The 70,915-nt window shown below is 44.2% G+C and overlaps 3 protein-coding genes and 1 long non-coding RNA gene across 8 annotated transcripts; 1 reads left to right on the top strand and 3 right to left on the bottom strand.

Moving 5' to 3' along the window:
* Window positions 1-17,392: 17,392 nt before the first annotated feature.
* Window positions 17,393-28,109, bottom strand: TRMT10A (tRNA methyltransferase 10A). Of its 5 annotated transcripts, none has more exons than XM_082760390.1 (8): window positions 28,093-28,109; window positions 26,903-27,204; window positions 25,774-25,936; window positions 24,540-24,611; window positions 24,015-24,089; window positions 22,850-22,999; window positions 21,618-21,723; window positions 17,393-18,859 (listed from the first exon to the last, which is right to left on the bottom strand). In XM_082760390.1, the coding sequence occupies exons 2-8, from the start codon at window positions 27,121-27,123 to the stop codon at window positions 18,693-18,695; spliced, it is 954 nt and encodes a 317-aa protein (XP_082616516.1). In that variant the 5' UTR covers window positions 27,124-27,204; window positions 28,093-28,109; the 3' UTR covers window positions 17,393-18,692. The 5 variants fall into 5 exon arrangements, with proteins under 5 accessions (XP_082616516.1, XP_082616514.1, XP_082616512.1 ...); XM_082760388.1 differs by lacking the exon at window positions 28,093-28,109 and adding an exon at window positions 28,059-28,078; XM_082760386.1 differs by lacking the exon at window positions 28,093-28,109 and adding an exon at window positions 27,841-27,879.
* Window positions 28,110-30,928: 2,819 nt separating this feature from the next.
* MTTP (microsomal triglyceride transfer protein) lies at window positions 30,929-58,817 on the top strand. The gene is made up of 18 exons (XM_082760308.1): window positions 30,929-31,085; window positions 35,900-36,087; window positions 36,624-36,767; window positions 38,836-38,943; window positions 39,734-39,850; window positions 40,929-41,068; window positions 41,783-41,933; window positions 45,756-45,913; window positions 46,809-46,977; window positions 48,001-48,108; window positions 48,547-48,759; window positions 49,808-50,019; window positions 50,661-50,758; window positions 50,860-50,981; window positions 51,697-51,924; window positions 55,842-55,966; window positions 56,296-56,466; window positions 57,387-58,817. Exons 1-18 carry the CDS (start codon window positions 31,025-31,027, stop codon window positions 57,553-57,555), a joined length of 2,682 nt encoding a protein of 893 aa, XP_082616434.1. The 5' UTR covers window positions 30,929-31,024; the 3' UTR covers window positions 57,556-58,817.
* LOC309878126 lies at window positions 38,416-41,661 on the bottom strand. The gene is made up of 3 exons (XR_014317488.1): window positions 41,601-41,661; window positions 38,623-38,737; window positions 38,416-38,477 (listed from the first exon to the last, which is right to left on the bottom strand). It is a non-coding gene; the product is annotated as an uncharacterized lncRNA (long non-coding RNA).
* Window positions 58,818-66,054: 7,237 nt separating the features above from the next.
* On the bottom strand, window positions 66,055-69,887 carry LOC309877344 (uncharacterized protein C4orf54). The gene has a single exon (XM_082758615.1). It carries the CDS (start codon window positions 69,870-69,872, stop codon window positions 66,066-66,068), a length of 3,807 nt encoding a protein of 1,268 aa, XP_082614741.1. The 5' UTR covers window positions 69,873-69,887; the 3' UTR covers window positions 66,055-66,065.
* Between the last annotated feature and the right edge of the window lie 1,028 nt (window positions 69,888-70,915).

Raw genomic sequence — 70,915 nt, 5'->3', positions numbered from 1 at the left:
ACAGCGGTGTTGCAAATTGCCCTGGAGAGAGAGTGTTTTGGGCACCTACATATCCAGAGCCTAAATGGAGTATGTTGGCTGGGGCTGTATTTCCTCCACAAAATGGGTAAAAGGACTTTCAGTGAGAGTTTAGTGTAATTCTCCAAGTTTACCTTGCAATACAACGATGTTACTGCCACAGTGTTCATAAATGCCATACATTTATGTTTGATGATCCCTGTTCTGTGGGCTGTGTTAAATTATTTTGATCAAAATCCTCACAATTAGGACAGCTTGCGAAACAGCTAGCAATCACATTCATGAGTTATTAATTAGACTTAGCAGCAAGTCAAATGATGTGAATTGGTTTGGAGACCAAGCCTTCTTCTAACTCCAAAAGATTGTTGCTTCAAAACACAGATGAAGAAAGCAATGATTTGTCAGTTAATTCCTTCATGATAAGTATGTTCGGTTCTTAGACTTTCAGATCAACATTGTTCAGTTATCTAAGTCTCCTCATAGAAATGCAGCAGCAAAATTACAGAGATAAAGGCATTGGTTAATCTCTTGTCCACATTTATCTCACGTGAACATGAAAGGCTGCCAATAACACTGCTTTCAATTCATTTCTGGGAATTTCATAACAATACGCTTCTCTGAATAACCCAATCAAAGAAGCGTGAATGAGAGAGAACCTTACCTAGCAAATTTGCTCTTTCTTTAGAAATGCTTTTCACTGTCAAGAATGCACTGTCAATACAACTCCAAAAAATTTGTTGCCTTCATATAATTCAAAACCCAACTACTCCTTGAAAACGAGCAGCTACATACTTCAAGCGTGAAATCAAGTGAAAGGTGTTGAGGAAGGCATCACCTGAACTGCTGCAATGAGCCCTGGCCAGTTCAAACAAGAGATATACAATCTCTGCCTTTCTTAAAATGCAATTATTGTTATCTGATACCAGTAAGATAAATATGCGGAAAGAAAAAGCTCAGAGAATCAAAGATATTTACTGCCTGATTTTAGCCAGAAATTAGAACCAAGAGAGGCAATTAATTACTAAATAAATATTCCTACTTGTTGAGTAATCATATCTGGTGTTACGGAACATATTAAACTCAGCCCTGGAAGGAGTGATAAAAACATGGAATTCAGCCAGAAGGGAGCAGGTTCCCTGCCCATAGTAAGAACTGATAAGATCTGCCTTGCAACATCTTCAACTGGCAGTTCATGAAAGGATCCAGACCTCAAAATTTTATGGCAGCCCTTCCCCTCACATGCTGAAGATACTTGAACATAGAAAGATCACAGACTTTTCTCCACTTGGCTTTATCCAGCATTTCTGTTGGTTTTCTCATTGCTTACTCTCAGTTGCTATTTATTGACCGAGTCTGTTCTGCCTGTAAACTTGTTTTAGCAACTACCATGAACGTGATCTAAAACAGAGATGGTATTTCCTTTGCCTGAAGAACATCTGGCATTGAGAAAGTTATCTTAATTAATTAATATTTGGAAAATTGGACTTGGGTTTTTCATAGCACAACAGAATACAGACCCATAAGAGCTATTCCCTTAAAAATGAAAAAATATCTCAGCATTTTTCTAGCACTGTAATGGCTGAAATATAGATCAACTCTGGGGAAAGGAAAGTGTGAAAAAGCAAAATGCCAGAATTACTGGCAGATTCTGATACCTTAATAATGCCTCATCCTTTAACTTTCCACTGTAGCCAACAGGCTAAGCTGAACAAAGGAACTGTAGAATATCCATCTCTCCCAAGACACATAACTTTGGAAACTAACATTACTGGCCTTTACCCGACTCTTTCTTCTTTTAGATATGTCATTGCCTCTTTAACATTTAACATATTATGCATTGTTATTTGGCCGTAGTAGCTCTTGATATGCAACCCAGTCACAGAATTACACTGAATTTCAGTCTATGAATTTACTCTTTGCTTTGTAAAAAGAAAAGAAGATTTCCCAAATGATCCTTTTCATCAATTTACCAGATAGGGTTAAGCTCCTTGTACTGCATCTCACTAAAATGCTGTTCCAGAACCTCACTTTTGTTTGCTATGTTTAGATAAAGGCAATACTGCATTATTTGAGATCTTAACAGCAAATACCTTTTAACGAATTCAACTGGCTATTTGCTTAATTGGCTTTTATAGCAACTACGTGTAAACCCCAAGCAACTGTAAAAAGCTGCAGTGCACTGGAAAAACAAGGTTTGCAGCTTGAACTCTGCTCTGTAGGCAGACAGCCATGGTCCCTGGGAAGCCATTCTGTTGACATAGTTTACTTGACTATCATATAGGACATTGATGGAAAATTAACTGAAGAGCAGCATGAAAGACTCCTATTTTGCAGTGCCTTCCACATCCTTTGGATTTCTTGAATTTCTCCCTACAACAATGCCTGTTACATGTAGCAAAGGTGCAGGTGTCTTCTGTTAACTCTGGTTCTCTTGTGCTCTCCCCCATCCCACAGACACAGAGCTCCTGAGGAAGTAGATCCACAATTTCATGCCATTCTCCTTGGCTTGATTTAAAGAGAATCTGTACGAGTGCTTTCAGGAACAGGACACACATTTTAGCACATGTGCTGGGGTTCTGGCAGTTTGCCTCCCCACACGTGACATCTCAAAATCAGCCTACGCTTCATGCTACCTCTGTGCTTCCACAACAGCCTCTTTTCTACATGGGCCTTACAATAAAACAAACGATAACAGGCCATTTTGGGCAGCAGGATCAAAAGCTAGGAGCTGCATGGACCCTTTCTCAGATCACTTCTGCTATCAGCCGCCTTCCTTCTTGAAGAGATTCAATTGCATCTTAGCTTGATAGCCTGTAAGTTACCCAAACATTTGTCAAAGTGATTAATACAAGAGTCACACCAGGAACTCTCCTTTTTCCCTTCCAAATGTAAACAAAAAAGCAAACATATATATATGTATATATATATTTAATTCTCACATTTATTGTGCACAATACCACATATTCCCACTCCTGGAGTCACAAAAAGGGAGAGGGGGTATGCCGCCTTTTTCTGCTGAAGAATTTAAAGCCACAATAAGAAACCACAACCTAATTTATTGCTGACCTCTCAGCCAGAGCTTTTATCCTCCTCTCTGTTTCCAAAATGGCTTGCAAACCAACAAAGCCAAAAATTAAATGAGTAGAAATCACTCGCAGGTACAATGCCCTGAAACTGAGATCACAGGATAACAGATCACTAAGGCACCCCAGTGGGACCAAAATTGTGGTCTACCTTTAAAAGGGAGGGAAAAGCCCTTTCTGATAGCTGTGCCTTCTGGAATATAAGCAGTGACGTAAGAGCCTAAAAGCTGAGACACACTGACAAAGACATCTCGGGTAAGAAACAGTGGCCACTTCGTAATGCATCAATCCCCTTCTTAGATTTACTTTCCAATTTCCAGTGCTGAAAATGAACAGGTAGACTATTTAACACTGTACTTTTGTACTCCAGAAAAATTCATCCCTGAAATCTTCTCCAAAAGTGTGAATTTTCATGAACACACAAAACCAAGGCCAGGTGATTTTACAGTCCTGTGTGCATCTATTTTTTTCAGCATCCACATGCAGACATTACTTCTCTCCATAAACTAGTTCTTCCTGGTCATTAATATTCCTCTCACATTGAAGAGGAAGAGTGATAAAAACGTGATGGGTGAACTGGTGGTAAAGGAGCATTTCTCTCAGCTGATGAGAGGCAGGAGCTGTGGTGGCGTTGCTGCCGCGGTGTCACAAAGCACCGAGGGGATTCTAGAGCCTCCATCCATCCATCCCCAGCCCCCTGCCCTCTGCAGGCTGCTCAGCACAGCAAATCTGGGCTTCCACTTGCTCAGCTGAAAACCCCTGCCCAAGGGAACACACGACTGCCTGCTACGGAGGGATGTTTACCTGCTGTAGCTAAAAAAGAAGGCACACCGGCCTGGCACCCTACTGAGAAGGAAGCCCTCTGCAGCACTGCTTCTCAGGGAGCTCGGCCTTTCCCTCCATTATACCACCAGGACTTCTGACACGCTTTCCAGGTAAAAGTTGAGAGCTGGCAAATAAAGCAATAAACAGTATAAATTACATTGTCCCTCGAGAGCACATTATCAGAGCCAGATAACAGACGGCTCTAAGCAACTACTGTATGCATCCTCCATAAGGAAATGGGAAGCCTTTGAAGTATTTTTGAATGCTGCAGTGATAATCAACATTTGGGGTGTGATTTTATCTACAGTGTGAAAACAATCGTGCTGGCTGGTAGCATAGTTCTGTCAAACATCCAACTGTCCGTGAAGTTACTGCATTTAATTTCACTAATTTAAATATTAACACAGCGTTGTGACAAAGTAACGCACCTAAAATCCCCCAAACACACTCTGCCAACAGTAATTTTATACTTTCTATACATACTTTGAGGCAATACTTTGAATTTGGGATGTAATGCTCTGAGGTTTCTAAATAACTAGTGGGATTTTATATGCATGTTTCACAAGATGGTTTAGATTACCCAAGAAAATCTACTAAACAATTCAGTAAAGAAGAAAACCCTCCCACGCGAATTTCAAAAAACTTGAGTTAGGCATAGTTAGTCCTTTATAAGTAATCAACATAAAAGCCTAAGTAGAATTATGTAGATAATCAGAAGCCACAGAAAAAGAAAGTATATTCTGCTCCTACAAATTACCATATACACTCTTTTTCAGTGAGCATTTCATCTTAAACATAGAGACAGAATATGTTAAAGGACTACACATTTTAGAAAAATTCTAGGGCTTTGGAAAAGCTAATCTCCAATTATTATTATTATTTTTTTTTTTAATCAAAGTTATACAAGTTATCAGATATTATACAAATTGGCCATTTCCATTATTTTAGTTATTCCATCAATCCACTACAGCCAATACCAGGAGAAAAGTGTTTTTTTGTTTTTTTGTTTTTTTTTTTTTAAACAGATACAGATATTTTTAACTTTGAGTATATCTTATACATCCCATTGTTATAAAGAATTACTTTTTACAATGTCTATTTTTATATTTATCTGGAAAAAAAAGTCTATTTCAATATTGTTATGATATCTTCCTTCCTCCCTCCCTCCTTCCCCTCCCTCCCTCCTTCCCTCTTTCTGTTAAAGTCTCCTATCAACTTTTGGTATTTTGGTATTTGATTGAGTTTAGAGCAGATGAAAGCTAGGCTGGACTTCTGTGACAGCATAGACGTCAGAGCTTAATGGCACAGAGGCATTGTTTTTGCAGCATTAAAAGCAGACATTGGATAGGCAGATGTCCGGTGGTCAACAATCCCAACAAAATGTTTTGATCAAAACTCATTCCATGTAGTCTTACTAGATGTGGTTAAAAACAAGACAAACAAACAAAAAGCAACACAACAACACAAAGTTCAGTGAGCTATACAATTCAGAGTCAAATTCTTCTTGAAAATACACAAATCATGGCATCTCTTTGCAACCTTGAATTCACTGTGGTGATTAATCCATCATTCCACAGCTTTGCTGCAACCTACCATTTCTATCCACTAAAACCAAAATATTTCCTCTGAGCATGCTTACAATAACACAGAATAACACAAACTCATCACACATCTTAATCATCACAACCAAAGATAACGTTAATTGGTAACTGCTTCAAACCTTGCTTCATGGTTCAAAACAGGGCTTTCCTTAGAGCTGCTATTTAAAATTAGCATTCAGGTTTATTTTTTTTCCTCCAAAACCAAAACTCTGACTTCAAATTTAATTTCATTTAAATCGGGAACAAGCTAGTAGAGTTCCATTAGTACAAAACTTGGTGGTGATGTGAAAATTGACTTTATCGTTCAATTTATGAAAAATTAAACGTCCAAAATATCAGAGAAAATTACTGAATGCACTCTAACAGTACTGAAGAGCACAGAGCATCTGGCAGGCTGCCCGGGCTTTTTAATCAAGAATAATTTCTGCAGGGCAGCAGTCTGCAGGAATAACACTAGGACACCTGCAATGTGCCAGTATTGCTGTATGGGACGAAAATGGCAACTAAAATGATTTGGTAGTTCAAATCATATGCAGTTGAGTATTGGCTTTAATCACCTGCCCTTCCCTGTATTTTGTTTAGTTATTTTCAGCTTTTGTTTATTAGTCATGTTATTTCCTAAGTTACTCTATATGCTTCCAGGCATTCCCGAATTTAAAAATAAATAAAAATAAAATAAAATAAAATAAAATAAAATAAAATAAAATAAAATAAAATAAAATAAAATAAAATAAAATAAAATAAAATAAAATAAAATAAAAAGAGCTTGCTGTTAGCTACAAAACATTTATATGTACAGTTGCTTCCATCCTAGCAGAGCTGCACTGAAATGGTATGATAACAGAGGGCAAACACTGACCTTTTTGGTTTGTCAGGGCATACAATGACCTTAATGCAGGACGTTCAACTCTAGAATTTGCACTTTTTGTTTTCAGATGGGCACCCATCGCATCCAGTGATCTTCTGCACATGTTGCAAAATCTGACAGTTCACTGGAGTTTTTTTCCTGAGTCATACACAGCCATGCAATAAAAATAACCTTGCAAAATGTTAAGAGTTGCTTTCCTTTTCCAAACCTCTTCTCTCCACATATTCCTTAAAACACTAACAGCAACCACACACTGCTTCCTGACCCTAACAGGTAGCTGATGAACACTTACTCCATTCTCAGCCTGTGCAGACTCTTACTACCAGGAGACCCACAGGTTAATTTATAGATTAACTTGATTCCAGACCATCACAAAAGAGATTAGACAAACCCGCTGTGTGAGATTTGCAAGATGCTTTAAATAAATCACCATTCTTGGAATGTCCCCAGTCTTCAAGGTTATGGTACTGAGTATCCTGACAAAGGTGTCAGAGGCAAAGAACAGTGTGAATATCTGTGATTTCTCCTGCACGGAAGGAATAAATAATCAAGGTAACAGTAATAATGGCCACAAGTCTATTATTCAACATCTAAGAATAAAATCTAGAACAGACACCAAGTATTAGGAGACGCGGGACCTCCTCTCTGGATGCACGACCTTTAGTAAAGATGGAAATCCAAAAGGCCCAGACGTTTCCTTTGCTGGCACTACCTGTCCCTGCACTTCTCTCCACAATCAGAAAGCAATCTTCTCCCTCCACTCCCATATATCTGTGTCTGCAAAAAAAAGAGGGTCTCAGCTGCCCAATACCATGTGTATTCTGAGATGTGAGCAGAGACAGCAAGGAAATGAAGGCAGCTCCAAAGGGACCACAAGCAGTGGTTGCGCTGATGTAACTTAGTTGGCTGAGGTAACTACCTAGGTATGGAGCAGTAGGCAGCCTGCTTTCACCACCCTGTGCTTACAGCTTCTCCAAAATGCTTATGGAAGAGGTAAAAATAAGAAACAAAGTGCTTTACAAAAAATAGAAATAGGCAGAAAATAGCGGAAAAGTCAATGTCAATTCCTGTTCTTCACCTCCAGCATTTGGCCTCGGCTGGAGAGCAGACGAGCCAGCCTGCCCTGCAGGAAGACACCCTGCAAGAGAACAGGGACGGTCACACGATGAACACCAGCCCCAGGCCGGGGTGTGAAGCCGAGGCCAGCCACGATGTGCCACGGAACCAGCGCCGTTACTCGCACTCCAGCTGCGCGGCGGGGAAGTACTACTTCTCCAGGAACATCCCCCACCCTCGGATGGTCTGCCACATCCCCGGTGAGAGCTGTTTGGGACCACGGGGATAGTCCACACGCCTGCCCTGGCAAGCACATAGGGTAATATGCTGGTGTAATGCAGCTTTATTCAAAAAACACCCTGGGCTCCCGCTTCCTGTGCACAACTCAGTAAGAGATCCCGCTTTCAGAACCGTGATCAGTCATGGCCAAAATACTGAGACCTCAAGGAGGCACTATGGACATGCAGTGATACGGTCCCTGCATGATAGCATTGCAGAGAGCAAAGCACTAAGCTTCGCACTGAGTGAAGCTTACGCAGAAGTAAACACTGAAAAATTCTCTTAAAGCCCTTTTCGGTATAAATTTGTTGCTGACAACCTACCCTAAACACTCTCCACTATGCAAATGCAGTCATTACCTTCATTTCATTCCACCAAGCATCTTTACCCATTTTTCAGCAGCGCACAATCTCAGGCTGACAATGTGAAGGTTAGCAATGCTAAAATCTTTACAATGTACCAGTAACTATTTCTCTAAGACAACTGTCTGAGATTTCACTTCAGCTAAAATAATTTATTTCTTTTTCCTTCTGTATCTAAGTGCATGCCAAGTGCCAGAGGGTCTGCTTACAGAGACATTTTCACTTTTTTTTTTTTTTTTTTTTTTTTTAAATCTATTTCACTCTCACCTAAATCATTGTGATACCTTTCCAGGGGCAACATATTATGCAATGTAGCATTTCATACTAACCTGGTGCTCTAAAAACCCCGTGCTGCTCTATTGCATGCTAACAATGATTACTACTCCTACACCTGAAGGGAATACAGTCAAAATCAGTGCACCGTTTGCATCAGCAGAAGAAATAACACTTCTAGGGATGAGCTTCTGTTTCTAAAGCTGCACCCGTAAGTTTGTACAAAGGCATCTTTCTGTCAGTGGCTGAAATAAAATTGCTGTTGCATGGCCAGGTTTACACTGCAGAAGGTAAATAAAGCTCATGATGGGGAAACAACCTCTACAGAGTTCCTCGAGAACTACTAGGATGAGCAGATATTACTACAGGATTTGCATTGCTAGTCAATGAGTCTGTGATATAACTTTTGTAATAAGGTATTAAGGGTGATGTAAACCAAACCAGCTCCGAAAAGGCTGAATTACTTTCAGCCTTCAATTCAGAACGGATACCTTTGAAGGAACAAAACAAGACTTCTTTCACATAGACCACCCAGCTTATGTCTAAAATTTTGCCTCTCTCTGTACACGTATATATTGAAATCTAGATAAATAAGAGTATAAAATATACAGAAATATAGAATGTATTTCTCTCTCTCTCTCTCTTCCTAGAACCTGGCAAAAAAGACAAGCTGACAACAGTCAGCAGAGACCAAAGTCTTATACTGCTTAGCCAAATGAACTTTAATTTGCTAGATAACTCTGTAGTCTCAGCAGAGTAATGTTTAGCTGTAATTATTTTCTGCTTCAGCTTAGTCTTATGTCAAATACTGAGTAGAACTGAGGTTCTGAAAATCCTTATCAGCTACTTAATAGAACTGCTTTTTCTCCATGCTAAATTCAGCTGGACCAATGATAAAACTAATGGTTGTTTTTAAAATTTGTTTTAAATGGGAAAAATAGAAGGGCAATCTCACTTGACATGTGAAACAGTACACAGCAAACTCGTCTGTGTCTGTCTCTGTAATGTTGGCTACAGGCTCATTCTCAGATGGCAGAATTTTTTATCCCATCCTGTTCCTATCATGCCTCCGGTCTAGCAGCAGATTGTGAGGGGTCAATCACGGACCTAACGCAGTGACAAAGTCATGTTGTATTTGCAAATTTTCTTGCAGCCGAGTAGCAATTTTTCCTGCCAGGCTTTCCAGTATTTTGAACCTCCCTTTGACTCATTCCACAAGCCCTATATTATTCTAATATATTTATTTTTATCATTGTTATTTTTTGGACAGGCTTAAATAACACTCCAGTCTGTATTGTAAGAAACAGCTTTTTACAAGAACAAGCACGTGCTGAAGGAACAGCCATCCCCGAGCAAGAAGCCAGTCAAGAGCATGTGCGAAGTGGGAACGCCGCGGGGAGCTCGCTTGCCTGCAGCTACTTTCCAAGGCTCGAGGCTCTCATGCAAAGGGCTCCAGGTTTTTTGCCATTCGTGGCACGTGAGTAGGGGCACCACGCTGCTACATTACACGGCAGCAGAAAGGGAACCTGAGCTGCTGAAGGTGGAACCAGGTCTCAGCCAGGGCACTGTGTCATAACAGCTCAGGTCCAGGTGAAGGGAACATAGGGCAATTAGTCCAGTAGTCTAAAAAATGTCAATTAAAAAGGCAAGTATTTCTTCCCTTCTCTCTGTTAACCGCCACATCTTAAAACATTTCTCCTTGCTGACTCTGCTTGTCTCTTTATAAGTTTTAAAGATCCCATGCTCATGAGGCATCTAACAATTTCACAACTACCAGCAATTATTAATTACATCTGTGAGCAACATTCTGCAGAGGTTGTTAACACAGCACCATAAACATGCACCTGCGACATACAGTTTCCAGGATTTTCTTCAGCTTTGTTAGGCTAATAATTGCATTAATAAACTGTGTGGGGTAGTAAAAGCAAACGAAAAAAAAAAATAATAAAAAAAAAAATACAGGCTTCTAAAACATGGCTAGCACATTTTTGTAATTAAAAATGCCCCCCCAGATACAACATAAGATGTACCTTATGCCTGCTATTTTTCAACTTGGTAAAACACTCTGCCCGTTGGTTTCCAGAAAACAGGGAAGGACTTGCGGATTTTCCTAAAACAACTCAAAGCAACCCTACTTCACCTGAAAAGGTAAGGGAAAAAAAACACCCTAGTTTGTCATTTAAGTGCTCTCCTGCTCACTTCTGACCACTGTAACCCAAACAGACTGTCTCAGAGCACTAAGGAAGACAACACAGATCCAGAAAAGGGATACAAGGAGAGCTTGGAAGGGATATGGTATTGATCTGGTATTAAGTAGGGTGATGACTACACTATACCTTCATCACTTTCTGCCCTGTAACTGTACCTTGCTACTAAGAAAAGCGGTCAAATGCAATGAAGACAGCAATAAAACTCACTTTGTCTCAGACTGCTGGGGAAAAAATGGTCACGCTATACAACAAGCAAGTACAGGAAAAAGCCTGCCCTCTCAACACAAAGGATCTTTAGATTATTTACTGCCAACAGCTTTACTTTTGCTGACGCTGTGTTGCAGAAGCAGCATGCTGGGGTTTAGATCCTGCTTTGCAGCTGTGTTCATAAATTCCAGTAAAAGATTCTCCTTGCAGTGCTCTTTAGTCTCAAGTTGCAGGCACCTTCTCATCTCCTGTGTAGTGACTGTACAATAACTGAGTGCTAAGTTACTATTCTGTTACAAACAACGCATTGCCAGGAGGATTGCTTAAAAATGAAATGCAAATGGTGCTGTATTGGTACTGAACACGAGAGGGCACTACGGAGATGTTTTGCAGTAAAGGTGCTAAAAACAAGGAATATTTTTTCTTCCTTTAAAAAAAAAAATATTTTCTATTTTATGCATTTTTTTTTGTCTTAATATTGCTCTTTTGTCCCCAGTCTGAAGATAGTAAAAAACGTGTATTCCTTTTACTGTTCACCTATACATTTAGATCACAGTTCTTCAAACTATTTACCATGTTTTGGCTGCAAAATAACTATACAATGGCCAGATACTGCCATACAGCACCACACAGTAAACAACTGTTGTTAAAAACACTGCTGGGTGCATTTTTCTTTGCCTCTGCATTTCCCCTCTGAGCTTACAAACAAAACCTTCTGTCAAACATATTGATCCCCAGGCCTTTAATAGGCTGCTTAAGCTTGCACACATAGAAATGAAGAGTTGCTCAGGAGCACACTACAAATTCATGATAGAAAAGCAAACAGAACACAGAAGTCTGGATTTAATTCCTTACCGATCTAATTTCCATTAACTCTTAACCAGCATCACTTTCATTCTTATACCAAAATCCAGATCTTTCCAAAACAAAACAAAACAAACAAACAAAAAATAGCTATTCCAGAAGACGTTTCAAAGCAAAGCATGATGTACAGTTCTACACATTTTCTTCAGCAATAAAGGGAAAAATCCGATGTTGCATATTATGCTGTGCACATCTGTTATTATTCCTGGTGATTGTGTTAGAAGCTGTAAACATCAACCTATGCATTTCCTATTTCTGGCCATATTCAGTCAAATAACAGCTTTACATGTGTTTAATGTATGCCCTTGCTGGGGACCAGTGTTAGATATATTTCAGATTGCCTTTAATTCCTGCTTAAATGGAGTCAAGCCACGTCTTTACGTGTTGTTTTCTATTTTGGAAAAGCTTTTGAAAAAGCGATCCCAAACCTCTGCACAACCTGCAGCTGCGCAGGGAGCCCACAAGCCTCCCACCCAGCCTTCCTCTCTGTTTGCCAACTTGACTCACAGCCCTTACATTCAGGAGAACGTGAATTTCATCCCAAGCTACCTGGATTGGGAAATAAAGGTAAGACATGAGAGCTGCGGTACGTGGTCCCCCGTGATGTTGTACATTTTTATTTCTCTTGAGGACGGTGTGAGATGTTATTTGATGAACTTATTTTCTCAAAGTGTGGATTTTGTTCGCTTAATTTTGTCTTTAGCAATTACTCTGCTAGGCAGCTGTAAAACTCTGCACACTCACACAGATAAACTAAAATACATAAAAACTATGTTGTCATTCAGCTTCTTCCTCTCATGGTAGCTTTCCCACACATCTTCCAGGTGCTGGACAGACTGGGCAAAGTTTTACAGACAGATTCACTTACGGAGATCCAGAAATGGCTCTTGAAGGCAAGCCTGAAAGGTAACGAACTTATGCACCTTCATCCGTGTTTGCAAGGAAAGATCTCGTATATCTGTGTAAACCCCTGGCATCCTCAGAGCTGAACTGAGTGCAACTGCTGAGCTGGAGGGACTAGGTCCCAGTGAGGTGTGCTCAGCCCAGGTGGGGCTGTTCTGAACAGAAATCAGTCAGTGAGACCTCAGCACGCTCAGGTTTAGTGCAGGGTGGGAAAATGTTCTCCCGGTGGCTGCTGTGGGCTGGGGGAAGGCAGAAAGCAAACAAAACATCACCTTTAAACATCCAAACCGGCAGGTGGAAACGTAAATTAAATTTCTGCTACCTTCAAATTTCAGAGAAAGACTTAATGTCCAACCTGATTTACTCGGAACTGGCTGACAAAGACATGCTGAATAATCAGCCCCACGCCATGAAGGAAGGCGCAGCAGAGAACACGAATATCCCCTGTCTGCTGAAGCCTCCCCCCACTCCTTGGAGAGGTCCAGAAAGGGAAATGAATAACAGGTAAAATCTGCAGTGATGCTGCCAGGATTAGAGAAGGGCTAAGCCTCATAAACAGCAAGTTTTTGTTTCTTCACCTGGGCATCTTGTAAAGAAAGCTACTTCGTGACTGAAGTTTTATCAGGCAGAACTTGAATCAAAGACATTCCTAACTACAATCAACCCCACGCGCTTTGGTACAGATTTAGTTACTACAGGAGCAGCACAAAGCTTTAGGAGCACCTGAAACCCCTTTTTTAAAAAGGAAAGCCTCCTGTACATTGCAGTTCTCAGTTCATGCTATTCATGAAGAGTGACTTTCTTCCTCTTTCATTCAGGCCTTCAACTAAAGAATCAGAAGCAAGTCAAAACATGAAGATTGGTAAGTAATGGAATTGTAAATGTTAAGACACCGCGTGTTTAGGACGCTACTGAGCAGCACGGGGACTGTGAATGCTCAGCAGCTCTGACTTTTGTCTTTGCAGTGAGACCAAACTTCAGTGACAATACGAGAAATTAAATTTAAAATCAGAATTCAAGTTCTCTAAGTGCTAGATATTCAAAGACCATCTATTCTTGCAGCCACTCAATTGGTTTCTCTTGACACAACGTTCACGTAAATCTTAGAACCCGCTTCTGCATCCTCTAGCCAGCCAGGGCAAACAAACAGTATTGGCACTCCAAACAGAGACTACCATCACATCTTTGTGTCCCCTCCAAAACACAAAGAGACAGCAAAAGTCAGCCAAGGAGTATGTTATTGCTTTACCAAAGCCACTCAGGGCAGCTCTAATGCTACCAGCATTTATTCCTGTTTGTAACCCCACTGAAGGAGTGTGGCCTTATGTAAGTACAAGAAGGACAAAGGAAAAATCCCCAAAGCAATGATTTCTTCTTTTCAAAACGGTGTCTGAGGTGGGGGCGGCTTCCTTGCTCAAGAGCGAATGGGCTTCTACACTCTTAGCTGTGTACATAAAACCAAATCAGTACACCAAAACCCTAGTCTGGGAATTCACAGCTTTCTTTCTCACATTTTTTTCCAGAAAAGGATGCAGAACGTATTTTATTCTCAAGGCTGAGAAACAAATGTCCAGCACGCGCAGACACATTGTCCCCAGGGAAGAACCACGGCCAACAGAGAGCTGGAAGTGGAAACAAGAGCGAGTCCTGCTTCCCCCCAGCCCTCAAACAACAGATGCCTCCCTTCCAGGGGAGACCCACCTCCTCATAGCCACTGAAGCAGCTGCTAGTCACCTTCACATACAAAAAAAGTGTACTTACAGATATAAAGATTATAAGAGGTGCAAAGATAGCTGTTCAGACTCTCTTTTAAAATAATTTTCTGCTCATTAAATTTGATCTTCATATGATTCAACCAAACCATTCTGCATAGATATGTGTGAAGTGGGCTAAGTGGAAAAAAAAAAAAAAAAAAAAAAGACAGAGACAACACTTTTGGCACCAGATCCATTCTTTTTGAATGTCTCAGCCAGGCTTGCACAAAGAGTTCTCGTGGGCAGATTTGACTGTACAGCTGCAGACATACTGGGGTAAGGAGAGGGGCACACTTAAAATCTGGAGAGATGCATGTCAAGCCCCAGGCACTGGGAAAAAAAATAAAAAAAATAAAAAAAATAAAGGAAGAAAAAAAGACCCTGGATTTTCAAAATCTGGCCTGCAGAGTGACTGCAGATGTCTGCCTCACTGCAAACAGTGATTTGCTTCCATATCTCCATTATTAGTATAAAAGCATCACAAACTTTATCATCCATTGTGTGGGGTTGGAAACAAGCATTAAAACCACCATGTAAACAATTAAAATTCAGACCAATAATGGCATAAAAGTATCTCAGATCTTGTGAGTGAACTGCGAAAGCAGAAGAATTGGATTTTATCTGCTTTAAACACGCCTCTGTTCGTTCTCACAAAAGCAAAGCAAGTTGGTAAATCAAGCACACTTCCATTAATTTTCCAGAGAAAGATTATTCGGTGAAGCCAGGCTCACTCAAAAGATCTCAAAAGTTTCTGAGTGGCCAGTGGAAAGCCACGCACTTACAGTGGTCCTTTACTCTGTCAGGTACACGTGCCGACTCATAGCACGGATGCAGAAACTCATTTTACAAAACGATCAAAGTGGGCATCGGTTTCTGGGATATGTAATTTCTCCAGAGCTCTGCAAGAGCATTAGCCCGTAGGGCACAGTAAATGGAGGCAAAGCTTCGAATGGGAGGAGCTGGCAAACATGATATTGCTACAAGACACACGCCCTCCACTTTGGCAGAGCTTTGAAACTTCCCTTGTGTCTTCGGTATAAGCACTACAACGTGAGATGGAAAGCAAACAGCAGGGCTGAGTGACCGTGCATTGAGCTGCGGTAAATAACTGTGTGTGTGCTTCTGGCCACAGCCATTCTGCCTTAATTCTGTACAAATCTCTGTCCTGAGCGTTTCTTATCAGTTGTCTCTTAGCATCACGCTGCGTTAGCTGAGCCTGAAGACTGTAATTACATCTCGGAGGCCTTGGAGACTCGTCGGTGAGCAGAACCAGAATGAAAGAGGCCGTGTTAACACAGCCTTTCAACAGCATGGTTACATTTCCTCCGTGAAGCTGACAGGCTACTGAGCAAACACGTTAGGGCCAGAAGCAGGATAGCTTGCGAGGTCAGTTGAGGTCATTGCATCTTCCCAGCGCTTTATTTCCCAAAGCATCTGTTAACGCTTTTGCTAGATGTCTGGAAATGAATCTCATTCAAAGGCGCTTCACCCATCCTAGTGAAGGGAGAACAAGGTTATATTCAATGTGTGAACCTCGAGACCAGATTCAAAGCCATTTATGTTGGGAGGACAGGGGATGGCAAAAAAGGTAGTGACTGACTTCTCTAACAGGAGAAGCCGGAGCAGATTCCTACCATCACACCGGGGTGCAGCGAGGAGGGAGATCCTCGTATGACCGTTCTGGTGAGGCAGCTGCATTTCTTTATTCTGCAGTATAATTAGGTGCCCCATCTTCTGAACTATCACTCGTCCCCGCCACGAACAGCTGGCGGTCTGCAGTCTTTTGGAAGTGCCTGCTGTTACTGAGAAGGATCGGGTAGTACGCTAATTTCACTGTCCAGTATTTCTGAATGCTTTGTGAAGCGCTCGGGTGGCAGACCGATCTTCCTCTGCAAGTATTTAATTTCTGCCCCTTTTCAGAGAGGTGACCCTGTCACTGCAGACCTGGCCCGTACAACATGTAAAATCTCCGCAACATGCAGTAAAGCCAGAACTGAGTTATACACCAGTTATATGTTAAACTACAGGAAAATAATGGGTATTCTCTTCATCAGGATAAAAATAGACTAAATATACTGAGAAGTGGAGTATGAGACACATTGCAAGACAGCCAAATACATATAGCTCATGGCTCCCCATTCACTCTGTTCGGCTCAGACCTCATACCTGTCCCTTACTGGGGACTTCCTTCCCTCTCACCTGGGAACCAGGACACGGCACTAATAGAAATCACTGGGGAAGGCACCAGAGAGGACATGAAGACCTAGTGATTTAGACAGCAGTGGTATGAACAGGCAATGACTGGTCCCTTAGGTGCTGTGGGGTTGTGGAGTAATACTAGGAGCCTCCCAAAGGCAGCACCCCAGGCTATCTTTTCCTTAATTTGAATTTCAATGTGCAAGATAGAAAAGCAGGAGCCAAGAGACATTCCCAGTCAGTGCTACCTTGTCTTGTAACAATGTACAAATCCTCCTGATTCTGCAGATTAAAGCAAATACAGGGCTACATTCCCAATTTGTCCAGATCTGTAAACTTCATCTATGAAGTTTGATTTAAAAATATATGCACGTGCATGCATGTACTTTTATCTAACTTCACTGCTGCATATGCAAGACAGGCTGTATCTTAAGCTGCAACACAATTCTTTCACAGAACAAAAATGCATTGTCAGCAGAACAAGTCCCTAAAATGCCTCTGGAGTCTTTCGGAACGCCTCCAAAGTCCCCTTTTTGTCTACTAAAATGAGGCACTCACATTAAATAGTCTTAAGAAAACCTTGGAAACTGAAGAGTCTTAGATCAGGTTTAATAGGTGCTGTGTACATTAACATGCAGTACCTTAGCTGTAAAGATGTACCTCCCTGTAACTCACCACTTCACACATTTGTGTGACATTTATGTGTAACAATACGTGGTAGGTCTATTTGCACTGTGCTTCTTGTTACAGACATAAAACCAGAAGCGCTTGCATGAAAAAGCTGGTCTAGTTTCTGGAACAAAAGAAATCACATTTTTGTGTAGCCTAACAAAACAAAACAATAAAAAACTATTTGAGGGAAAAACTACAATCGATGCTTTTAACAGAAAAGACCTTTATTTGGTCATTTGAGAAGTATAGGGAGAAGTACACCATGTATAGAAATTCAAGACCAGTTTAATGCCAACCCTTTACAGACCATAGGGACACTGTAGGGACCCCACTTTTACTCTTGATTTGAAAGTAGTAACAGAGGAAGGAATAAAAATGGACACAAACTGAGCCATATTTGTATCACCCCCCTGATTCCAGCTCAGCCAGCAGAGTTATGACATTTTTAAGCTCTTCAGCCAAGCTACATGAGGCTGCACTCATTGAAGACCCAACACGCCCCCTGCTAGCCCTACGGAAGGGCTCACAGGTGAGAAGTGAAGCCACAGCTCCAAGACATCCATTTCAGCACTTGGCCAAAGCTCTTAAATCAGATAAAAATAAATTGGATTACAGTTAAGACAACCTATGACTTTTTATTTTTTAAAGAAAAAGTATTTGACAGACACTCCGGTTAATACACAATCGTGGGACAGATCAGGTAACACTGAAACTGAAGAGCAAGGACTTGTAACTAGGAGTTCCTGACCCCTGGTATATTCTGACACTGCAGGTTAAATTTTGCTAAGATCATCAATAAATCACTAAAAGCAATCATGTCACCTCAACTCACCATGCACTGAGTGCCAACCAAGGTACACGATCAGCACTAGTGCAGACATCCATCCCACTCAAACTGAAGCATTAACCACTGGCTTAATCCCCAACTCGTGTTTCGTCTTCTGACCCCAACTAACTAGATGCAGAGGTATAAATGAGAGCAGCCCAGCAGACAAAGGCAGCTCCATTGCTTGTGATCACCTGTTGAGATGCTCAGGAAAATTAAAACTTGATTTTTTCTTAACGTTCATGCACACTTCGCAACAGGCACTAGTGGTACAGGTTTTGAGGTCACAGGAATGCTTGTCATGCACTGCATTTAGGAAACCTTAGAATTGATATGGAGAAGAGTGCAGACATTAAAATTGTAATTACTTGTTCTTTTGGGTAATACACCCAACTTCGTAAGTATAAAAACAAACAAACCGTAACATGAAAATAAATAAAATAGCTTCCTTGGGAAACAAAATAAATTCTGCATTTGCCATTCATTTATTTTTTTTAAAAAGCTCTTAAGATGGAAGTTTCAGGGTAAGAACCGCACGTGTCTCTACCCTTTCTGTCCAGGAACAGCTCTAAGCCAACTACTGAGCACTGAGACAATTCAGTACCACAGGGGCAGCAGGAGATCTTCAGAGTTTAACTACTCCACGTCCCACCATCATCCCATGAACTGCACGTCTCATCTTCTCACTCTGAAGGCTAGTTGCTGTCAGAGTCGTTGTCTTCACCTTCTTTTTCAGACAGAGCACGTGTGGATGAGTCGTTGGCTTCTCCCAGAGGAACAGCCCCTTTCCGCTGTGGCAGGACGCTGAAAAAGGCCTCCTTCCAGTCTCTCTTCTCCAGGTACGCAAGGATGATTTCAAACACTGCAATGTCAAGAAAAACCATCAGCTCTTTTACACGTAGCTAACTGAACTGCTGATAGGAACACACCCCCACATTCATTTCTACAGAGGTTTACGTGCATTTGGTTATTTAGAAAAATCCCAGGCTACCCAAAAAAACATAGGCTGGGGCTCTGCAGTAGCACAGAAGGCAGGAGGAGGCTCTATGGTGATAAGTAAACCAGACATGGATGACAAATCTGGGGCATAAGGGTCGTTCCTCGGGCTCAAGGCTACAGGAATAGCATTAACACCACTGGGGAATGCTGACTTCAGAGAATGCACCCAGTTCAAGTGTTCTCAATGCCAAGTGACTGAATACTAGAAAGGATCAAAGGAATTAAAGAGGGGAGAAAAAAACCTACAGAGTTAGGCAAGCATTCAGAAAGGGAGGAGCTGCACAGCTCTCATACTCACTGAGAGTCAAGTTACAAGAAAGTGTCACATTTACAAGAGGTTTCCTGGATCCAGCCTTACTGGACAGCCAGCCAGGATCCACAGTTTACAAGACTGTGTGACACTGATATCAAAGAGTTGGCCATTTTATTAAGCAGGTTATTCCCCTCAGAACTACTGTGAAGATATGATCTCTCCAAAGACTGTAGCAGAAACAGTTGCTTAAGAAACAAGAAGAGTACAAGGAGCAAGTTATCTGCTTTGTGTAGGAACTCCCTTTACCTGCATAGCAAAAACAGGACTGATGGAAAGAGAGTGGCTTCAACAGCACAACAGGGGCTTTGACATGGGGCTGCAACAGCAACAAAAATACGAAGCAAGGACAGGAAGAGGCAGTGCAAACAGTTAACAGACATCACTGCAGACTGGGGTGGAACAATAATGGTCCGGTAACAGACACTGCAAAGTATTAGCCTTGGGACAGAAAGCTGAAGATTAAAACAGTTGCTCTCAGCTACACTGGCAGTTGTGTTTTGCACTGATTTCACATCTTCCAAGTTTTAACATTCCAGATCAAGGTGGAAAAAGTTTAATCTCACAAGTTTGTCAGTTTTCTAGCACATTTCACACATGTATGCATTCCTCGTGCCATTATAACATGGCAAGGCAGGCACTGAACTGCCTGTGGAGGTATATGGGGCCGTGATCCCAAGAAAGGTTAAAAAAAATCAAAAAATAAGAAGCAAGAAGTGGATTCCACTGCTAACGATGCTGTCAGTCTCCCACCACAAGAGGGCCCCATTTAATTACAGCGCTTCAAAGACTATCAAGGCAGTTAACAACTAATTTATTCTGCAGGATTTTCCAAATTCACACCTATTAGAGGTATTTCCACAGTGAGCAGGCAGGTCCCAAAGTCTCATCTGGCAAGCCCCATACTGTGCTCTGCCAGCTTCCATTTCTGCACCAAGAGCATGCATCCAGAAGTCAAAATAAATAAACCAGAAACCACGTGCAATTACACGTTACACAAAGCAATGAGGTAGTCAAGTTCGCAGGAAAATACAAAAATCTCAGTGCAAATAACTGAGAGAAAAAAAACACAAAACAAAACAAAAAGAAACACACTGATTTGAACGCTTTAGAAGGGCAGGGGCTTTAGAAGGGCTCTTACCTAATATGAAATCTCAGCAACTAAACTGCAGTGAAATCAGGTGCCTACAAATCTGGCACAGGAAACACGTGCAAGACCGTAAAGCATATAAACGAAAGCCTCAGTGTAAGCAATCTGATCTATACCCAGTGCTCAAACCTGTAGGAGACAACCTCCAAAAACACTGACACTAGAGGTCAGCATAAGATTATTGCAGAAAAACTCTAGTACTCCAGTAAAACTCTACAGCTATCATAGCTTCTGATGAGTAACACATAAAGCCTTGCTGTCTATGTAAAGAACACTGAAATATCATGTTTTAGAAACATATACATTATCCAATCCATTGTACGTGTAATATCTTTTAATTCTGGGGACATCCAATTAAAAGGAAGCTATAAGGTGTATTTTCCTCTATGTTTAAATCTGTAGTTTTATGTATCATGCCAACGCACATCTAATCAATCAGTGGCCTTTCCAGAAATTGAAGTTATCATCAAGCAACTTGTTAAATAATAAAAGAATCTTGAAACAAAGAGAGGCAAAAAAATGACTTTCACAAGTAGTTCCCATGAAGGTCTGAGATGACCCCATTTTCCCCGTACAATTCCCTGTTTAATGACAAAAAGATAATTTAATAATAGACAGAAGAACTAAAGGGGGTGCATGTGTCAAGGCTTGATTAAACATCATTGCATGCTTCAATCTGAACCAGGAAACCTGCTAAAAATGCAGTTGCGAAAGCTCAGCAGATGGAGCACTGCTTATACCATGGATCAGTCCACACCTACCTAAACAGCTACTGCTGAGCAAAGCTGTCACAAGAGGGGAAAGAAAACCATCACATACACTTAAACCCCGAGGGGATACAATGCATGGGATGGTTTCCAACATTGTACTCACCCATGAGGTCTAGAAACAAGGCTGGGATGATAAGAATGCCAGAACTAATTATGGGACAAGTTAACAGAATAGAAGGTGCACTTCTAAGCGGATAGGGAACTTCCTTAGCTACATTTATATTTAACAGTACCTAAAATATTTAGCGGCTAGGGAAATAACTGATTCCCAAAGGCAATTAGATTAAAAAAAAAAAAATCAGCACAATAAGTGCACATTTTGAGGGTTTAAATTCTTAACATGGCAGGTATATTTTATAGTAATATAATTATCCTGTGATTTAAAACTTACCATGATTGACTGCTAACACTTTCCGACTGTTCATCTTCACAAAGTTTCCAAGGGGGAGCTGTGCATGACCAATTCCCTGCTCTACAGCTTTTTTGTAAGTAATTCCCTGCAGGAAAGACACCAAAGCAACTGGACTGAGAATCACAATTTTGAATCAGTGCATACAGATTACTACAATCATCACTTGCTTGCAAGAGTCACTGCCATGCTATTACTTTACAAGATACTTAGAAACACATCCAGGTAAGATTGTACCTGCTTCAAGGGCTACCTTTGAAAACCTTCCTACCCTGAATACCTGACACTGTGATGTATGGTCAGAAGGACTGTAAATAAAATCTGGTCACACAGCTCTAGGACATGTCAGCCACAACCTGTTTTAAAGGCAAGTCTGAGCTTAAATAAACAATTACTCAGGTTACACTAACTGGGTATTTTTTTGAGAGGAAGAATAAAAGGAAAAAGAATTTTCTTTTTTAAAACCAGCATATTCTGTACCCAATATAGGGAAAAAAAATACTCTGAAAAGTGAGTAAACCATATTTATTATACCATAATAAATGTATAAAGGACATGCTTTAGCTCCCTCCTAGCCTTTCACTGTGGACTAACTGCTGAAGTATCATTTGGTAAGGCTTAAGATTCACCCTTTTTTAGCATTACATCAAAGTATCAAACGTCACCAGAAATTACACAGGAGTGTCCCTGAAGAAAAGCAGTAGCAGTGCTTTAATTTCCCAGCTGCATTCTCCATGACATTCCCGGTCCACACAGCACGATCCCACGTGCAGGTATGGAACCAGATCCCTGAGGCATGTGCATTACATAGCCAAACTCTCCTGACAGGCAAACTCATTAAAAAAGGACATACAAGATTCAAGCGCTGTTCTTCATCTATTTTTGGGCATCTGCACATACAAGCACACACACAAGTGCATGAACAGAAACCAAACCCTTCTGTCTGAAAATATGGCCCTCAGTAAGCTGAGCGGTGTTATTAATTCCATTCCTATATTTAAAACGAAAAGATAAAATCCCAAAAAGTCTCAGCATGTCTGTACTCTGGAACACAAGCCACTGCTACCACTGCAAGCTTTTTTTCCTGTTTTCCTTAAACATTTTTTTGAATTAAATCTTTTCGAAGAAGTTGTCTTATTTTTTTTTTGTTAGTTTATACATGTGCTGCATTTATGCCAATAAAAGAGCTCTAAAGAACCATACCCACAGTTTACCTTGTGGTGATTGTGATCCACCAGGCCTCCAATCACATAGGCTTTCTTCTCATCAAGGTCGCTGAGAACATCTGGGGAATCTGAGGTAAGATATACTAGGTCTTCCTTCTTTATTAGCTCACTGTAATGCTCTGTTCTAATTTGGATATCCTAAAAAAAATAGTTAAAAGAAGGTACATTCAACTGATGAATGGCTGGACAAGATTACGGACCCAAGACAGAAGAAGGAAAAATAAGAGTATGCAGTTGCTCTATGCCTCTCATTCATGTATAAGTACATCACACAGCACAGACTGAGCTCTACATAAATAATCCACAGCCTCAACTATCGCTCCCTAATGTACCAGCTTGTAAAAATCATCAAGAACCTTTCTGAAATCCCAAAAGAACTTTGTAAAACCTTAAGATCCTGTGATTCCCTTCAGATCTTACAGTATGTCCCCTAAGGGATCCCAATCATTTTCAAGTCTACCTTTCTGAAAGGCAAGGCCAGAAGTAAATGCTAAATTAACATTACTTGCTTGGTAGGAGAGGCATATGTTAGGCTTTTGCACAGCAGTTCTCACAGAAAACATGCTGGAAGTAGAACTATTTTTCACTTATGCAAAGCATTCTTATTTAGGCTTGTTGGAGCACTTATTTAACAGGGAGTCACAAGGAAAACCAGTGTGAGCTTGACACTGAGTCAAACTACTTCTCTAAAGAGCGCTTCAATGTTGAAAGGCAATATAATATAGCAAGGTGCCAGCAGGAGAGTCACATCATGATTTAAAGTGGTATTTTCCCAATAAAAACACCGAGCACTGTCAAGATAGATGACTGTCTAAAATGCATAAATAAGGTAGGCTTGCCTATTCCATCAGAGAACGGTATCTGTTCAGTAAAAACACGCGAAGACTGTATATGTAGGGTTTTTTAAGCAAAAAACAAATCTAGATTCAAGATTCACTAAATCTAGAATCTAGATTCACTAGCACTGCTTGGTTTATTTCATTATTTTAGAGCACAAAGAGCCACACTAGATTTTTTTTAGTATTGCTCTGATGCCACAGGAAAAAAAAAGAAGAAAAAACAACCACACAGATCCTTCACAGCAAACAACCTAGCTAACAATCACAATGAAGATTTCTTTTCCCCTTCTTAACAGAAACAGTCAATTATTCACCTTCCAGTTCACCCATCCTTTGTCGTTTTCATTCATGTTGCTCTTCAGCTGTCCGCCATGGCTGGTCAAGTAAAACTTAGAAAAGAACAACAAAAAGGTACATAGAACTGAAATGTTAACATGCCAATGTTTTTCCACTCCGCACAAAACTTTTTTTTCTACCCTTAAGTATGAGCTAGAACTCTTACTATTTAGCTAAAAGTGGTCCTAAGACCACGTTCAGACAGGTAGAGGCAATTTTAAAGACAAATACATGCAGTCACTTTTTTCCCCCCCTCTGTATCTGTCAGACAAAATTGACTATCAGCTGTGTTTTTGTAGCATGAAAACATCACTGACATGCACACACTTTTACAAATGTGAATTTTTGTAACAGGCTGAAAATTAGTCAGGTACAACAGAAATAATTTTCTTACTAGATAAAGGCTGCTGCTTTTTTTTTTTTTCCATCCCCCTTGTGGCACAGCTGCCCTCTTAAACTTTGTACATGGCAATACTGTCAGTTCCCAGCTTGTTTAGACATACCTGCACAGGATGGAATGCTTTGCGGTTTTCTGCGTAACATCTCTGAATTTGCTTGTGAAGCTTCTTAACATCCTGTACACAACACAATTTGTTTTTACATAGTCCTTCAGACAGACCACCACAAAATGCTTTACCATGAGCCAGTCAGAAGCTAAAGAGAGAAAAAGGAGGCTTTTAACTGGCAAAAGTGACTATGGAAAGAGAGTGGACATCAGACCCTATGAGACAAAAGAGCTGTTGTCAAAGGGATTATGCTGACATGGAAACGTGCAACTTGTACAAAAGTGTGTTTAGACACCTCCATGCATGTGCTTGATTTGCGTAGTTCAATGAAGTGAACAAAACAAAACATAAAAATCACTGAGGTTTAATTATATATTGAAACACAACTCAGAATTCATCCGAGGAATCTAGTAGATTTACCACTCTGCAACAACTCTCAGTGGGTGCTGGACATGCTCCACCTTACAGTCAACAAGAGGTGAGACAGGCTTTGCAAAACCCTGAATTCAAGTATTCTTGCAGGGTGGTGAAGTCCCTGGCAGGAGCAGTATGGGAGGAGAGAGGTCTGCCTCCAACACTGCACTCTTACAGGAGGCTGCAGTTTAACATGTGTTCCTTGTAAAGGTGTTTGATGACAAAACGGCAGACCAAGCATCCTGACCAGCACCTGCATATCACGCTGATCTCTCTCATTTTCACCTATCCTGCAAACATCTCACATACACTTTTATCCACTCTAAAATTTCAGACATGGACCGAATCGTATTGCCCTGTCCCAACTGCCTAGGGTGTAATTGAGAGAAAAAGCTCAGCAGACTCACGCTAAAAATTCTGATTTCAGTGGATCCTTGCTAACACTGCTGGCAGCCTCAGGTCCCTTTCAAAACAGCGTTTGTGGCATCTGCAGCCCCTCTAGCAAAACCATTTTGAGGTAGAACTGCATGTATCATCAGGCTGAAGGCATTGCACAAATTGTTCCTGTACTCCTGTTTTCGGAACCAAGCTAACGGACCACATCACCATGAAGGTGAACAAAACCTTTAGCCACCTTACAAAAAGGTGTATTTAAAACCCTGAAAAATTCACCTACTGATGTGAGCAACTCTAGGAGTCATCACAATCTGAAATATTTGAAATATAATATGAAATATTAACTATCCTCTGCTACTGCATCAACACTGCCACGGGAGCACCCGTCAACATTTGCGTTTGGTAGGTATATTTCTTTTACCTTTAGCACCATTAAGTCATCGAAGCTGCAGTCCACAACGAGGCGAAGAGTACTGGGAACAACTTCCCTTCGCATACGCTTTCTGCCACTCCCTTCACTATTGGAGTCCAGTTTTGACTGACGTTCTAATTTTCTCTTCTGACGTTTTTCTTTTCGTTTCTGTCTAAACAAACAAACAAATTAATCTTTAAAAAGTGCAGCCAAATCTCCTGAGGTACACGTTATGCACACAAACACATAGTTCTGTGATTAAGGTGGATGGCCCATAACTGTGGTCATTTAAACTTCTCTGGTGTTTGCATTTGCGTTTTGCTAACAGTGTTTTGCTTCTGATGTTCTGGATATACCTACAGAGATAAACATCTGTGACAAATGCAAGTGAAATCAACAGTCTCATGGATTTAATGGTGCTCCGAACCAGGTCTCCTAATGGAAACAACCAAAAATATTCACAAAATTCACAAAATAAAAACATGAAGAACAATTTACCTCCTGTTTCACTAAGCAGAATTTGTCAGAGGACTTTCAAAGCAATTGTTTCTTCCTAGCCTATTCTCCCAGTGTAGCAGGCAGTTGGTAGATTTCAGACAACTTTAAGGTCTCTCTTAACAGCTGCTACTTCAGCGAGGAACACTTTTGTTTTCAGCAGGACAAGGATACACCGTGATCAGCCCACTTGCAGGTATGTTTTATCTCAACACCAAAGCAACACCAAAGCCACCATCTTCCAAAAACTTTTTAACAGATTGTTCATCAACATAACTTATGGGAAAAACATATTCAGTGTTTTTCAAGATTCTCTGGGTCTGACAGCAACAAGGAATGGGGGACGGCCCACATATAACTTCTCCCTTCCTACAAGTCAATAATAAGCAAGTTTGAATCCCTTCTGGTATCTTCTTCAAGCTGAGGAACACTTCTAGTATGAAGGGAAGATGCTTACCTTTAAAGCTTCTTCATACTCAGATGGAGCAGCCTGTGACTACTGCTTTAAACCTAGTGTGGGAGAAAACTGGTTCAACTGCCTTGATTTGCTCAAGCAATCTACATACAGATTCTGCTGATGCATTGTTACTGTTAGATCTCACTACTACACACAATCCTAGCAACGACACTTTGTGAACCATACCTACGTAGATCCTTCTGTTCTTCCCACTGTTTCTGCTTCAGTAGTTTCTTCCTTTGCCTCTTGGACAGGGACTCAAGGCATTCTACCTCATCTGAGCCTTCCACCTGTCTGTCTACTTGACTGTCGCTAGACTTCACCTTTCCTTCCACATCAGGAACGTTGGGGGGCATGGTGTTTTCTGTTGGCACCTCTGGACTTTCTGTTGGCGTTTCTGATGACATTAGTTATTGGCTGGGTTTACTGACTTGTATCTTAAAACGTGATGGGTATTTCATACAAAGCAAGCTTTTCTTTCGCCAATTCTGTAAGAAATAGAGAAGTAGATATTAGATTTATTAGCAAGAAGTTCAATCAGGACAAATATCACTCTACACCTATCACAAATCTGAAAAATCTGAAATTATTTGGGCAAAATCTTAAACTATTTGGTCAAAACAAAAACAGAAGGCTTTGTGAACACGCTGTACACCTTCAAAATTATTTTTTATTTCTTCTGCAAACCAGAACCACTGACCACGGCCAGCACTACGAGTAAGGGCAGGAATAAAACGAAGCGTTACTCAGCAAGATGCTCTGCATCCGAACTGACTAAAGCGATAACCCTGCTCTCTTCGTTCCCGGTTGCTGTTCTCTCACAGGTCCCTTCAGCACCCCCCTGCTGCTCAAGCGTTGTGCCCCCAAAGGCACCTGCATCGCTGGCGAGCACCCCACCAAACACACCTCACAAAACCAGCAGAGCTCCAGCTAACACCAGTTTCCTTTACGGGGCGTTACAAGGCCCGGGGGCCGAGCTGTGGGTGCCTAAAGGGAGGGAAAGGGAGCCCCGCTCACAGCGTGCTCCCCGCCGCCATTTTGCCTCCCTCCCTCCCTGCCTGACCCTGAGCCCCCTCCATGGGGCAACGTCCGCGTGCGGAGGGGGGGGGGGGGGGAGGACGTACCCGCGAGCCGCCCCGCGCGCGCGCCGCCCGAGGAGGGAGGGGCGGGGGAAGGAGCGGCCGCCTCCCCCGCGCATGCGCACGGCGTCACCCCCTCGCCGCGCCTCCAAATCCCGGCGGGCCGCAGGGGGCCGTGACGCAGCTGAGGGGAGCCCCCTGTCGCCTCCCCCGCCCCCCCCCCAAATTTCAGATTTATTACAGTTGTATTAAAAGTCACAAACCAGCTGTATGTGGTCACTACAGTACGCTGCTGACCTTGCGCTGCCCGTGTTGGGTGCTTGCTGTCACATTTGGTTTCCTTTGCGGCTGTTTCTCGCGTTGCCTTAAAAATAACTCCTTAAAACCTCCTTCACGTTGCTATTAATATCTAGATCGGTGCACCAGGCTGCTCAGCAATCCCCACAGCACCACTGTCCCTGTGGAGAACCCTTCGTTTTCATTTGATCGTTAAGCGGCTGACAGTCAGTTGCTGAGAGAAGTCCATTTGTTTGCTTTCCTTTTTGAAAAATCAAACCCACATCTAACAAATCCACATAATATTCACGAGTGTCTTAGAGCAGAGAAACTGCTGACACATTCATTTATTTTTTCCTCATATTGCGCTTTCCAAAGTGGCAGTATTGCTCATCCAGAGCCCTACGTCCTCAAACACCAACACGGGTTCATGCAACACTTCCTGAGTGATGACAAAGCAAAACAAAGACCTGGACGGCTGCAGAAGTGCAGGAAGAGCTGCCCAAATGAATTTTATTATTTTGACGTAGACATAACATGACATCTCGGGACCAAACAGCAAGCTGGCTGCACACCACGACTGCTGGCAGCACTCGAGTGGGTGGAAGGAAGGCGGGGGAAGAAACGCCTTCTGCTGACCGCCTTAGGAAGGCTGAGGTCTGGCAAGGGAGGCGAGGATTAGGATGTGAGTGACACGCAGGACTCACCTTTAGACAGGTTTAGCTGTGTGTCTGCCTCTCCCCAGGGCAGAAACGAGGATATTTTGGGAGCATCATTCAGCAAAACGCCCAGTGTCAGGGCATGCAGGTGCTAGCTGCAGGTCAAAGACAGACTTGGATGCTTTGGTGCTCACAGCTGAAAGTCTGAGGTGAAAACCACAAGCTTCACACCATTGTTTATGAAGGGAAGACAAAATTCTTTCACTGAACCCAGAAGATGTGAGGAAATGTCATTAGTTTTATTAGGTCATATAAAGATATGAGCTTTATTGTTTGGACTCTGGAAAATGTGCAGCAACAGTAATACTTTGACCCTAATACATATGCCAGCATGGCGTGAGGCATCCATTAAGGGACTGATCCTGCAACCTCTGTGTGTGGTGGACTTTGGTGGGTGCAAGACTTGGCTAATGGAGTCAGGGATGTACTCAAATCAACAGGGAGATCCTGCCTCTTGGGATGTCCATAGAGGCTGGGGGGTGCCTCCTAGAGCACGTCTGGTCCATACGTGCTCTGGGCTCTGTTCAGCTTCCTTCACTGGTGTCCACATGAGGCCCTGCTTCCAGTCCCTTTTGTTAGGAGCATTTCACAGCCTGCACTGGGGAAGCAGCATACATAACAATAAATTGGGGAGCAGCAGGCACAGCCACAAGGTTTTCTTCTGTTCATCCTTCCCTGCCTCCTTCCCTCTCATAGCACACACACAGTGCACAGAGAGCTTCCAGGGGGCTTCCACCACGTGTGGAAATAAGCATGAGCAAGGGGACCTGTTGCAGCCCTGTTGCTTCCCAACATCGCATGACATTTTGCATCCACCATACTCAGCTTTTCTGTCAGCACAAGGCAATGAAGGAGGCATTTATACCATCCAAGGGTGTTCTCACCTCACAGCTCCTCGCTAATACAGAAAAGCCGATGACAGAAATGGCCTATTGCTAGCAGTTAAATACAGCCTGGGACAGCACCGTTTTACTAGAGATATTAGTAGCTAGCAGCCAGCCAAAAGTCCTAAGGCTGTAATGCGACGACGATGCAAGTAGCACTCCAGGCTATAGTGGAAAAATTATTCTGTGACCAAGAGCTATTCAGAGGACCTAGCTTGTTGAAGGAAAATATATATGTCTGTGTTATATATATATATATTGCTAAAACAACCTCTGAAAATGAAGAGAAAGAGCATGGTGGTGGCTCACAGTTCTCTCTCTTATCCCTACTTACATGCGTAGGAGCAGATCTTTCCCTGTGCAGAATGAGGGAGGCTTTGTTAGTTGGGGAGAGTGAGTCCTTGCACAGATTTTGGCACGCAGGCTGTGCCAAGGAGCATTGGGGGTTAACCCGCTGCCACGCCGTTATCTGAGGGCCAAGGGTTTCCTTAACGAGCCCCGTGGCAGCATGGCTTAGTGAGGGATGGGCTGGGGTTTGCTCTCAGAGGAAATGGGAAAACGCTCGGGTTAGTCAGGCTGGGGCTTATTGGGAGATAAAGTGAATGTGAGGAAAGGGGAAAATATAGGTGAAAAAGGAGGACGTGGTTTGCCCTGTTGCTTGACTGAGCACAGCAGCTCTTAGTCCCCAGGGTGGGATGGAGCAGCTGGCTCATCTCATCTTTTCAGTCTCTAACCTGTTGCTGCAGTGATATCATAGGATATCACACATCAGACAGGACCCACAAGGATGATCGAGTCCAACTCCTGGGCCCCCAAAGGACCACCCAAAAAATCAGACCACGTGTCTGAGAGTGAGTGATGCTAACAGAGAGTCCCATGTAACTGCTCCCAGACCCTTATCAAGCATCTTCCTCTGGTTGTCCACAGAGTTGATACACGAGGGTGGACAACAGTGGGCAGAACCTGGCCCCTGGCAGCAGCAGACCCCGGCACACCTTGGTTAAAGCAGAGGAGGAGTGCGGGGAGCTCTGGTTCTGCCAGGCCTGGAGGCCGCCACCACTGCTCAGAAATGTGGCCACACAGCACTGCTATTCAAAACTGAAAGCCGAGGCAATCGGTAGAATGGGTAAAAAAAAACCCTAGTTACCTCAGCTCTTAATAATTAACTGGAAGTCCTTCCATGAACTTAGTACCTGAGTGTGGAATTTGGAATCTGACCTTTACTACATCTAGATAAACACGGCGGCTGGCGCGGCGGCTCCCTCTGCAAGCGCAGCTCCACTCTCAGCAGTTCGCTTCTTGGAGGCTTTCACACTTGATGCTGCAGTCAGGAGCTCGGGGGAGTCCAGCATGATTCTTCTAACCGTGCTGTTCCTTTGCATCATTTCCACGTATTCGGCCTCTGTTAAAGGTAGGTCAGCCATGGCACGGCCAGCGGGCGTGCACAGCTGGATGCTTTGCATCAGAAAGGAACATCTTTCCTCGGCCATGCCTGAGCAATGCCAAAGGCAGTGGTTAATTACAAAAGTTTAGGTGCTTGTAACATTCGTGTCAGCTCTGTGAAGGGAAGAGACGATGTTTTCAGGTGCACAGGACCGGCGATGTGAGCCAGGAAAGCGGGGATCTTGACCTTGCTTAGTCAGGACATGCTGTGGGGGCACCAGCTGGAGAGGGACTATTAAGTTAAACACACAGAAGTGCTGCGGTGGATCAGAGCCAGGAAGTGCTTCGGGCTCTCCAGGTTTCTTTCTGAGCAGTTGACTCAGCTACCACTGAAGTCAGTAACAAGCATCCCATTAATTTCGCTGGAAGCTTGATCTGCAATAAGGCATGAAAACCTGGATGTCTGCACAGGCCTTAAGAGCGGGGCCTTACTCAGGTGTCCTGCACAAAGGTCAAGGGTACCAAATCTGGAGACTGCCCGCTTCAGCAGCGCCAGCCTACTGAGGGAAGGAAAAGAGGCCCTTTGTGGACAATCTGACATTAAACTTACAGGAGCAGCAGTCTTGCAACATTTGACAACACCTCTTCTTTTAGTTTAATGTGGATGTCCTCTGCAGGGAGGGAAGGGGAGCAGGGCAGCACCCAGGCCTGACTTAAACTGTTAAAAAGGTGGTAGAGGTGCTCTCAGTGTGCCTCATGACAGGAATTATACAGCAAAGAAGCCTGCAGGCAGTTCCTCTAGCAGCAGAAAGCTCTCATAAAACTGCCAAGCAACATTTGTGGCTAGATACTGGTGTGCCACATTTCTGGTGCCGGCTCTTCCCAGCTTCTCCATAACGTCAGTGAAACAAAACTTACTGATGTGAAGTGCTCTTTGTTTGTCACTTTACACCCCCAGTGCGCTGTGCAAGCATTTTCTCATTAGATTATCCCCCATTCAGCTCTGCAAGGTCTCATCTATCTCTAGTGCAGAGAGACTGAGAGCTAAATTACTGGCCCAAAGGCCACTTGGTGCCTCCGTGACAGAGCTTGGATTAGGATGTTTTGCCTATCAGTCCACCTTCCTTTTAGAAATGCTAAAGAAATTAGTAGCTCTGAGTCAGCAAGATCAACACACATGACACTTTCCTACTGCAGTTCCAATTTTCAAATAAATGGCTGGCTTTTGCTTTTTTGAAGCTATCCAGTATCAGAAACAGTGGCAAAAATGATTTATGAAGGTAGAGCCAGCTTGTAGTTAGAGACACGCATGCTGTGCATGCCGTATGTATTAATAAAAGGCACAGGACTTGACAGCTGTCTCTACCCATGCAGTGTAACCTTCTGTATTATACAGTATCATGATTTAATTATAGAATTGGCATGTTACCCTTAATGACAGACACTTAACGTAACGAGTCAAACCATGTGTTATGCGCTCCACCTTGAAAGCATGCACTTCTGACCCTAAGACAGTGCGCTGAACGCGGTCTTTACGTCCGATCCTCCTCCCTTCTCCGGCAGTGGGATGTTTGCCATCAGCTGAAATGGAAATGGCCTCGAGGATCACAGCCTTGGGTACAAAGGAAAGAGCCTGTGAAGGCAGTATGGGGAATTGTTTGGTTGTTTTTTTTTTTTTTTTTTAAGGAAGGTTTCTATTAGAAAGGAATGGGAATATTCCTTCTGAGATAGTACCAGAGTTTTCCTCATGAAAGATAGCATGAATATTTAGGAATGCTATTTGGAATGCTGGTGCTGGGCAGTGAAACCTGTGCCTCTGTCCCTCGGGCATAATTTTCCTCCTTGCCTCTCAATCTGACAGTGCTATCCTATTGTCTCTTTTGGCTTCCCCATTTCCACCGGGTTAAGTGCTAACTCCCTGGGGCTGCCTTCAGCACTGCCTCATCCCTGCCTCCTCTCTTACCATGATCCATCACAGGCTCACACTTTGCTCTCAGTGAGGCCAGTCTTGCAACTAAAAGCCTCTTCTGCCCAGGGAACAACGTTTTCCACATATGAAATGGTGAAAGCTTTCAGAAGCTAGGAGTGTTCTAGCTTCTAGAAATACTTTGCAATTACTCATCTCTTCCATGACACTGGCAAGAAGCCGCCTGCCCGTGTCCTTTCTTCATCTCTTTCCTTCAGGAGGGAACAGTGTATGTGTATATGGGGACAAGCAATTGCTGAAAGAGAGGAAGATGGAAGGACCTGCTGCAGAAAGAAAAAAAAAGATCTGTGGGGTGAACTGTGGGAGAAGAGAGAAGATAGGTGAAAGTTGCCTTTAATTGAAAAGAGAGCGTGAGCAAAAGAACCGCCACCCCCCATAACTAATTAAGACTTCTGTCTCTCAGCACCCAGATCATTTTTCTTGGATATGCTTTGCCCCCACCTTTTATCTTTAGATGGGGCTGTGTCATCCTCTGCCTTTAGAAAGCACATAGCGGGTGGCCCCTGCCAAACCTCAGTGAATGCTAAACCACCAGCGCTGCCATTTCTGCTGCGAGTGAAGGACATTTTGAAGCAGGAAGCAGCCTGCTCGGGGCTGCTGCAAGGAAGCAGGGCTGTACCTGAAAGGTGCCCCTCATCCCTGGGCACAGACTGAGTGCTCTCTGCTCTCAGAGGCAACGTGGTTTCAAAGGTGATAGGAGTGTGAGGGGAAGGGGCAAAAGGAAAGGGCTAGGAAACGCACAGCAACCCGAAGGAAGGTTTGTACACCTCTTTTTTTCTTTTTTTTTTTTTTTTAAGCAGACACACACACAAAATGCAAAACTGGCAAAGCCCGATGCCAACCTTGATGCTTTAGCGTCCCTGCAAAAAAAAATCAGTTGCCATAGCTTTGAGGTCCCACAGACAAACAGGCTGCTTCCCCGGGGACTGCTGAACTTGCTGTGCCACATCTCCAGCTGGCGTAAATCCTCAGTCAGTTTGCCTCTCTGTAGCTGTGCCAATTTTCACAATTTGCAGGCAAGACTCAGTGGGGCTGCTGTTTTCCTGAGAGAAAGGTTCTTCGAAGCTGACCTTAACATACTGCTGTGACGTCAAAGTGAACAGGGGAGAGGAGAAAAAACAAAACAAAACAAAACAAAACTTAAAAAACACAATTTGGGGGGTTCTTTGAGCACTGCAGAATGTATCTGCCCAGCCATGACGGCCCTGCACTACCTACCTAACTGGGATTAGATGGGATTTTTTTTTCTGATAGTTGAATAAGAAAATACTTTGTTTTTCCTTTTTACCAATGCAGTGATTTGAAATGTATTTAACAGAGTCAAATAAATCACCGAGGAACATGATATGAATCAAGATAGTCTGTTGATTCTCCGTGAGGGACTTTGAACACACTGATTACATTACGGCATGCTTAAGAATTTATCTGAGATGTTTCGGTAGTTTTCTTGTTTTTTTCTTTTTTCTATTTTTTTTTCCCTGCACTTAGACTGAGATGCATCTCCCTAAGGACTTCTCTTTTCTTAGATTAATTCTGTTGTGATTTTTTTTTTTTTTTGTTTCTGCTTCATACCTTAAAAGTAGGAACTCCCTGCTGGTTTCAGCAAAGCAGCATTTGGGTGCAAGAAGCTAGCCCTGTGACACTTACAGACAGCACCTAAGGTCACTCACTGCGTGTGTGTTTACTCTGCGGATGTAACAGCACTGTGTGTACAGCCAGCTTCTCCTCCCTTCCCTTCCCTTCTCTTCCCTTCCCTCTGCAAACTGAGTTCATCAGTTTGTCTTGTGTGGAAGAGACCTTTGTAGCCATCCAGAGCACGGGAGGGAAGCCCTTGGAAACAGTGGAAAGGGATGCCACGTATATCCCATATAACACAGTCCTTAAGGGGGGTTCAAGAAGAAACTGTTTTTCCTTAGCCATATTTTAGGGGCATGATCTTAATCCCTGTGCCTGAGGCTGGTGTTGTAGTACTACACGTTCCCCCCAGAGCTGTGCATGAAAGCAGAGAAAGAGAAGACAGGAAAGGATGTGGACATAGGGCACCCTAGGTCATTTTGCAAAGGAAAAGAAAAATAAGCCATTTGTGTACTACAGATACTTTTTACACAAACAGCACTGAAACTGAATCCCTAGGGAACAGCATCTCCAGTTTGTTCCTAATGTAGATGGAAATGTCACTGTAAATTAGGTATGCAAGCTTCATTTAAGCTAGATTTTGTCTTTTTATATCCCATAAAACACATCAGTTCACAGGAGAAGCATAGCTACAGGGACAGTCATTTAGTTTGTAGAACAAGAGCTTAATTACTGCATCTAATTACTTTAATTACCGCATCTATATTTTCTCTGTGTCTTCATTATGTTCATGTCACTCCTGGGCAAGGCTCTCAGTGAAAAGGTTCCCAATAAATGTGCAAGAGGTGCAGAGAGCAATTTCCATTGGCTCCAGCAAATGGTTTCAGTATATTTCAAATTGCTACGCGCACACATTGCATGATTAATTACAATATTTTGATTTGCAAATCAAATCATCAAAATCATGTATTCATTTCTAATGATAACATAGCCAAAGGAAAGATTTTGACTCTCTTCTATTTGTATATTTAAGTGTAGAGCTAAAACAAAGGATTTTTGTGAACATTCATACCTTGTATATATGAGATTAGTGTCAACTTAAACAGATATTAAAAAACAACTGCTCCAGTAGGACAGCCTCTGTAAGCAAGGGGAGGAAGTTCAGTCCATAATCTTTTGCTGGCAATTGCATTTTTAATTTTTCTAAAGGTGTTTTTTAGAGAGAATGACAAATTGTGTTAGTCATGTCTAAGACAACCTTGTTTTTACTTTCCAAACAGGGCACACTACTGGACCAAGCTTAAGTAATGACAAAATATATACATTTACTTACACTGCTGAAGTCTACGTTGATCGGGCTAAAGCATCCCTGAAGAAAAGTGCAGGCTACCGGATTTCTTCTGATGTGGATGTCAACCTCTTGTGGAGAAATCCCGAAAATGATGACGACCAGTTGGTGAAAGTTATGGTAATTAATGCCATCGCCCAACTTACAACATGCCCGACCTTTTCTGCATTTATCTAATTGCTAATCTTATCTTGAAGTACTTGTTTTCGGAAGATAAGCTAAATCTTTTATTCTGCCATAGTCTCGTCAACTAAAAATGGCTTCTTCAATTAGCTGTTTCCTGTAGAATAAAACTTCACAAGAACATACCTAACATCCCAAGCCAGACCTTCAAAATATCTCCTGTATTTTGAAATTGCTTCATACGGGTTATTTAGCTTCAAACAACTTTCATGGAAGCACCTATGAGAGGAGCAATAGGTTGAAGTCCTCAGTTCTAGCCACAAATATGACAAAAAAAAAATGGGGAAAAATGACATTTACTAGAAATTTTGAAAAAAAAAAAATGAACATTTTGAAAAAAAAATTGAACATTTTGAAAAAAAATGACATTTGCCAGAGACTCGTTTTGGTATTTGGGTTCAAGGAGATTTAGTCTACCCCAGCCTACCCCAGGGCAATATCAGACTGAATTTTCTCTGCTTTTTCTTTGCTAGATAAAAAATGTCCAAGTTGAAAATGTGAATGAACGTCCAGATGCTAAAAACATCTTCAAAGGAAAAAACACAGAGAAGATCATCGGGAAAGAATATCTGACAGCATTACAGCAGCCCATGGTGCTTGAGTTAGCCCGTGGAAAAGTAAGACCCCGTTTTTCAAAATTTACACTCAGTCTCTGAGAACACCTGAGGCAAATCTCTAATTACAGACTTGGAGAATTTAGCAATTCGCTATCCTCACAGTGTTCTTGATATGCCACTGTGTCCTATCTTTCTGTACAAAAGACAGTAGCTTGGAGCAGGCTATAATTTAGCTGTACAAGGGGCCCTTCCAGCCCAAGCCTCTTGTGGCCTGAGGACACTGTATAGATGTAAGTAAACAGCATCTTGGCCACAAACATTTGGGTACCTATGCAGATAAATGCACAGTTGCTGTGTAAGATTTTTTCTGTTGAATTCAGTGAGGCCAGGATTTTATCCAAGGTCTGAAGACAGAAAGAGCAATACAGTTTGTCAGGAGGGAGTTATACCAAATCTATGAGGAGCAGTGTTAATCTCTTTAAACCCTTAACAGATGTTTTAGTGTGTCTGCTTTACCCACTTCTCTGGCTTGCTTATTGACTTCAGTGTCACCTGTTACAGTTTCAATAGTCCCAAATTAATGAGCATGATGGTGAAAGAGCTGCAACCTTAAGTGTTGCTCATTTACCGGGAAACTGTCTCCAAAAATGAGAAGAAAAGGGACTGTGAGCAAGCATGGCTTGGCTGGTGCCGTGGTTTTGCAGCCTGCTCTGAAAGAGCACTGAAGCAGTCTCTCTGTGTAGGAGCACATTTGTAGGAGTCCATTTGTAGCTCTCAGCATCTCAGCCTTGCTTGGAAAGGGAATGAAGCAAATCCAACTCCTCGTTTTTTATTTTTTATTTTTTTATTTTTTTATTTTATTTTATTAATTTTTAATTTATTATTTTTTTATTTTTTTCTGTGGAGCTGCTCCTTTGTCTCCTTGCACTCTGGGCCAGGAGCAGCAAGGTTTGAGCAGCAGCTCCTCTTGCCTCCTCTCCATGCTCCTCCACCCTCCCATTGCTTGTGGCTGGGAGCATTAAGCCGACAGCTCTGCTCTCCCTTCTTCTGCCCGAGCAGGTGGGACATGGGCAGAGGGGCAGTGAGAAAGGAGGAAGGTTGAAGGTCGTGCTCTCTTTTCTCTTCTGCAGAGCAGAGCAAGGGCTGTGACACCCTATCCCAGCAGAATCTTTACCTCCTGCTGTAAATAGGCACTGAGCACATACCCTGGCCGCCAGCTCAGCCTACTGCTTTGCAGCTGCTATCAGGTCTACTCAGTAACTTTCAGACTCAGCCTTGTCATCAGCTTTACACAACAGAAAAAGAAACGGGACAGCACTGGCTCCCAACTGTACACATCCCTGAAGGAGGGCCGGGGTGTCAGAGGAACACAGTCAAAATACATCTGCTCCCAGTACATTGCAAATATGCTGGCAGAAGCAGTTCACATGCTAAGACTGAGATGTAGTATTAAAAACTTGGGCTTTTTCTCAGGTAATAGGGTCTATACTCTCCTTTTATGATTTCTCTGCGCTTTGATACTTTTACCCCTGGCACAGTGAGTTCACTTTCCAGGGTTGCCCCAAGATAACACGCTGATTTGACTTACGGTTTCTGAAAAAAAATGCATCTTTAAAGCACCTTGAATGCCAGGTGGAGGTGCAAAGTCTTCTGTTGCCAGAGGAGAGGCTGAAGCACAACAGTTGCCCCGTGAAGTTCAAAGGTTGTGATATGTTTGACACGTTTAAGTCATTCAGTGATTTATCTATGATTCATTCTAGTTTTTGTAACCTGTGATTAAAGTGCAACAGATATTATGTGCACGTGGGGTGGGATTATTTGAAGATTATGCAGGAAAAGAAGTCACGTGTGAAATCATGCAAATTTTTTCATTTTACTTCTAAGTTCTCAATTAGCAGGCAGGAAAGATGCTCACCACGCTGAAACAGTCCTTAGGTACAGCTGCTTAACAAATCTTTGTAGTCGCATCAGGAGGCTCTCCAGCATCTGTAGTTTGCTTAAATAAGGACAACAGGTCCAAATTCAGCTTCCTGAACAGAAAAAGGAAAGGGGGTTTTATGGAAGGGATCCACATTTGCTCTCTCTCATTTAACCACATTTGTTACATACTTGTTTTTCATTCCTACAGGTCCAAAACTTCTACTCATATCAAAATGAACATGCTTTTACTCAAAATCTTAAGAGAGGTCTGGCTAGCCTTTTCCAGCTACAGCTGCACTCTGGTACTTCTCGTGAGGTATGATGCTATATCTGGCAAGATAACCATCAGAGAAACAGGCAGAGCTCAGTCTGATCTAAAAGGCAGGGCTGTGGCTCCTGCTGGCTTCAGAGAGAACAAAGAGGGGCAGAAATCAGCCCCTGGATTGTGTTTGGTGTTGGGGGTGAAAGGACGATCTTCTGAATATCTGTTGACACAAGTCATGTTGCAATTAACTTAAAGAATTGGTGAAATTCATTTGATTTAAAGTACTTTAATCAATTCAGGAGGATCTGGAAATAAACCAACACAAACCACATCAGTATAAAAGAGATAATACTGATGTTTAGATTCATTTGATTCCTAAGTTCAATTCAATGGATAAAACCATTTTAAATCAAACCAAGTATCCACAAAAAGTTGGCAATGGTTTATCCACAACTATTTAACCTGCATTACGTAGTTAAACTTCTGCATCTGTCAGCATGAGCAAAGCTGGAATTTAATGCAAATTCTTAAGTTTAGTACCACCTGCCAGTTGTTCTCGAACTTTTTTGTTTAAATAAACTTTGTTACTTTCCTTCATAGCCATATAATGCAAAGTACCCCTGACTGTCTAAGACAGGTATTTAGAAACACCAATACAAGGAAAAATAAAGCAGTAGTCTCTCTTTACCCTCAAAACTGATAAATAAACCCAAACACAAACAGCACAGCACCTCACGTACAAGCTGTCAACAGTGGAGAATATGGCTCACCTTTGGAAGGTGTTCTGGGGTCCAAAAGATAAATTCAAGAAATAGTCTTAATCTAATTCTTATTTTTCAAGGTGGACATATCTGGGAAATGCAATACTACTTACCAGGTGCGGCAAGATCAGGTGACTAAAATAAAAGCCCTAGACTCTTGTGAAATAGAAAAAACGGGATTTACCAGCCACAACAAGGTATGATTTCTTCTACAAGGTAAAATCTGTTCTGCCTGTTTAAAATATAGCCTTATGAGTTATTAGTCATTTTCTCAAAAGGTCTTTCTGGCATTGCATAAAGCAAATTCCACATGTGCATTTACAGTATTACTAGTACAAATTTCATATGTGGTAGCCACAGGGAGAACAGGAAATGGATTCTCTTGTGCAAACCACCTTGTCTCAGCTGACATTGAGTCCAGCAAAATAATTCACATCACTTTGAACAAATAATGACAACTGTTACCTTTTTCTCAGCTCCTAAGTCACAGCATTCAGTGTACACAATAAATGCTGAGCAAAATCCTGACTCCTGGGTGGAGCCATGTAGGGTTTGAGAAGGAAATAAAGGCTTCCCTATGAATAGGTGTGATGTAGGAGATATGCTGCAGAGGTTCCTGAAGCCCTACTATGGCCTTAATGATCCTTCACTATTCGTAAATGTCCTTCTAAGTGGTTACTAGTGAGTGCAAGCTGGACACATGCTGCTGGCACTGGGATTCTCCGTGTCAGAAGCTGACATTCCTCAGCTCAGAGAAGTACAAAGGCAGCACATGCTCTGTTAATAAAATGACTTAAGACAATGACTGAATTCCTGGTTGTCACGCTTGCCATAAAGACTTCAATTTATATACAAGCAGATCAAGCAAGGTGGTTGGTTTTGCTTCTCAGTTGTGAACATGACAATCTCATTTATACGAGATTTTCCTGGAAAAGCTTCCAAATTTATTTAAAATGTATTTTCAACTAAATTACCAGTCATTTTCTCAGCTACAGCCTGTTCCATAATTTCCTCTCCACCACACTTTCCTTTTTCATAAGTATTGAATTTGAAACACATGGTGCAGAAGTGAGTGGCTCTTCTCATAGAGGGAATCTGTGAAAATATGGGAGATCCTAGTTTGCAGGCTTAGCCTGGGATGTTGTCAGCCCATGTGCACCTTCTTCATTTCACTATATTATTTATGAGTTTTGCTGTGACTTGGAACTATGAGATCTCCTAGATTGTTGTTTATTGACCAGCCTTTCTTCTGGTTTGTTTTTTAATTACTTTCAGATCTTGGATGTCAGCACCAAAGCCACATCTGCCACAATTTATGTGCTGGAAGACAGTTTCTTTAAATCCATTAAGGCAGAAGAGAATTATGTTTTCTTTCTGAACTCCCGACGAAAAACAAATGCCAAAATAGTTTCAAAGTAAGTCGGACAATTTGACCATTATTGACGGTAGCAGAAACTCATGGTTCAAGTTAGGTCACGTGTATGTCTTACAGCAATAAGATCTAAGACACTAAACCCTTCAGGTAGAATTTAGATCTCTTTCATATCCATAGGGTACCTAGTCCAATGTTGATTAATGGCTCTACCATAATAGATGCAAATAATAAATAATGGCACTCATAGGAAATGAAATTTAAAAAGCTGCATCTGTCCAAACCATTGTGACAGACTGTAAAACACTGAAAGCTTGGTGATATTCATATAAGATAAATGATTCAGGCATCTCCTTAACATTATGCTGTTTAAAAAAAAAAAAAAAAGTACATTCAAAAACCCAGTTTCCAGATCTTCTTATGAACAAATATTTGAAACTTTTTTAGAATGTCTGTGGTTACTGAGGGCTGTTTACCAGACACTATAGATCCATACTTTGTAAAGTTTGTTACTGAGGTATTTTATATCATGCTGCTCTAGCAGTGATCCCACCAGGGTTAAATATTTCTATTACCTTAAAAAAGCTGTAGACTTTCCATGATCTAAATATTTTAGAACAAGGCCAAGAACTTTAGTTATTCTTCGTTCTGTATTTTTTGTCTGTGGAGGGTTTCTTTTTGTTTCCTCTCCCTGTGATTTTTGCATTTCTTCAAAATGTTTGAGTTCTAATGGTGTTTTCAATGTATGGATGCACAGGCAGAGACTGGAACTGAAGTCAGTACAAGCTGGCCCTGGACTGATCGCGGGGAAGCAAGCTGCTGGTGTTGTCAAGACTTTGGACTCCAATTACGTGTCCATGCCCCTAGTAGCAGAGACAGTCAAATCCGAATGCAAAAAGTGTCCTTCGGTAAGTAAACGCAGACTTGTTGGACATCAGGTTGGTTAGCTGAGCAAAAGAAGAGTGAAATAGAAGTTTCTGTCCAGGCAGTCCACTAGGAGAGGTTTAACTCCCCAGAGCAGGGCGCATTACTGTAGCTCTGCAATGGTTTTCCACCATATGAGGGTGTTTTAAGATCTACCTCTAAAAGTATCAACCTTTTTGGTGTCTTTCAAAGATTAAGTGCAGTGTTTCTCAGAAATGCGACACCCTTTTGTTTTGTCTCATCTTTACCAACCTTGAGTTGGCAGAAACTTCTATCCTCTGGTTAATGGGGTGTGTAATGACCACAAAGATGGATGACCTGTGTTTATAAACAATTCTCTGTCATGGAGGAGCTGAACTGCTCTTAGAAATTAAAGGTAGATAGCCATTCAGTAGGCAGGAAAAAAAATTGTGAGAATATATCTGCCTGTTCTAACTGCTTGACCATGAAGGAAGACTTTTATTTAAAAGACTCTATAGGTATTTTATAAATATAAAATTGTGCTTTAATATTACTGGCAAGTCCAATATTCTTCTCATCACTCCCCTCCTGGAAAAAAAAAAAAAAAAAAAAACATATGTAAAACATCTACTAAGACCTTTGTACAGTAAGAACTTACTTTAAATACATCATCTTTTGTTTTACTGACAGTATTCATCATATCCACTAATATAAATTGCAATAGTGAAAGTTAGCAAACAGCTTTAATGCTATTACCATTGTAGAACGAATTTAGTAGCGAATGGGAATATTATTTTAAAGACTATTATTCTCTGTCAGTTTCTGATAAGCAGGATAAGGCTTCTATTCAGCACACATAATTTGAATCCTCTATTTCTAATGAGCATAAATTCTTTACTATTTTGGAAATTGTTCTAGCTATTTGGAAATAACATCGCACTGCAATAATTTATCTTGTCTAAAGCATGTAGAGCCACAGAGAAGATTAAAAAAATATATTGGGGAAAATGATTCAGAATTTATGTTGTATGCGTGCTGAAGCAGTTCTGAGTAGGGAACATCAAGGAGTCTAAAACAGAGCAGAGACAGGTGCTCTTCTCCAGACTCTGCCCACTGGGGTTTGTGCTGACCAATTTGTCACTTGGAACTGAGTTTCTTATAATGGTTATGGAGATAATTTCCAGGCCGAGATAACAAACATAGGTTACAATTCCAGAGCTGTGCCTGGGGACTGAGCTATAAACCTAATGGCACGATGAGAATGAAGTGCTGCTTTCTCACTGTATTTTACAGTAACTGCTATGAAAAGATGGGGTCTATAAACAGAACTCTGTATCCAAAGCAGCAACATAACATTTGGTACTTATATATCATAGTATACATTAATGCCATGCTGACATGGTGTGCTGTACATTTTTATGTTTTCAAAACCCTTTTCAAATCGTAACAAGTCTTGTCTCTAGCTTTACGAATTTGGTAAAATAACCATTATCAGCCCCCTTTCACAGGTGGCAGCATGAGCTTCTGTGAGGTTGTGGCCAACATCTACATTTAAATTTAGACCTAGCTTTCTGTGTTTACACGTCAACATGAAGCATGCTCTTTTCAGAAGAGCTCATGGCTCCTACAGTTTTTCTTTACTCACAGTTCCTACAGAAACAGGTGCTTGCCCTCCTGAAATGGAGCTGTTTCTGTTCTTTCTTGTGTAGACAACCTCTGAAAAATTTGGCTTTGGGCTCTGTGTGCCTAGAGCTACAAGACAAGCCATGCAGTAGTTCACAGGAGAAGGTGCCCCTCACTGCTCAAGTACTTAATGTACAACAAGCAACCTTTGCATTGCAAGTGTTCCCTTATCTATTCGATATGACTTTTAGTAGGAGGAGGAGAAAGATTTGCAGGCAGTGAGTGATGAGGGACTAAATACCAACCCAGATGTTAGCCAAGCCCACACTGATGGAGCAGATACATCCGGATTGCCCACAGCAGCCAGCTCCAGCTGCATTTCACAACACTGTGTTGGAGCTGGCAGCCCCCACTCAGGGCAGGCTGATGAGTTTGGGTGCAGCACTGCAGGAAAGCCACTCGTAATCCACACAGCTTTGTGTGCCATACGGACTCATGGGTTGGGCTCACCTAACCTGAGGGACATTTGTGTAGGCTGGTAAGGCAGCTGACAGGCACCGACAGTCAAAACCAAGTCTTGCTTGATTTAGGACCACTCAATTTGGCTCAGATTTTCCCAGAGAGCCCAGAAGTGCTGTGGTCTAATGAGAGGGAACCCAATTCCTGCCTGAACTTGGCTGAGTTGCCATGGGGCAGTGCATGCATCTGTGCCTGAATCTCTGGGTTATTCAATCCAAATAGCCTGACATTCACATCAGGAGAACAAGAACCCTAGGGAAATTCAGCTGCGGGTGCTGTTTTTTAAAGTCATCATCATTGCAGGAGAAGGCAGCTGCTCCTTGCAGCAGCTGAGTGCTTAGAGCACCCCCAAACGAAGAAGACTTGGTCTCCACTCTCTTTTGCTTGTGATGGCTCCAGTTCACATCTCCTACCTCGCTTGTCCCTAGGGTGTGGGCTAAACCCATAGAACTGGGCTCTGCACAGGAGAAAATAAAGGGATTAAAGAAGTCAGAGAATTCTTGCTGGGCTATGGTGCAACTTCAATAGTGGGAATAGAAAGTGCCCATATGTTTATCCAATTCCAGCTTATAATAGCCACACTGACCTTGGTGCACTAATCACCAGTTGAGGTTAACAGACCCATCTGTGCCTCAGAACATGAGCTCCTCCCAGCTGGCTATTAATCCCCAGGAAATATCCTATGTCTCAATCATGGTTGCCTAATTATTGTTTGTTACAGTTGATGGAGGTTGCACTCTGTACTGTCGAATGATACTTCTATTTGATGGTAGGTTCAAGTGTTATTGCCTAATACAAAACCCATGAACAGGGGAAGTATTTTAGTAAAGGTCAAATGGGTGCCAGTGTTATTTCCCACTCAGGAAAACTGCAGTAAACACTCCTGCAGAGAACAGCTGAGTTTTCACCAAGGAATGTTCTTGATAATTTGAGATAACAGAGGCAAAGGCAAGTGAGAGAGGAAAGGTCAAAATACCTGCACCAGCTTCTCATAGGAGCGTAGCTAGAAGGACAGATACAGGTACTGTGGGACCATGTTGGCTCACTCTGGACAGAAATATGGCATGGGGAGTAGATATAGCAACGACAAATGAAGAAACTGGTATCAACCTACTCTAATACCTTCTTAACTACCATTTTGTACAATAAACACAAATCTGCAATAACTGCATATCTTACGCAGTTTTATGAGTAAGAAATCCAAATGACTTGTGGGTCATTTACTCTTGTTCCACACAAACCACTTAGAATATTACCATCTTGTGAGAATTTATGATTTATTTATGAAATCAGGACTTTGCATCTCCCACTTGAAAAAAATCTGACTGAGAAGAAAATGGCAACAGAAGACAAACACCATATTCACCAGAAAGCACAGTGAATTTGCAAGACAAGGAAGTTCACCTTGTTCAGGTGACAGGACCTTCTAAATAACTACATTTTGTTCCAAAACAAATTGTACTTAAAGCAATGTACATTATTATGAAAATACTAAAGAGCTGGAAGAGAGAGATAGAAAGGTCGTGAAGATATGTGGACTGTGATATCTCAAGTTAGGTAATAGTTAGCTAAAGAATTAGCAATATATTGGATTTCAGCTAATTTGAGCAATAGCTGGCCCACATATCTGCATTTATCAAGTGTGATTTTGAGAACCGAAACCATGATCTGAGAGTTTTGATATAATGTGAATTATTTTGCAGCTTTCTGAACACTGGCAGAGCATCAAAGAATATATGCATCCCGACAAACTTTCCAAAGCTGAAGCAGCAAGAAACTTTTTGTCCTTCATTCAGAGCATCAGAAAAGCTACAAAAGAGGAGATTCTGCAGATCATTAAAAGTGAAAAGAAAGAACTCCTGTAAGTCATCATGAACAAGCTTTCAAAAGGTTTAAGTTTCTTAAACCTGCAAAAGGCTAAATAGCATGAAAACATTCAGTTCTACTGCTGGTGTCCTAGCAATCCAAAAACTGTATTCAATACTGTCTACAGGAAAAAGGACGGTTTTGTTTGTTTGTTTTTTAATAAAGTATATTTGCATCATATTACTCAGCCACTAAGAATGCAAAGCAAACATGTTTTGTAGGTTAGGCAGAGTTTCTTATCACCGTTGCTTGTTCTGAAACATCCTCTGATTTGTTTTTGACTTGCCCATTGGTTTCTTTCAAATGGAAATGTAGCAGAGAAGGGGATGGTTCATGGCTGGATGTTGTCCTCAGATCGGAGTTTGGGTATGACCAGCATGTGCACCTAGACTAGGGAGTTGGAAAGTATTTCTGAGTTCCACTTTACAGTCAGGATTTTTCAAGCAAATTAGAGCAGATGTCAACAACAAAGATAAACCTGCAAGTAATTCAGGTAGTGTAGAACCCTTTTTTTCTCTAGTTGCTACCTCTTCTGTAGAAGTCAAACTTTTTTTTTTTTCCCCTTACAGCCTTGCCCTGTGAACTTAAAGACATTCTAAACAGCTGTGTTTTTGAATGCATTTTGTTTCCTGTATTTGCATAAATTCAAATATTTTTATCCATGGATATGAATACTTTCTGGAGTCCATCTGCTATTTTGAGATGGAAGAATTCACTTTGAACTGTGTTCAAAAACAGTTTTGGCCAACAAGAATAATTCTCTCTTACCTGCTAAAAACAGATGTGTTAGCACAGTAGCTTCATTCTTTCTAAGTGCAACAAACTGCCTTCAGTACTTCCATTACAAAATGAAAGCTCATTACAATATGTTCATTTCCACATCTTTGTAGTCCGCAGATAGTGGATGCTGTAACTTCTGCTCAGACCCCAGAGTCGCTGGAAGCCATACTGGAGTTTCTGGACTTTAAGGATGCAAGTACTTCCATCCTTCAGGAGCGATTCCTGTATGCCTGTGGATTTGCTTCTCACCCCAGTGAAATGCTGCTGAAATCTTTAACTGTAAGTTAAAGGACAAAACCAATACAATGCTTCCAATTTTCCCTTCCTTACCCCTTCCAGGGTCTCCTTTAAGTGTACCAGGAGCATATCACCTGGAAACACACAAAATTCACAGGTCCAGACCAAAGCTCTATTTACTTTGTAAAATGTTACCAACATTTACTACATGGAAAACAAACATACTTCCAAGCAAAACAATTAAGGATGAAAAGCCTTATCAAAGTCCTGACACCATTTATCATAGAATCATAGGATGGGCGTTGGAAGTGACCTTAAAGACCAACTAATTCCAAAACCTCTTCCATGGGCAGTGACACCCCCCACTAAGCCACATTGCCCAAAGCCCCATCTAACCTGGCCCTAAACACTTCCAGGGGTGGGGCAGCCACAGCTTTTCCGGGCAACCTGTTCCACTGCCTCAGCACCCTCAGAGTAAAGAATTTCTCCCTAATATCTAATCTGAATCTATGCTCTTTTAGTTTGAAACCATTCCCCCTTGTCCTATCCCTCCACTCCCTGACAAAGAGTTCCTTCCCAGCTTTCCTGGAGGCCTTTTCCTGGAAGGCTGCTATGAGGTCTTCCTGGAGCATCCTCTTCTCCAGGCTGAACAACCTCAGCTCTCCCAGCCTGCTTTCACAGGAGAGGTGCTCCAGCCCTTTGATCATCTTCATGGCTCTCCTTTAGACTCGTTCTAATATGTTGGTGTCCTTCTTATGATCGGGTCCCCAGAACTGAACACAATAATATTATTTCAAAATAATATTATTAAAAAAAAAAAAAAATGCTACTAAATTAGTTCTACTACTTGAGACACTGAATGTAACTCAAGTGAAACATGGCACTCAGTTTTTATGTGTAATGCTAGAGCAGTTCTCTGCTTAGCCTGAGCCCAGGCTGTTAAGGGGATCACTGCCTTTGTGGCGCACTAATGTCCACAGGAAATGAATGCATTCAGCCCCCATGGGTTCATGTGGTTCATCGTATTTAGACAGAAGGACTAACACTGTTGCTTTTGCCTGGCAGTCTAAGTTCAAGGGTGATATCGCAAACGAAGAAATCAGAGAAACTCTTGTCATTGTCATGGGAGCGCTCATCAGAAAGCTGTGCGACAGAGAAGGCTGCAAGCTTCCAGTGAGTATTTGCTGTTCAGTGCTGGCCACATGTGTCTGCAACACGTGTAAATGAACCCTGCTGATGTTACTGGGAGAGCATTAGAGTCACAAGCAGCATATTCCTACCTGTTTTAAAATAAGCCCATAAACTCCTTTGTTTAATAGAGAAACTTGTTTGTTTGTTTGTTTGTTTGAATAATGTCATCTATTTTGCCATCTTTATACTTTAATTTGATATCTTCCCAGTGAAGTGAATAAGTCTATGGGACCACATGTCACTCTGGCCACACAGGTTGTAGTTTGAAGGAAGCCATCAACATGCAGTTTACTAAGGGCACTTTCACTAGCTCTGTGTAATGTTGCGCTGAACCAAACATGGACTCTGCTGTTCCTGTTTCTCAGGAGAGAGAGTGTAAAATTATGACCACCACTTAAACATGCTGTTGATTTTCTTTAGGCTGTTGTGGAAGCCAAAAAGCTGATTCTAAATAGGCTGGAGAAGGCTAAGAAAGATGACAATGTGAAGATGTACCTGCTGGCACTGAAGAACGCACTCCTTCCCGAAGCAATTCCACTGCTTCTGAAGTATGCCGAGTCAGAAGAAGGGCACATCAGCAACACTGCTGCCACCGCCATCCAGAGATATGATCCCTCTTTCCTCACCAACGAGGTAAGAATAGATACTGCCCAAAAAAAGAGGTGCAAGAGACTATATTGAACAAGATATAACTAAACTAATTACATTTGTCAATCCCACTCTTCAAGATGCCCCCAAGTATTTTTTTTTCATCAGAACCTTATTGCATGTACTTTAGTTCTAGCCAGAAAGCTCCATACATTCCTGCATCCCCAGCTCACAATCTGCCAATGGTACTTAACCTTTGTCTCCAGAGTCAGATGCAGCTATTAAAGGTGGCCGGCAAGTCTGCAGGGCAAACTGGAGCTCCATTTGCAAGAGCATTTTCTCCTCTGTGACATACAGAAGTCATTAGAAACATGGAAACCTGTGTAACCCCTGTTGTTTCTTGTGCTTTCACATAGTCAGGGAAAATACATGATATAACAGAAAGTTGAAATAGCTGCATCTTGCCTTGCAGTCTCCAAGGCTAACAGATGAGGCACAAAATAGCAGAGGTCCTGCCTTGGCTGCGTTTTCCTGCATCCCATTTCATACCTGCTGGGTATGTCAGGGTGCTGCTCTGGCAGTGCATGTACCAGAGACCATTCTGTCACTGGGGTTACGTGGCTCTCCATGGCTTTATCAGTAACAAAGATGTGTTACAGATGTGTCTCAGGGTTGTGGGGCCACCATAGGCACTATTTAGAAAGTGAAAATTGCAATTTATTTTTTTTTAGTGCATCTTCCCTTAACAGTCAAGAGAATCTTTCTCGGGATCTTATCACTGACACGGTATTTTGATCCTAGTACTCCTATTTATTTACAGTCCCACTGTCATAATCAGTGTGGAAGACTGTATTTGGACTGCAGCTGAGAGAGCATAACAGATTCCTCACATCCCCATGTGGTCACTGAGCGGTACATGTCTCTTACATTCCAAAAGGACCATGAAGAACAGTGAGCTGAAAATATATCCTAATGCATTAGCCTTAGCTATGGGCCTAGCTTAAGCTGACATTATAAACGAGATTCCAAGCTGTGCTTTGCCCAGTCATCTATGCGAGATGAGTACTGACTGATAAATCTATTTCCTGACCAGGTGAAGAAAACAATGAACAGGATATACCACCAGAATCGTAAAGTCCATGAAAAGACAGTGCGAACCACTGCAGCTGCTATCATCTTAAACAGTAACCCAACCTACATGGAAGTGAAAAACATCCTGCTCTCCATAGGCGAGCTGCCTCTGGAAATGAACAAGTACATGCTCTCCATGATCCAGGATATAATTCGGTTCGAAATGCCTTCAAGGTACGTTAAATTCACTGTGAAAAAATACAGTTCTTTTGTACTGCTCTGCAGAAATGTGAAGAAACACAGATTCTTATTAGAGAACTGCTGTAAAATTTAAGGACAGTATAAGATGATGCCTGATCTTTGTGCCACTTTTAGGTATTGATATTTCAGAATAAATTTGTGCATTTCAGTGACATTCATTTGATAGCTAGTTACATTTTCAGAGGTACAAATGAGAATTAGGCGTCCAAACTGCATTACTGTAGGAAATTTCCTCTCTTGAGCTTAATTCTGTAAGTTCAGTGGGGTTCTTGCTTTTAGATTTTCAAGAACCAATGATCTAGAAAAAAATCAAACTTTACAGTACTAGAAAGAAAATAACCAAAATGTCTCTGTTTCTCAAGAATATTAATTTTCCAGCAAGACCTTTATTTGCTTGCCTTTCTACCTGTTACTGCAGGAGTAGCTCAAATTGGAGAAGAAGCTCTGGGTTAGGGGAGGCTTAGAGTCATAAGTTTAATTTTAAAAATGAGAGCGTCTTTCCTACTGGGAAGTTCACACTTCCTCAGATTTGATGTTTCTGTAGAAGGGTAATACATTTGTCACCATAACTTTTCTGTTTCTTTGTTTTGTTTGTTTGTTTTGAAACCTCACAGCAAAACAGTTCGGCGAGTTCTGAAGGACATGCGTTCTCATAACTACGAGCGCTTCTCCAAGCCAGGCTCTTCCTCTGCCTACTCTGGCTATATTACACGTATGTAACCAGGAAACTGCCTTATAACCCTGTTTGTATTCCCAAACATTTGATTAATCCACTAGTTTAGTCACAGGTACCTTTTGTCTTTTTTAATTAAGGTGGTCCTGATATATCATCCACATACAGCCTTGACATCCTCTATTCAGGCTCTGGCATTTTAAGGAGAAGTAACTTGAACATCCAAGTTTTTGATAGAAATGCTCAACTTCATGCCGGCCAGGTAACTGCTACATGGTAGTAAAAATCTAAGCCAGGATGTGGGATTCTTCTTGCAACTTCTAAATCAATTCAATAAGGCTCTTGTGTGCCCTCACCAAGAAGACAGGTGTTTTGTCCTATATGATGTATCCAAATCCTGTCTCTCGTTAAAGCCTATATTTTTATATGATATAATTAGTGAAAGCCTTGTGATTTTGTAAAATCAAGTCCCATGATATGAGTATAATGTAGATGTAAGTACAAGGGTCGGCTCAAACCTAGGAATCAAAAAGATTTAAGCAAGATGCTTCTGTTTTGGCATTTTCTGAATGTTGGCAAGTGCCTTCAATACTATAATCCTCCTAAGTTTCTAAGTTTCTGCAGGACAAAAATTGCACCAAAAATCTTTTTTTTTTTTTTTTTTTGTTTCCTCCTGAGTGTCTGCGGAAAACAGTCATACAAATAAAGGAAAATGTGATTAAAAATAAACTAAGACCAGGCTTGTTGGCAAATTCTGCCTTCATCTAAAGTGAAAAAAAACATGCTGTGAGATTATTTTAATTTCAGTATTTGTAGTTGCTCTGCTTTGTTCCCTTAAATCATAACTTCATACTTTTTCACCTACAACTAAGTAAATTAGACTTAGGCTCTAAGACATTAAGAAAACTTGAAAGGTTGTTAACAGCCTTGTTCAGGCAGAGCTTTTTCATTGATTCTGTGTTACTGTTGCCTCTTAGGTGGTGATCGAAGCTCAAGGTCTAGAGACCATAATAGCTGCAACTCCTGATGAAGGAGAGGAAAACCTGGACTCTTTTGCTGGCATGTCAGCCATTTTGTTCGATGTCCAACTCAGGCCAGTTACATTTTTCCAAGGCTATGGTGACTTGATGTCTAAAATGCTCTCAGCAACTGGAGATCCCATTAATGTGGTGAAAGGACTTATCCTCCTGACAGATTACTCACAGGTACTAGTAGCACACTTTTCTTCTGTCTCTTAAATGCAGATGCTCTCTCTCTCATATAGGACATCTTATTTTCTCTTTTTCTAATGTTGATAAATCTGACCAATGCTCCATAAGCTTCTCTTACTATAGGAACAATAGAAAAGTCACAGGTATGAAGCTAGAATGAAACTACATGACAAGGTATCTAGGACAATGGTGAGAACACATATCATTCTAGAAAACAAAGTAACACTGAATAAAACAAGATGCAACTGAGCTTCCCATAGAAAACTCCTATTACTATTATCTCCTCTCCCACAGTTTCTTGTAAGATAGTACTGTCCCACATAACCACCTCATTTTTACTCTTCAGAAGTTGTCCAGAGACCTTACATCCAATGAGGCAGTAACTGTCAGGTAGTGAGTGAATTAATCACTGGTACTCAGCCTTTCTCAGGTCACTAACCTCCAGACAGCAATGCTAAGAGGAGCAAAATTCACATGCTTATAGCCAGGCTAAAACAGGAATTAAAATGGGGGTTATACAATTTTCACCCCTAATGGCAGTTCAATTTATATTTAAATATAGACTCATACACAAACATAACTGACACCATAATATCTTATTGGAGGACTAAATGTCCAGACATGTTAAAGTTCAGGGCCAGCATTTTACTCCATGAACTGGAGTATTCAAAGAACTGCTTGACTTCAGGACAGTTGTTGGCAATATCATTCATATGCGAAATTGCAGAAGGATGACCTTCTTTTACCTGACAGAGGGCTGTTGATTCCCCTTTAAATCTTGGCAAAAGCAGATGATGAGAAAATCCACTCTGATCGAAATTACACATAAACACCCACTGAACATAACAGCTGTCCCCATCCTGAACCCAACTCAGCCACTTTACAATGGTATCATAAGCCTAGAGGGCTTCCCAGGTAGTGCACAAATTGGCAAAGTAAAGCTCATTCCAACAACAATTCCACATGCAGATTGTGGGCAAAAACTTTACCATGAGCTATTTAACGAACTGCAGAGATGAGAAAGATGATCGTACGAGCGTGGTGTTTACAGAACTAAGTATTTCCAACTGCTGTGCGTGCACCAAGCTCCGTACATACCCTGGCAGAATCAGCTGGCCGAGCACCCTGAGAGCTCTGCCAGCCAACAGATTCTCTGCTCCTCATCTTTTGAGAACCTCATAAAAGTCTGGAGCACACCAGTGCTGGGATTGGGTGCCATTTTTAACAGCATCAGGGTGTATCATTTTCAGTCAGACACTGACTCTCTGGGAGCCTGCACAGTGCTGTGATTCGATGGGATCCCACCCTGCTTTCTCTCTTGAGTTACCACTAGCACGGCTGCTGCTTAAGCTCTTTGGGATTCAAGCTTTGGACACCACCAAAAGCGAGTATTTACAACCCAAAAGGCTGTTACCTTTTGTAGTTCTTACCTCTAGCACCACAAAGGCAAAAACTCTTTAAAGCACTGTTGAAAACAGCTTCAGGCTGAGCTGCTTTTAAACAACATATTTTTCTAAAACTGGTGTTACATCAACATTACAGGTCAGCAGCAACATCAGCAGTGTTTGGATACTTACACGTGACCCAGTTCAGCTTCGTTAGAAATGTTTCCACCTGTCAAATCCTTGAACTGTGACTGCAACTGAGCTAGAAAACGTTGTTAGACTGGAATTGTGTGTGACGTAACACTGAAACTGAGGAAAACCAGTGCAAGAGAGCCATAATTAAACCAGATTCTTGATTGTTGAGTACCACCTCTGCTTTCCCTGGCCATCTTGGCCAGGTCTTGCTCAGAACATAAGCCCCTTTACAACACAAACAAACACAGAAAAAGGCAACAAAGACAAATGTAGATTTTTCTTCTTCCAAATAAGAATACCAGGCATGTGAAACATTGCTCACTCTCTGATACCACAACTCAGTGTGCCACAGCTGACCGCAATGTTGATTTCAGAACAGGTGAAAAGCATGCATAAGATATAGACAGTGCAATCGAGACCAAACACCCAAAGCATGGCTTGGAAGCCAAGACATGAGCTTAAAAATGAATTGTCAGAAAAGAGCTGATGTAACGCTTGGTTTGCAATCATTGTATTGGCACAGCTTGATTTTGAGAAAAGCTATTTTTAAATCTTGGGAGTTCTGACCCCCCTCATTGATGTTCATAAGGATCATTTTGCATAGCAGGACTGAAACTGATTTATACTTGTAGTGCAGTCAAATCCACCAAATAACCTCCCCCGGCAAATCGCTTCCTTTCATTAACTTTACAACAGCAGTAATCCTGACAGGCACATTTCAGAGAGAGGTGATTTCCAAGTTAATAGTATTGCTGCTGAACCCTACGCTCCCACCCACTCTCTTTAACATCTTTTCTCTCCTAACCTCACAAACTGAAGTCAGAGTGTGTTTCACAGCCATTGCCAGTTCTCACAGTGCTGTTTGAGGGCTAAGAATAACAGTCCAGAATCTATAATTGCCTCTATAAAATAAACAACTCTCATAAAACTGTTCTTGAGACTCTAAAGTCACCTGCGTTAAAGTTCAGTAGTGTTAATATTTCTCCTAGGCAACGCACCTGCCAGAGGCACAGAGAAATTAAATACTTTATTAATAGGTCAGAGAAACCATTTGAAAGCCAGACCCCAGTGGAAGATAGCCAGGTCCCAAAGGAGTGCCTTTTCCAGCAGTCTCTGCGTTGCATTACAGTAGCACTATCCGTGCAACACATAAAGAAACTGTTTTTGTTGAAGCAGACCACATGTCAGCATGTCAAACAGCAGCTAACGATTCCGATATTTCAGATCACACTTTCCACTGCAACTGACACACAAAGCTTAAAATAGGAAGGGAAAGGAAAATACTGCTCCTGAGAAGGCTGGGTCCCCGTGATCTACACCTCCCATTAGCCTGGACTGGATTTGCACATGAGATGAAGGACAGGACTGAGCTCTAAATAAGGAAATAGATGAGCTAGTAAAACACAAGACAAGCACTCCTTAGATTCTCTGCCAGTTTCAGTGACAAACTTGACTTCACTCTAGGTAGCCTTTAAAGCCTAGAAGTGTGCAGCCATCGCACACCAATCATACTCTGATATTCTTGGGTGCAATTTGACAATACATTTAAAAATATCCTCCCCTCTGGTTGTGTATACATGTCTCTGCTAGAACGTATACTGTTACCTTGTCAGTCGTTAAAAACTACTGACCAATTCAGTCCCAATTAAAAGCAAAGTAAAATAAAGTAAAATAGGTGTTTATCTCCACATCTAAACAGACCAACATGTGTTTTTAGTTAGCTCAGAAAGTATTCCTTCCCCCATTGCAGTCAGTAGAAAAAAAAACCTTGATATTGGAAGGACAACACTTCCAACCCATGATTTTTCACCTGGGTGAAAATAAGAAAGCAGAGCACACGGCATCCACGCTTGCTGGGGATGTGCTGGGTTTGTAAGCTGTGGCCAGCCCACGGCATCCTTGAGTTAAATCTCAAGCCCACTTCAGCAGCAGCTGACTGCTGTGTTGGCCCTACCAAAACGATTGCTTCAAATACTGTTTCAGACCCGAAAAGGTGAAGTAATCATACAGAGCCACAGAGGTTTCAAGAAGCCATGAGCGTGCTTGATGTTTGATGGAAAATGCATTAAATGCAAAATACCTGTGGCAATTAAGGTGCATTAGCTTATGGGCTTGGCTGGCCAGCCACTAAAAATGTACTTAGTGCTACTTTTGGGTGTGCTGAAGAAGCAGCAGCTCATCGCACTGATGCTGGTGCTCCAGAGAGGAGTTGACTCTGACTGTGCTGGCCTGCCAGCAGAGCCTGCTGACAGCAGTACAGATGGGAGTATGGAAACCACCGAGGTCTGCAGGCAGTAACGGGGGTGTCCCTGTGCTTTCTTTTGGCTCCAGGAGTTTCAGCTGCAGTCCGGGCCGAGGGCCAGCGCGGACTTCCAAGGTGGCCTGGCCATCGACATCTCGGGAGGGATGGAGTTCAGCCTGTGGTACAGGGAGTCCAAAACCAACGTCAAGAACAAGTGAGATACCCCCTGTGTGTACTGTAGCTTTAGACAACTCAGGCTCCTGGGCCCTGGTAGTCCCAATGAGAAGAATTTAAATATAAAAGACCTTGTATTTGAGCTAAAATTGAAGAACAGTTACATGTATGGGAGAACATTGGTTGTTCTCTTTTCATTTCCACCTGGGAAATACCAGTTCTTCCTGGTTTCTTCAGAAGTTATATACCTTTAGCTGAAAAACGGGCTCCTTTGGGGGCAGATTTAATAAATGGATGCTAGGAATGTATATAATTTATTTCCCTGTTTCTTGATATGTTTTGAACTAATTGTAATACCTTTATTTGCAGGGTAGCCATGTTTGTATCTGGTAACACAGAGGTGGATTCCTTCTTTATAAAAACTGGCATGGAAACCACTCTGGAAGTAGAAACAACATTGGACTTCATCTCCACTGTGCAGTTTTCACAGTACCCATTTTTAGTCTGTATGCAGATGGACAGAGTCGAGTCTCCGTTTAGGTAAGGATGAAGAGTACACAGCCTACGAGGTGTCCTTCCAGCCATCTGCTCTGTCTGGAACTTCTGGTGCTCACAGCCAGGAGAGATTAACAACAGAGGCCAAATTTCACCCTAACACAAGCAGGTGCAGAGCAAGCTGTCATGCACACCAAGCAGCCTCTTGCTAACCCATTTTTCCACATCCCTCACCCCTGAGGTTCAGAAGATCAGTGAATTTGCTCTGACTCTGCACTTTTGTCCAGTTTTCTAATTTGGTTTTACGAGTCAACTGACTGATGTGGCAGGAGACTTGTCCTGAGCATGTGGTCAGTTCTGGTGGTGATCCGAAACTCTGCCGGCTGTAGTTGTCTGTTCCACTAGTGCGAGAGGAAGTGCATAGCCATAAACCAGCTGAACTTGAAAGATTTCCTCATGATCTGTTATTTACTGTAGTTGATAAAAGTACCTGTTGCATGTAGTTGCTGCAACTGTTATGTGTGCTGCCGTATTTTATTAAGGCATCAGCATTCCTGAGATCTAAACAACTGGACGATAAGGTAAAAGATGCTTTCCAGTAGCCAAAGAGTATTAACTGCATTAGCCATGTGAGAAGCCTGGTTTATTATTCCTTCCTAATCCCTATTTGCTAAGACCTAAAGGCAATAACACTTGCAGAGCCGGTGCCAGATTTCCATTCAGTCTTTTCTGATCCAAAAGGTGGTAATCCTGAGAGGAATTAAAGAACTTGAGGATCTCGAGGAAATCTTAAGATTCTGTTAAGTATCTGTTACTCTCTTGAGGCTAAAACATAGTCTGATTATACCTACGCATTGCGGCAGTGTAAACACCTATGTAAAGTGTTTGTCTTCAGCAGCCTCACCTACAGGGCACATTTTTGCATAAATTTGTTAACACCAGACCACCACGTTGTACCTTTACAGGCATTCCGTGACCAAGTATGAAAGTCTACCATCTGGCAGACGGTACACCGCCAGGAAAGGGACAGCAGAGCCGTTGGCGGGTTGTGAGTACCCTCTCCATCAAGAGAACTCCGACATGTGCAGGAAGGTTTTCAGCACTGCATCCGATTCCTCCAGCAGCTGGTTTTGAAATGGGCACCTGAGCTTTTGCGACCCTGAATCCGTGGCTTCCCCAATGCCTTAGGCTTGTACGTACCGTACCAACTCGGAGCTTGATCTTGCACTACTGCAAGTAATGGGAAATTTGCCATTGATTTCAACAGGCCAGGATCAGACTCCCAGTGCGTGCACAGTGTTTACATATTAACCTATATTTAAGACTTTTGTAAAAAAAAGAAAAAGCTAGGGCAAATAACGACCAATTTGGTAGTGTACCGTGCACTCCCATAAGGGCGGTGCTTGTTCTTTATTTTTACTTTTTTGTGCCAAAAGCAAAAATAATCCCTCATTTTTCTTTCTTATGGAATACAGAAGTCCATGTTTTTGACATGCAGTAAGAAAAATTATGATGTATAAAGAATGATTATTTATGAATATATTTTAAAGTATTTAGGTGTTTAGGCCTATGACCAATCCTCATTCCAATATTCAAATACAATTAACATCTAGATGGGACCATGAATTCCTGCTTACTCAGTATTGCCTGTTTACAAAAAGAGCAGGTTTTATTTTACATAATTTTAACAGGATCTTTCATTTTTTAAGCAGTCAGAACTTGCTTAATATTATTATTTATCTCTCTTTTTTTTTTTTTTTGTATTCACTGCCGCAGTTATATACAATTGATTAAAAATATGGGGTGACATTTCTAGAAGTACTTACAGTTGACTCAATTCTGCTCCAGATGAAATCAGTGGTATAATTTCTGTAGCTACCAACAGGAGCAGAGTTAAGCCAACACCAATTGTTCTTCAAAGTTGCCTTCTGAAAAATTATGTCACTGTGTGTAATCAAGGCAGGTATAGTTCAAAAAATGAACCCACCCACTAAGGCAATTCTGAACTATGCTGAATGAAAAGGTCCTGAAAGAAATCAGTTTTGAATGCACGGTCTAGCAAAGACTGTGCAGAGCCAGAACATTTTTTTTCTGGATAAATTAGGCTCATATTTGAGTAAGTACAAGTAATTGCTACTCATGCCAGTCATCCAATTAAAATAACTTACATTAGTACCTTTTTGCTCATTCAAGTAGTGGCTTCACTAGAACTGTGGAAAAGAGGAAGAAAACACTTTATATTTACAACAGCATTGCAGATAAAAAAATGTATCTCATCCCAGCCTAGCTGATCTATGACATGATCCATCTGCTTTAATTTTATAGGACAAGGTATGTGAGTGCTTGTAACAAAAAAATAAAAGAAAAAGCCAGGAAGAATGTTGTGGTTTTTTTTTTTTTTTTTTTTTTTTTTTTTTTTTTGTGTCTGTGTCTGTGTCTGTGTGTTTTTTTAAAGTAATAAAAAAACCTCATAGATTGCCATGTAACAATGTATTACAGGAACATGAAAAAAAAAAAAAATAATCCCATATCCTTTCATGTTGTACAAGACCAAAAGTACCCAATCCTCAGAAATCAAACTATCAACGGGATGAAACAGTCTGCTTGCTGTCTTTCCTGATGATGCTGACTTCTTCTAGTTGAAGTATAAATGAAACAGGCAAAAATACAGTATGCAAAAATTGTTCTGTTTTCAGTCTTGGTTTGGTCTGTTACTTTTGGGCTTGGGATAGCCAGAAGGAGTGGTGTTGATGGGTGCAAGAGGAACCATTTCATTCCCCACCACGTAGGACTCAACAACGTAAGTTGGACGCCTGATTGCCTGGGGCTCCCCCACTCTAGCCAAGAGATGGAGAGAGCTGCAGTGGGTGGTGGAGCCCAAGCGTGAAGAACCACGTGCTGGAGGTACCCATCCAGCTGCACCCGGAGGAGAGGCACAACACACCTGCTCCTCCTCTGCATCAACACTTCGTAGAGATGAAGTATTTCCTGACTATGAAAGGTACTTTGGCCGCTGCCAAGTATTTGGCCAACAGCACTGAGTTTGTTTTTCTTCCATGTGAATGTGCACAGGTCTGTTTTACATAAATATGTCAAGTCCCCTGGAGATACTGATCTGTGTGCTCTGTTTTTTTATTTACTCATCAAGTCCCAACACATCTTCTCAGGGAAAATCCTATGACCATCTGAATTATTGAACAGAGCTCTTTCAGAACGGGACATTCTGAAATTAGGGCTTCCACAACGTTGACAGCATCCCTTGAAACTAAATCAAATGGAGCCTGCGAGGCCCATGTTACTCCTTCAGAAAAGATAAATGTCCTCGAGGCTCCCCCCGGGAACGGCAGCAATACACTTGTGCCCGAAGTTATCTGACCCTAACAGCTGGACATAATGGGGATGCCAGAAGGGTCTTAGGCCAACAGCTGGGTAATGGAAGGCAATGGCTTACTTACGTGGGCTCCATAGCTACGGAAACAACAAATAAAAATAAGGTGAAATTAATACACTGCTTAATCCTGCATTTGAAGAGAAAACACACTTAGGGCTACAACCAAAGCAAACACTGGGGATGCTTATCAGACCATGGAGGGTTAATGGTGAATATGTAACACACATTTTAATAATGACTATTACATGTACTTTTAAATAATCAGCAGTGGTAGCAATTGAATGATATCTCACACTGAAGTATACATGAAGAACCAATATTTAATCCTTACTAATCAAAAGCCACTGAAAGAACAATGCAATAGTAATTGAGGGCATCTGATGCTGAGCTGTCTGGCTACAGAGGGATTACAGAACAGAAGGAAAATAAAAGTCCTTAAATATGAATACTTTTAGGAGTCAAGAGCACACATAAGGCACGCTGCAGTGTCCGTGTGCCTCAGCATGCAGGGGGAATTTGTTAAAAATAGCAAACCAAACAGAGGGCCTGATTGAGCAAGGCTGATAACTGCATTTTCAACTTGAAATGCGTGCCTGCTCCGGCCGAGGTCAAGGGAAAGCAGGGCAGTCGTGGTGCTGGGCTGGCAGGCAGCAATGTGCAGCATCAGGTTCTCATTCGGTAACTGGATGATAGGTACCTCAAAAATAAAACAGGTGGGTACCCTAGGGATACAGCTTGGGATTGTCAAGCAAATTGCTTGTTCTCTGTAGTAACAACCCAGGATGATAACTATTGTAAAATAGGCATGGTTTTGTTTGTTTGTTTGTTTGTTTGTTTGTTTTTATTATTTATTTTTTCCCCAAATGTACCATATTGCCTTGTTTTATCCCGGATTGCTTGCTTGGATTTGATATCAGGGAATCTCTTCTCCTTTTGCCTTGTTCCCACTGCTTCTGACGAAAAGTGCTGCACCTCTACCTTTCCTACATCATTCCTACCAGTTATGTTTTGAAGACCATTTGTGAAGATTTTCTCCACGAACCCTTGATAATCCGAGATATGTTTCACCTGACATTTCAGATTAATTTGAGGCAGCCTAAGTGACTCTTCCATCTTAGTTTCAGTGGACTCTCGCAGTGTAAGATGCAAATGCTACTGGCAAATGGACACTGGCTGCAAGACAGGGCTTCTTGGGGACAGGGAAGAGTTCATTTCTCTAGACACATGCACTTTGGACCTCTGTGTAGTAGAGTTTTTGGCTTAAATCATCTATCAGGCGAAGCTAGCAGTGATGGGAATTGCTCCTCACAGAGCTGCATGGCAAGCAGGCTCAAGGCTCCGGAGACTCTTCTTGGCAAAAAGTCTCTAATTTCCCAGTTGACAACCCCAGTTCCCTTTGTGATTTCAGACTCCTCTCGTTCGAACAAGGCGATCAAGGCCCTTCTCTCCACTATCTTCCCACAATTTGATTCTCTTTTGGTTGCCCTGTGATAGTCTGGGATCACCCAGCCTGCTCCTGCTGAGATGAGGCTGCGTGGCTCCGCTCTCCCCCAGTTCGTTTCCCCTTTTCCCAATTCTTCCTTTCTCCACCCAATCTCAATCAGTCGGTTTGTATCTCCGTACATACCGGGAGATACAGATAAGAATCATTAGCTATACACTGGCAGTTAAGTCACTGATGACACTTATCCTAGATGCAAAGCTAAGATGCACATTTCAAACCCAGAAAGAGGGAATATTGCAAGCACCAAACCACTGTTTTACCATTAAACTTGGGCTTTCAGCATGGTAGGAAGAGAATGTCTTGAAATAACGTGGCAGACTGATAATAGGTGCCTTACTCCAGGTTGTATTACTTGCAAATAAAAGATGAGGTGAAAATCTGTTTTCCTTTAAGTATCTCAGGCATGAGGTTAAAAGGCTAAAATACGTAATTATACAATAAAATATATGTAAAGGATGATATAATTTGCCTCTTACATACTGAAAATTGAGAAGAGGAAGGATTTTTTTAAACTGAAGGACTAATCTTAAAATTTTCAAGTCCGTTTTGTGAATTGTTGGTGTTTAACTCATGCTTTTTTAAGCATTAAGGCTTAACATCAGAGAGCTACTCATTCTCTGCAGGGGTAAAAGCAACACATTAAAGCAGCAAAGGGCTTTTCCTGGCAATAATTCAAGCAATACTGCTCTCTAGCAGCGAGGTGATCTTATTATTGATCATATGGCAATATAAGACAAGGAAAATAGCAAAGAGGATGACGAGAAAAAGAAAAAATTGTTTGCTTTACCAACTGCTGTCCCAAGAGACCACAACAAAGACACAGTTCCTTGGATGCCCAGCCTGATATACCAGTGAAAGTTACTGCATTGGAACCATGAATTTCCCTTTGAATTGAATTTATATTTGGGAAAAGAATAAAAATCAAATGAAGCAATGTCCCTGGCTTCCCCTTGTCCCCAAAGGGCTGAGCAAGCAGAGTGAGGTCAGGTCAGAAACAGACTCGGGGAGACTCAGTGTGAGGCTTTGCATTCCCTCTGCACTGAAGTCTTTTCTTCTTTACCATTTATGTGTTCAGGTAGGTAACGTCACTGTCATTATTGTTCCATACAGCAGGAAGGGAAACTCTGCAAAAACATGATCAAGCAGGCTTACTTGCAGTGTGTCTTTTACTGAAAAATACATTTTATTTGTCATAACATTCAAAAAAAAAAAAAAAAAAACACAAAACAAAACAAAAACAAACCCCACCCACTAATACAAATGCTTACTCATCCCGCCACAACCTTTGGCATCCAGCGGTTCCAACCAGCCTGCTCTCACACGATCCCGGCGTCACGCAGCACGAAGTGCAATTCTTGGAGCCACGCGGCCTCCTCACAGTGGGACCACTCCAGGCTCCGGCTGCACGCTCCCCACTGTGTCATCGACGTTGAAAGCAGCTCAAAGAGTCCGTTTTTCTCCAATTATATAACTCCTTTTTTTTTTTTTCTTTTTTCCACGCACTGCTTTCACGGCATTTTCCTGTTTGCCTCAGACCCCACCGCTCTCCCATCAGCCACACCACCCACATTCCCTCCACAGTCACTGTCCTTACTTCACACGTGCACTTTTAAATGTCTTTACACTGATAAGCCACCCCCTTAAACAGGGGGGAAAAAAAAAAAGAAAAAAAAAAAAGAAAGAAAAAAAAAAAAAAAACAGAAAAAAAGGGAAAAAACACAAGCATTTTTAAAATACTGTATGTGTTCCGGGGTAGCCACAAGTAATTTATGAGAATAAGGAATGACACTTGGCCATCAACACTAGATAGTAAAGGCACCTCTGAATGCAGACAGGAAAAAAAAAAAACACGCACACACACACACACACAACCCATAAATACATTTTAAATCATTCACCAAGGAGTAATTTTACCCAAGTGAAACCGGCCCCGCTGCAAAGGGCCGGAACAACACTCACGCATCCCTCCCATCCCGCCACGTCACTTAAACCGATGCCGACCTAAAATTTGGGGAGACGCAGACCCGGAGCTCGAGGGGCGGACGGGATTTGCCCTGCTGAGAGCAGGGGGTGAATTTTGGCTGCTCTCACCCAGGTGTTCGGGTACCCAGGTCTGCAAGGCACCCAGCGCCCTGGGCCGAGTTCAGCGAAGCGTTGCACCGGTGGGCAACCACCAGGGCCCCCAGGAATCCCCGTGGGTGGCTGAAGTTGGGGTGCGTGCGAGGGCTTCGCTGGACTGGGCCTGGGAAGCTCAGCTCCTTGCAAAACCGACCCTCCTCCATGCAGACACGGGGTCTGTTCAGTCATCGACACAGCCAGGCAAACATGGTTTATCATGAGAAGTGACACGCTCCCCTGAAGAAACCTCCCCTGAGAAAATAAATAGCTGTTGGTATCGCCTCGTTTCATTGCTCTCATCTCTACAGGCAGCTAAAGAACAACAACAAAAAAGTCCCTACAAAATCTTCCTCCAACAAACACGTGTTGAAACCCTGGGCACTTGTTTTCTAGGCTTTTTTTTTTTTTTTTTTTCCTTTCAAGTCCACCGGGTGGAACTGTAAACCCTGAGTTTGTGTGTGCAAACCTGTATCTTGTAAACTGCAATGTGAAACCTCGCTCCGAGCACCGATACAGGAAGAGATAGGAGGCAAATGTTGTCTGAACACAGATGTAGCGAACGTACCACGCGCACTGCTATCCCCGTGGACAACCTGCTCAGGTACCTGCACTGCCCGGCAGTCCCAAGCACCGTTCTGCTAATGCTGATGCTCTAATTATAATGAGTACAGAATGACTGGGTCATGAAAACAGTGAAGCAGCATTTGTTTTCTTTAAGAGGCTTTCAGCCAGAATCCCAGCAGAAAGTGAAGGCCTGCGACTGCGAACCACGCGACTGAGGAGCAGGGAGTCAAGCTGACACGCTGGGTGCTCTAGCTGGGCACTTCAAGCTCTTAGAAAGGATCAGGATGTTATTTTTTTTGCATTAAATTTGCACAGTGATGAAGACAAATGAGAAGATATATGTTAAATCGCTAGCTAACTTTATACTTGCAGGGCATTTCATCCTGAGGGCAATTTCAGTTTGTGCCTGTGGACAAATGAATTCCCTTGAAACAAAACCTCACACTTATGAAGACAAATATCAGTCGCAGCTGATTTCCCTCTATTTTGCAAGTTACTCATGGAAACTAAAGCCTTGGGTTTCCTTTAAAAAGAGAAAACCTTGAAACTTCCTTAGCAGCAAGCAGGTTATTTTTCTCCTCTGTGTGGAAAAAAAAATAAAATACACATTCACAGAAACTTTGCTATTATTGCAGCAGAAATTTGGGGTTCTGATTACTTCAATGCATTTTTCCCCTTTGCTGTAAAAGTATCTGGGAAAGATCTTATTTAATGACCTACATATGTATCCCCTTTTGATTTGGACACCTCACCTCAAAGAATAAAAAAGGCAGCCTATGGGGGTCTTAAAAAACAACTTGGAAATTTATCACGAAGTTTATAAAACAGCAATGAAAACGTGAAAAAAAAAAAAAAAAAAAAAAAAAAAGTCCCAGCGAAGCCTTCACACACAGAAATCCAGCTTCCATCAGTGAGAAAATTGAATGTAGAAAAAAACACTTTGCCAGGTAAAACAGATCAGCATGGCTAAAATACCAGGAAATCTCTGAAGGTGTGTGAGGCAGACCTGGTGGATATGCAGGAAGGATTTAGAAACGGGTGCAGGAAAACCTCCCAAGTGGCAAACCCTCAAGCACAGACTTTTAGGATTTGCATTAATATCTTAAATTTTCAACCTCAAGAAAGCTTTATGTAAAACAATTTAGGCTTGATCTTACATTTACGGGCTTCTCTGAACTGAAATTTGGGGCAAGGAACACACTGGTGTAGTTTAGTTTCACCCTCGTGTTAATAATTCTGTTTTATTGAGACAAACTTGTTGCTGGCAGCAAAATCATCAGTTTTTGCAGAAAAGACTGCAGTCTTAAAGAAAAATAAGTGCTGTCTTCTTTAGAACTGGGGTCTAAAAATATTATATTGAAGGGTCACTAATAAAAAGTTGATTTTTTGAGAGCTGCCACAAACATTTAAGCAATCCTCACTCCTCCAGAGAAGCGCACAGCATCTCCTGCTCTGCCACGATGCTCTTGCTGCTAATTTCCTAAGCTACTGCCGAGAACGAAGGAGCAGCATCCCAGCTTTGTTCCGTGCGTGCTCAGGCAGCCCTGTGCTGTCAGCAGAGCCCATCCCAGCGCTGGGGGTGTGAGATGTTCCTCAGCTCCCTGCAGTTTCCCACAGACCGGTCCCTACTCCTGCTAAACCTGGCCTGCTGCTTCACTGAGCCGGCTGTGAATGCAGGCTGTACGTTCTACTACAGCTGGAAATCAGCATCCTTTTTTTTTGTTGGTTTGTTTGTTTTTCTTTGGTTTTCCTCTGTATGAAAGGAAAAAGGTGGCAGGAAACCCAGGCAAGAACCGTGCTGCCAAAAGCCATCAGGTGACGAAGGCCAAGAGGGATGAGTCCCTGGCACGGCGGCGCGGTGTGTGAGTGAAGATGTGGGAAAGGAGGAAAACAAGCAAGGAAGGCAGAGATGAAATACAACACGGGGTGAAATACAGGAGCGGAAAGAAAGGAGAGCTCAAGGCAGGCTCTGGCTAGAAGGGGCCACGGGCACAATCCTGCTGCTGTGTGGGCACCGCTTCGCCCCTGGCCTCCTCTGGGGACCCCTGTGGGCCCTGTCCCCGCCGCCTACCGGTGCTCCACCACCAGCCGCATGGTCGTGCCGTCGAAGGATGGCGGCGCGACGAGCCGCGGGCCGCCGGCGGGCGCCGTGATGCTGATCAGCGGCTTGGCCGCCACCGTCGAGGCCGCCGTCGAGGCAACAGCCGGGCCATCGCCACCGGGCACGAAGTAAGGCCCCTCGGCCTCCACCGCCGGGCTGCCGGGCTCGGCCGCCGCGCTGCCATCGCTGCCCGGGTGGGAGAGCGGGCGCGGCAGGGCGGCAGCGGGCAGCACGGCGGCGGCGGGCAGCAGGCCGGGGTAGAGCATGTAGGCTGTGCCGTAGGCGCCGGCGTTGAGGGCCAAGGGAGGCAGCGGCAGCGGCAGCGGGGCGACGGCGGGCGCGGGCACCGGCACCTCGACGTACTGCCCCGTCTCGGGGTCGAAGAGGCGCCGCTTGGGCGGCTGCTGCGGGGCGGCGTCCAGCAGGTAGTACTGCCCGCTGCTCACGTCCAGCAGCACCCTGCGCTGCGGCAGGGGCTCGGCGGCGGGCACGGAGGGCGAGAAGCAGAGCAGCTGCGGCGGCGGCGCGGCGAAGGGCGGCAGCGGCGGCGGGAAGAGGGCGGCTGGTGGAGCCTCGACGGCCGCCGGGGCTGCGGTAGCGGCGGTGGTGGCGGCGGTGGGGGAAGCCTCGGTGGAGGCGGCCGAGCCGCTGGGTCCACCCGAGGGCTTGGCAGAGCCGAAGGGCTGCAGGCTCCGCAGCGCAGCCGCCGCCGCCACCGAGGACACGGCGGAGGGGCGGCCGCCGCTGGGTGCCGTCGAGGGGGCGGTGGTGGCGGTGGTTGCCTTGAGGGGCAGCGCCAGGTAGCTGCCGCAGTCCGGGCCGTGCTCGGGCTCCCCCGACGGCCTCCCCTCGGTGCCGGCAGCGGGCAGGCGGAGCAGGGAGCGCGGAGCCGCCGCCGGGCCCCGCAGCCCCACGTCGGGGGGAGCCTTGGCCGGCGGCGGGGCGGCGGCGGAGGCGGCGGTGGGGCCGCGGAGGGCCAGGAGGGCTCGGGGGGGAGCGGGGCCGCGCTGCCGCTGCCGGGCCAGGCTCTCGAAGGCGGCCGCCTTGGCCGACACCTTGTCGGAGGCGGCGGCGGGGTTGGCAGGGCGGCGGGGCAGGCGCTCGGTGCCCGTCGGGGCCGGGCCCTTGGGGGGCGGCGGCGGCTCCTCCGCCTTCGGGGGCGGCTCCGGGGCGGGGGGCGGCCGGGGGCCGGCGTCGCGCTCCTGGCTGGCGATGAGGGACAGGACGTGGCTGCCGGTGATGGGCAGCGGGTCGCTCTTGCGCTTCCACTCGCGCTTGCTGAAGCTGTACAGCTCCTCCATGCTGCGCACCGCCGCCGTCAGCTTCTCCAGCGCGTTTTGCACCGGCGCTGCCTTGCCTTCCTCCCGGGGGTCTTCCTCGCCGCCGCCACCGCCGCTGCCTCCTCCCCCCGACGCCGCCGGCCCCCGGCTCTTATCGGCGGCCCCGGGGGGCTGCTGGTGCCGCCAGGGCGCCCCGGCCTTGGCGACGATCTTCAGCACGGCCGGCTGCCGGGGGTCGCTCTTGTTGGGGGCGATGGTGGCCACCGGCAGCCGCCCCGACGTGCGGTGCACCAGGACGGTGCCCTCCGGCGGGCAGCCCAGCGCTCGGCCCCCTCCTGTCACCGCCGTTTTGCCCCCGCCGTCGGTGGCTTTGGCCCCGGCGTGTCCCAGCGCCTGGCAGGTGATGACCACGGGGGACAGGGCTCGGGGGATGCCCGCGATGACCAGCTGCCTCGGCTTGTGCTCCGCGGCCCCCTGGTCGGAGGCGACGCTGCCCTTGTCGCTGCTGTTATCCCCGGAGTCGCCGCTGTAGGAGCTTTTGATCAGCTTCCGCACGTCCCGCACCTGGTGCAGGGGGGCCTGGCTTTTGCCCTTGCCCTCCCGCACGTCCCGCACCAGGAACTGCGGCACCCGCTCGGCACCGTCGCCCTTGGGCGCTTTGGGCGGCTGGCCCCGGCTCTCCTCGACGGGGCGGCCCCCCAGCTGCGGCGTGAGCAGCTCGGCGATGGGGAAGGGCGGATCGCGGCCCCCCAGGCTGATCTGCAGCTCGGCGCCGCGGGGCTTGGCGGCGGGGGGCGAGGCGGGGACCCCCCCCGGGCCACCGGGCTCCTTGGGCTCCGGGCCGGAGGCCGGCTGGACGGCGGGGACGAAGAGACGGGACGTTTTGGTGGCCCTGCCGCCGGGGAGGTCGCGCCGCGGGGACGGCTTGTGCCCTCCGACGGGCGCCCGCTCCTCCTTCTTCTCCGCCTCCCGCTCCTTCCAGGTCCTGAAGGCGCTGTTGTGGCTGCGGAGGAAGGTGGTGGCCCTGGCCGCCTCCGAGCCTCCCCGCCGAGCCTCGCGGGGCTCCTCCGCGGCCGCCCTGTCGAGGCTGCGGCTCCCTTCTCGGGGCGTCGAGGCTTTGGATGCCGGCGACCTTCCCCCGCCGCCCTCCGCTGCCTCCTCGGCCGCCTGCACGCCCGGCTCCGAGCCCCCCTCCGAGTGCCGGGAGCTCTGCCGCTGCACGCCGCCCTCCCGAGGCCGATCCCGGTCCCGGTCCCGGTCCCGGTCCCGGTCTCGGTCCCGGTCTCGGTCCCGGTCCCGGTCCCGGTCCGTCGCCGCCGAGGAAGTGTCGGAGATCTCCCCGCGCTCCATCTTGAACTCGTGCTCCAGCTGCATCTTCTTGGAGATGACGTTCTTGAGGAGGCTGGAGGCGAACTGCGACTTCTTGCTCGTCCCCTCCAGCGACGGATGCGGGGGGTCCCTGCGCGGGGGGTCCCCGCCGCCAGCCTCGGGGGCTGGGGGCACGGCGGCGGCGGCGGCCCGGGGGGCAGCGCCGGAGCCCGGCGGCTGCAGCAGGCTCAGCACCCGCGGCGGAGCCTCGACGTGAGCGATCTCGCCGTCCAGCTTGCTGACCACGAACTCCAGGGCTTTGGGCTGAGCCTTGCCGGAGCGGAGGCAGAGCTGCGGCAGGCCGGGCTCGGCCCTCGGCCCCAGGCTGCCGCATTTGAGGTCCAGGTAGGTGGACCAGCGGCTGGAGCCCAGCGCATGGTCGGGCAGAGAGGCGGAGGAGGCTCGGGAGGCGAGGGCGAGGGCGTCGAAGTAAGGGTACGCCAGGCTGCGGAAAGCCCTGGCCGTCAGGGTCCGCACCTCCTTGTCGGCATCGTCCAGCTCGCTGACGGCGCTGGAGGCACCGCTCGAGTACTCGCCCACCTCCTTCGCCCTCACGGCCCCGCAGCCGCTCTGCAGCCGCGCCGGCACCGCGATGAATTTCTTCGCCTGCTGCTGCTGGTGCTGCTGGTGCTGCTGGTGGTGCTGCTGGTGGTGCTGGTGGCCGGCGTCCTGCCCGCGGCTCGCCTCGCGTTCAGGGGCGGTGGGGACACGGAGGCTCATGTCGCCTTCATGCTTGGCAGCGTGGACGGCGTTTTGCTTTTCCTGCCCGTTGCTAGACTCATTTATAGCCCGGGAAGCGGCTTTGATTGATAGGAGAAGCTGGCCCGCGGGGCTCTCTGCCGGGCCGCCCGGCCGCCGGGGCCGGCTCCCCTCGGAGCCGTCGCACTTGTCCCCGCCGGGGGTATCGTTTTCCGAGCGGCTGCTGGCGATCTCGGCGGCGCTGGCGCTGTCCGTCGGGTTGTTGGGCTCGCTGGTGGTCGTGCTGAGGTAGCAGCTATTGTCCTCCTCTGTCGGCGTCTCCCCGGGCGTCTCGGCGCTGCCGAAGGAGGCGTAGTCCACGAAGGAGTAGATCACGTTGTCGTCCTCGAAGTCCCAGCGGGCGGCCAGCCCGGCGTCGAAGTCCATGTCGTGGTCCACCTCGCTCAGCTGGATCTCCCGCGTGCTGATGTAGTGCGCCTCGTCCCCCCCGACGGGGGGCGCCCCGGGGGGCCGGCCGGCCACGGCCTCCCCCTCCTCGCTTTCGTACCCGAGGGAGGAGGAGGAGGAGGCTTTGCCCTCCGCCGGAGCCGGCTCCCCCTCGGAGGCACGGCCGCCCGCCTTGCTGCCCGGCGAGGGGCAGGAGGACGAGGACGACGACGAGGAGGAGGAGGAGGAGGAGGTGGAGGAAGGCTCCGGACGCCCGTCGGGGGTCCCGGCCGCCCCCCCGGAGCCGGAGCCGCATCCTGCCGGGTGCTGGCGCTGGGGGCGATGCGGCGGGGTGCCCGTCCCCTCGGGGGATGCTGCCCCCGCAGCCCTGCCCGCCGCGCCGCCGCCCGCATCCCCGCTCCCTCGGGCTCCGCTCTCCGCGCCCTGCCTCCGGGCCGAGCCGCACACCTCCACGTACACCGCCGCCTCTTCCTCCTCCTCCTCCTCCTCCTCCTCCTGTTTCCCTTTCCCGGCCGCCTCCTCCGGCCCGGGGCCCCGTCCCGAAGCCGCGTCCATGCTGGGTACCGGCGGGGCGCGGCAGTGGCCCGAGGGGCGGGCGGCCGGGCCGCCCTCCCCGGCCCCCTCCCCTCGGCGGGGCGGGCAGGGAGGCGAGGCGGGGGCTCGCCCGGCCCCCCGAGCGCTAAAACGAGGGTTTCCCCCGCTTTCCCCCCGCTCTAGGGCCGCCCCGCTGCCGCCCGCCCCGGGGTCCCGCAGCCTGCCCGGGTTTTGTCCCCGTCCCCCCCCCAGTCCCCGTCCCCTGCCCCCGGCAGCCGGAGCGAGAGGCGGCGGCGCTGGGGGGGAGAAGGGCGGTATTTTTAGCCCCTCGCTGGAAAGAGAGACCTCGGGTTTTGTTGGCGGCCGGACAAAAATAGATCCCCAAACCCCTGCCTTTCATACTTGGGGGGGTCAGGTCTGAAGCCCCGATCGTTCCTTGTCCCCAGGGGGGTTTGCGAGCGGACCCCGCTCCCCTCCTTTCCCCGTCC

Source organism: Aythya marila (genome assembly GCF_965140915.1).
Source record: "Aythya marila genome assembly, chromosome: 4".
NCBI lineage: Eukaryota > Metazoa > Chordata > Aves > Anseriformes > Anatidae > Aythya > Aythya marila.
The sequence above is the reverse complement of the archived record's forward strand: the minus strand, read 5'-3'. Positions and strand labels throughout refer to the sequence as shown.

Coding starts and splice junctions, on each gene's coding strand:
- TRMT10A (XM_082760390.1), bottom strand. CDS start 27,123: ATGTCATCAGAAACGCCAACAGAAAGTCCAGAGGTGCCAACAGAAAAC. Junction 25,937..26,902: donor GAACAGAAGGATCTACGTAG/GTATGGTTCACA, acceptor TTGTTTGTTTAG/ACAGAAACGAAAAGAAAAAC. Junction 18,860..21,617: donor AGTGTTAGCAGTCAATCATG/GTAAGTTTTAAA, acceptor TTGACATTGCAG/TGTTTGAAATCATCCTTGCG.
- MTTP (XM_082760308.1), top strand. CDS start 31,025: ATGATTCTTCTAACCGTGCTGTTCCTTTGCATCATTTCCACGTATTCG. Junction 41,934..45,755: donor AATGCAAAAAGTGTCCTTCG/GTAAGTAAACGC, acceptor ATTATTTTGCAG/CTTTCTGAACACTGGCAGAG. Junction 50,020..50,660: donor CGGTTCGAAATGCCTTCAAG/GTACGTTAAATT, acceptor GAAACCTCACAG/CAAAACAGTTCGGCGAGTTC.
- LOC309877344 (XM_082758615.1), bottom strand. CDS start 69,872: ATGGACTTCGACGCCGGGCTGGCCGCCCGCTGGGACTTCGAGGACGAC.